The sequence below is a fragment of the Sarcophilus harrisii genome, chromosome X (assembly GCF_902635505.1).
Source record: "Sarcophilus harrisii chromosome X, mSarHar1.11, whole genome shotgun sequence".
Classification (NCBI taxonomy): Eukaryota; Metazoa; Chordata; class Mammalia; order Dasyuromorphia; family Dasyuridae; genus Sarcophilus; species Sarcophilus harrisii.
In genome coordinates this window covers 24,026,034-24,098,122 of record NC_045432.1, presented here as the reverse complement: position 1 = coordinate 24,098,122, position 72,089 = coordinate 24,026,034, and the positions used below count along the sequence as shown (strand labels likewise).

At 41.0% G+C, this 72,089-nt stretch overlaps 1 protein-coding gene across 1 annotated transcript; it reads left to right on the top strand.

The window, feature by feature from the left end:
* The first annotated feature begins 23,111 nt into the window (after nt 1–23,111).
* On the top strand, nt 23,112–71,505 carry IL1RAPL2 (interleukin 1 receptor accessory protein like 2). Its single transcript, XM_031944558.1, has 5 exons — nt 23,112–23,235; nt 38,347–38,492; nt 39,714–39,857; nt 52,041–52,211; nt 68,753–71,505. The coding sequence occupies exons 1-5, from the start codon at nt 23,165–23,167 to the stop codon at nt 69,451–69,453; spliced, it is 1,233 nt and encodes a 410-aa protein (XP_031800418.1). The 5' UTR covers nt 23,112–23,164; the 3' UTR covers nt 69,454–71,505.
* Nucleotides 71,506–72,089: the final 584 nt, after the last annotated feature.

Below are 72,089 nucleotides of genomic sequence, written 5' to 3'. Positions count from 1 at the left end.
AGCAGTATGGCCCTCGGAAGATGGAGAGGAGGTGGCGGGGGGGAGGGGGGCGAGACTCCTGACAGAGGAAATGGCCTTCTAGACAGGGCACTGAGGCGGGGTCGGGGCTGGATCCGGAAGACCTGGGATGAGGACAGAAAATGACTTAGAGTTTTAAAGCCGCCGTGATGTGAAGCCCCCAAATCTCTATATTTAAAAAGAATATTGGGTTTGGAGTCAGAAGAAACCTAGACTGTAATCCCACTTCTTGCAATTCCTAGCCCTGTAATCCTGGACAACTGGTAGGGGAGGGGAAGGGAAGAAGCATTTATATAATGCTTTCTATGCGCCAGTCCCTGCACTAAGCTCTTTCCAAATAGGCTCTCATAAGTACTATTATTATTCCCATTTCACAGAAGAGGAAACAAGCTGAGAGAGTTTAAAGTGACTTGTCCAGGGGCACACAGATAGCTTCTTGAACTCAAGTCTTCCAGATGTTAGGCCCTGTACTGATGCTGCACTACCAGTGAAAAGGATACCTGATTCAGTGTCTAATTCAGGGTCTACCAGTGAAAAGGGTACCGGATTCAGTGTCTAATATCCTTGATTTCAATCCCAGCTTCGCCACTTACCGACTCTGGAAACTTAGACAAATCCCTTCCTTGAGCCTCAGTTTCCTCCTCTGTCAAATGAGGGTTAGACTAAAGGGCCTCTGAGGTCCCCTCTGTTCTTTTGATCTGATCACCCTTCCAGCTCTGGATGCTCTGAGAGTTACTTACTTTCCTTCTCTGAGTACCAATTCCTTTATCTGTAAAGGAAGGACCAATGTTTCGAGCAGAACGTATCACTGCAGAATTCTGTGACGTTCAGACCAGACGAAACACTGCTTCCCTAGGAGGCCTTTCCTGATTCCTCTCCACTTCCCAGCTATCCAGTGGCCTTGACTTACTTTGTATTTACTTATAAATAGTAGCTCTTCTTCTTAGGGACCAGAACTAAGACTGAGGCTAAACCTGCAAGTGCTCCCCTTCGTTTCTAATCTTTATGACGGTGACGAAGACGGCTTTTGCCTGCTTCTTGGCAGGGGAGAGGAGGCCTCCAGTCTCATCTTACTTGTTTTCCTTTCAGCCCTCTCCAGCAGTCAGCTCTGATTGTCCATCTAATTAATCTGACCATTGGAGGAGCACACTTCTGGGCTTCACAGGGGTAAAGCGACTGCTTTTATTCACACTGGTGGGCTACTCCGGACATGATGTTCTAAGATTACAAGAGTGACCTCTAGTGGGTGATGTGTGCCATGGTTGCCATCCCTGCCTCGGGTTCAGAGCTTCGAGGCAGCTGCAGGGTGGGCCTGCATGCTATGGCATGAGAAGTTTGTTGGCCCTGCTAGCCAGCCTGCCCGGACGAATGGATGGGCGCCATTCCAAGGGGGGCTGAGATGACACGCTCCTGCTTCCCTTGATATCTGGGCCCCTCAGAGGACCATAAATGCTAACAGCAGGTGAGAGCGGCAGTGCTACCTAGCACATATGCCCAAATAAGGACCTGAGAATCACTCGTTCCCCATCAACTAGGTGCAACAGACTGTGAAACAATTGGTTTGTGCCATTTAGGCCTCTTATGTCAACTTCATCTCAGAGTCTTTGCACTGCCTCATAGGATCAGTGCTGGACGGGATATCAGAAGGCAACTAGTCCAATCCCCTCATTTTGCAGAAGAGGAAACTGAGTCCCGGGGCAAGATGGAGTGACTTGTCCATGGTCACTCATAGGATCATAAATCTAGTCTATTTTACAGATGAGCAACCCAAGGTTTATATAGGTATAATTATTCCCTTACGTATCTCTCAGATTCCCTAGTTTTCTTTAAAACTCAGCAGGAAAATCACTTTCCATATGAAGGTTTCTAATCTCTTCCTCTTTTAGGACCTTCCTTGCAAAACTGCCTCAGATTTCTTTTGCATATAGTCTGTATGCACATATCTGTACACAGCATAAACCCGAGGGCAGGAACTGCTTCCTTTTTGTTGCTGTGTACTGATACAGTGGCTGGCACTTAAAAACACTTATTTATTGATTGGTTTCCCTGTTGACCCCGGTATTCTCCCTGTTGAAGAAGTTGTCCAACACACTGTTCCCTTTCCCTTTTGTTCTCCTCCCTACCACTAAGGAAAGCTAGGGTTCAAGGCTTGACAAAGGAGAATCAACAAAAGTTAGTTTTAACACCAGGTCGGTACCCTTCTCGGGTGGCCAGGAGATGCCCTTGTAGTCTCTTAGAAGCAGGCTTTAGGATTTCTTCCAATCTCTCAATAAGCATTAAGTACCTCCTATGGGGCAGACACTATGGTAAGTTCTGGGAATTCAAACACAACAGTGAGACGGCCATGCTCTCCAGTGGCTTGCATTCTATCAGGGGAGACAACGTGGCCATATGCAAACACAGTGGTACCTAGGTACTGATTTTTAATTGATTCCAGAAGGCATGACGATAGGCGAAAATAAAGAGTATCAAATGAATTTTTCCCATAAAGAGCACATCTCCACTCCACAGTCTAACTATCCCTCCCACCCAATTCCCCAAAGGGGCAAATGGGGCTTCCAGTTACAGAGAAACAGGTCAAGCCAGCCCTGTCCAGCTGAGCCTTCTTGACCCAACTCACTTTCTGAGTTAAAACTTTATCCTCTCCCCCAGCTCCATGCTGTGCAAGGAGAGAGGAGAAAGCTTTGGGGAATAGATTAATAGAAAAAAGCAAAATTTACCTCAGAGAAGAGTGTTGAGGAAAGGGGTCAAAATCAATACAAACAAAATAAATGGAGAACACAAACCTATAACAATCATAACCTTGCAAGTTAATATATTAACTACTTCAGTAAAATGAGAGTGATAATGAATAAGAAAACAAATTCCAATAACTTGCCACATATAAAGAAAAGCATCTAAAAATAAAGATTCACAGAGTGAAAATGAGACTGGAACAAAATTTACTTTCCATCAAGTGATTTCCAAAAGATTCACAAATTCAAGAAAGATAAACAGAAAAAAACCTATATTCTGCTTGAATATACCATAAATGAAGCAATTATTAAATATATATATGGCCAAATGGCATAGCAGTTCAATATATAACAGTGAAATGAATTACAAAAAGACATAGAACCACAATCATTATATAATACTCTAATATTCCTCTCTCAAAATTGGATAAATTAAACAAAAAGAAAATTTAAAAGGAGAATATAGAATTGAAAGGGGATGGGGGAAGTTACATTTGAAAGACATAATGTCATCTGATTGGGAAGATTAAAAATATGCATGTTTTGTTATTGTTACCAAAAATCGACCATATATGAAGGTACAGAAATACAATAAATGTATAATGTCAGAATTATGGAATAATTCCAGGGAACACAAACAAAAGGTACAGACCTAAAAGGGCATTGAATAATGAATGAGTCAAAGAACATATTACAGAGTTAATAACTGTGAAAAAGAAAATAAAAAAGGGACAACTTTCTACAAGTTAAGAAATGCTGCTAAAGCAGTCCTCAGAGGAAAATTATCTTTAAAAGCATACAAAAGTTCAAAAAAGAATTAATAAACTAAACATGGAATTTTAAAACACTAGAGAATCAATAAAAACTAAAGAAGATATCTTGAAAATCTGAGAACTAGATAAAATGAAGATACCATATAAAAAAGAATCAATTTGAAAAGACTAACAAAATCAATGAACCTTTAGCTACTCTGTTCAAAAAAAAGAAAGAAAAAAGAACAAATTACCAAAATAAAACAAAATTACTGGATTATAAATTTAGAGCTGGATAAGACCTTAGAGACTTTTAAGTCCAGTTCCCTCGTTTTACAAACAAGCTGCCTGAGACAGTATTTAAATTCAGATCATCTTTACTTCAAGCCTAGCACTATTCAACCTATTTGCCTCTATGATGAGCATGAATTTACAACAGAGAAGAAATCAAAAGAATTTTAAGAATGTAGTATGTTTTTGTTAGCAAAACTAAGGATTTAATAAAAATTAATGATTACATAGATCGATCAATTGATCGATCTAAATTTATCTACATCTATCCTACCTATAGATACAGATATTTAACAAAACAAGAGCTTAGAATTTTAATCCAGAAAAAAATTGAAGAAAAGGAAATTGAACAAGTCATAAATGGCCTGCCAAAGGAAGAAAAGGAAAACCGAATCCAACTGGAAATAGATTTATTGGTAAATTTTATCAAACTGCTGAAGAGCGATTAATACTTAATGCTGCACAAAATATTCTTTAAATCTGAGAAAGAAATTTTCCAAAATGATATGAAAGAGATACCTAACCCAGAAAGGAATAAAGCAGAGAAAGAAAATAAAGACCAACATCTTTGTCTTGATAGCATTATTACAACTCCAGATTTTTCAGATTGGCCTAATGCATCATAACAATTTTTCCAGCCCTTCATTTTCATTCGGTTTACGTCTTTGTTTTTTAGGTGTATTTCTTACAAGCAACAGATTGTAGAATTTTGTTTTCTTATCTAGTTTGTTCCTCTTCATTTTGTGGAATTCTTTTATTCATTCCTATTTAAAGTTATGATAGGCTTATATTTTGTTCCATTTATCTCTAAATGTTGTTTTTCCCCCTAATTAGGCTTTTTTTTTTCATTTTGTTGTTCAGTCATTTTTCAGTTTCCAGCTCTTTGGGACATTATTAAAAAGATGCTGGAATGCTTTGCCAATTCCTTCTCCAACTCATAAAGAAACAGAGGCAAGTAGGGTAAAATGACTTGCCCAGGGTTATATAGCTAGTAAGTGTCTTAAATTCAGGAAGACTCATATTTCTCACTTCAGGCCTTGTATTTTATCCACTGTACTACCCATCCCACTGTAAATATGGTACATTATCTGGTCAGTTATTTTAGCTTAATGTACTTTAATGTAACCTTATTGCCATCAGCTCTCTTCCCCTCACCCTCAAGTCCCATAACCCCTCTCCCTTTTGTTACCCCCTTTCTTAGTTTTGGAGTTTTGCTTATTTGTTCCTTTTTATTTCTTCCTTGTAACTAATTCCCATCTTTTTTTTTTCCTTCTCAGTGGTCAAGTTAAATTCACCTTCTTCTCTCCTATACCTTTATTTAAGTTTTTAAATTTCATTTTCTGCACTTAGCCTCTGTATTTATTTGTCAGGAAATTAAAGGTATGGTACCTATTTTGAGTTATCTTCTTAATTTCTATATAATAATATTATACATCTTCCCTCCTGTCCACCTTTCTCTATTGTATCTCACTTTTAAAAATACCAGTTCTTGCAGGTGAGAGGATATTATTGCCTCATGGCAGGAATTTTCTTATGATCCTGATTGTGCAGTTCATTATTAACTTTTGCCATCTCCACCGTCATTTTTTCCCCATTTGCCATGAAGTTTCCTCTCTTAGTCCATGGCTTCTCACTCTTATTTGTCAGTTGCCCCCAGAGTTCTTATTTCTCTTCTTCTGAGGAAGGATAAGTGGGATCTCTAAATACTAAATCCCTGCAAATTATACCTGTAGAATATCTCTCTTCCCCCATTCATCAGTGGTACCCCCCTCTCCCACCAGTGAAACAAGATTTGCCCCTCTCGGTCCCTTCTTTTGCCTTCTTTTTCTCCTGTGGTCTCCCTTCTTCCCGAGAGACTACAGAAATGATTTCTCTTCCTTTGACTTAATCAAACTACATTACATTTTCTCCTCTTTCTTCTTTCTCCCCCATCCCTAGCCTTTTGTGCAGCCTCCCATTTTATAATTTAGTCTCATGAAAAATAAATTGATTCACCTGTAGGGGGGGTGTTGGGAGGTATATTCTATGAAGTTTCAGTTCTGTTTCAGAGAACAGAAGGACAGTCTGGAAAAAAAGAAACAATAACATTAGAAAAAAACATGGTCTCCATATAAACAAAATGTTATTCTGAAAACAGGATGCATAGAGATGATTTAAGAATTATAGAACTCCCAGAAGAATACGAGTCAAAAAACCTCAACATCATAATGCAAGAAATCATTCAAGGAAACTTCCCAGAACTTCGGAACACAGAAAACAAAATGCTAGTCGAAAGAATTTACAAATTCCCAGAGAAAAAAACTCAGGGGGCAATTAGGTGTCCCAGTGGATAAAGCGACAGCCCTGGAGTCGGGAGGACCCGAAATCTAACCTCAGTTACTTGCTACTTATTAGCTGTGTGACCCTGGGCAAGTAACCCATTTGCCTCCCAAAAGATATATTTTTTATTATAGCTTTTTATTGACAGAACATATGCACGGGTAATTTTTCAGCATTGTCCCTTGCACTCACTTCTGTTCCAACTTTTCCCTTCCTTCCCTCCACTCCCTCCCCCCCCCAGATGGAAGGCAGTCTCATACATGTTAAACATGTTAAAGTATAAAAGATAATTTAAAAAAATCATGCTCCATGCTACAAGATATGATTATGTGTCTTGCAGTTTGCAGAATAAGGTTGTTTCTCTTCTTCCAGATTGCCCTTCACTGCTGTGTTATTTGCATTCTCAATAAGTTATTCTCTCTTATGTTTCTGTGGTTAGACTTGCCACTGTGCGTTCAAATTTTTCTCTTCTGCCAGTTATTTCTCCTGGGTAATTCATAAATTCTGCTTTTAAACCACTTATGAACCTCCTGCTGTGATTCCATACTCTCAGAAATTCACTGAAGATGTCTGCCACATCAGGCATTAATAAATTTTTCTTTGTTTCAACATGGATGTCTGGACTCTTTTAGCTGATCGGGACATCATATTCTCTTTTGTTATTTATATACTCCCTGTTGCTTTACCTGCTCCTGCCCAATTTTTAGGAGTTTTCTTTACCCTGATAGCTTTGATTTTTTTCTCCTTTTTTCTCTTTCTTTTTTCTCCTTGTTCCCCTGTGGCTCACTTCCTACTCCTTCCTTTTCTTATAAAGTTTCCCTAGGAGCAGGATCCCAAAGTCATCTCGGCTTCCTCACATGCTGAGCAATTCAACTTTCACCAGACTTCCCTAAGTGACTTCTGGGAGCTATAGAACTGGGCCCAGCTGGATGTTGAGTCTTACCCTCACACTTAGCGGAGTCCCACATAGCCATACATGCCCTTCCCCTATTCCCTTTCCGCCTTAGCTCTCTGGTTGAGCTCTGTTGCAACACAGAAGTGTTGCTACACTTCTGTCCCGGCCTGAGCAAGCTTCTGCTTTTTGGTTTTCCTCAGCACTGGCAGGAGGGAGGGGTAAAACTGAATTCTGTTGCAAGCCTATGGGTCTCCTCCTGCAAACCTGCTGCTAGAGCGGGGTGGGTGGTGTTGAGTGAGCCTATTAGAAGTCAAGGATTAGCTTTTTTTGCTATTAGTTCACTGAATTGTTACCTTGTTAGGGTTCTAACTGTTGAGATGGCTTAAATTGCTTTATCTGCTTTGTATAATTCCTATTTTGAAGAAGTTTGAGAGACTGGAGAAATAGGTAATCCGTCTTACTGGTCTCATGGACTATATATAAACCACTACTGTAAGTGATGTAAACTTTTTAAAATAAAACACTAACAAAAAACAGAAATCAGCAGGAACATGACCAAAATTATTCATTCCAATCAAGATGGATATGCACCGGGAGTACAAACGGTGACAAAATTCAAATATTGATTGCTTATGACTGGACAATAACAATATAATAGAGATCGTACTACTTAAATCACTGATTTAATGCTATATCAAACTATCTTTATAGAGCTAAAAAATAATAATTCATTTGGGGAAATCAAAGGTCAAAACTTAAGGGAAATAATGTTAAAAGGAGGAATAAGGGAAGCCTCAAAGTATATTATAAAGCATCAAACCCATTTGGTACTGATTAAAAAGCAGAAGTCTAGGAGTAGACTAGATTTTCAAGAATCAACAATACTTCAACTCAATCCACTTTAAGCCATAAACTGCCTGTTCCCTATTCAATACGAAGTGCTGGAAAATTAGAAAGCAATTTGTCAAAAAATCAGTTTAGACCAGCATCTCATACTATATGACACTAAACTTCAAATGGTTTATTAGGCTAAATATAAATATAAAAATATGAATATGAATATAAATAAAATATATTAGGCTAAATATATAAATATAAATGAAGGAATGTTATTTTGGTGCTTTCAAGTACAGATGGTATAATGAAATTTTGTGTGAAAGAGGTCATTATGATTTCATTCAGTCAAGCAACAAATAGTTATTGAGCATCTACTATGTAGAGCGGAATAAGGTACATAGTCTATCGTTCAGTTTGGGGTCCAAAAGTGAAAAGATGTGGAAACAGACACCTACAGTATCTGATGACTGCCATTTGAAGTACAGAATAGCCAGTTTTCGAATTATCTGACTGAATCGACCCAAATGAAGCAAAAATTTTGATTTCATGACCAATAAATAATTAAGTTAATTAAAAAACACTTCTGTTGAATTGCAAAAGAGAGTTCAAATGCAATTAAGTTAATAAGCAGCTTTATTGCTTGCTTCGTAACTTAATGAAAGTTTTAAAATAATTTAATTGTTTGTTACCTCTATAGAGGTATTTGGAAATGTATAAACTCCATTGTAATTATTCCATACTTAGATAATGGCAAATTGGAGAATATAGGACCATTTTCACATATGAACCTCAACAAATGGATAAGAATGATTGGCAATTAGCATTACATCTTCTGTAAATGGTTGCTCCTGAAGTACTTAGGAATACTTTGTTTTTTTAAACATTGTAGACACTAAACCTTCCTCCTCGAAATTTTGTTTCTTCTATTTATTTGCTTAGTAAACTTTCCCCACATGTATAGAGTCCAAATTATGAGGTTTTACTCTGTATCACATAAGAAATGGCCGGCCTGGTAAGAACCCTTTTACTTCTTTTTCTTCAGTGGCACAGCAGCCAGTTGACAGATGTAGGAGGCTGGTACTACAAGTTCCCCCATGGACATGATAAGCTACAATGTCTTTAGATCTTTGAGAGAATCTGTATATGAAGATCTCGCTGTGCCCATTAACTTCTCCTGGAAAGGAATATCCTCTAATTAAGTCTTCAAAACTGGACACCCCCCCACACACACAGAATAGCGTGGGTGGGGAGAAACCATGCATAAAAGAAAACCCACAGACAGACCTATTGACCCAATCAGACAAGTCCGTGGGGGTGGAAGAGAAGAGCAGCGATCTTGAAGTTAAAGGGCATAAGTCCACATCCCATTTCTGATGTTTATTACCTGTGGACCTGGAGGAAATCACTTTCTATCTCTGTAAATGAGGGACAAAGCGGGGTCATAGGATCTTATGACTACTGAAGGCTCTAGATCTAAGATCCTATTACCACAGTATTTAAAGGGGGAAGGATTCCAGATCTAGAGCGAGAAGGAATAACTTTACAAATCATTTGGATTTTCCAGAAGAGGTCATTCAAACCCAGAGAGTAGAGAATATCACAAGCAAACTTGGAACCCAAGTCTCTGACACCACGTCTCATGCTCTATCAACTACGCTACACTGCCCTGTGATGACTCCATTGATAGTAAGGTCCCAAGTCAGGATTCAAACACACCCTCTGAATCAAAAGCCAGAAAACCTTCCACTGTACCACACAACTTAATGAGATGACATTAAGAAAAGATGCTCCATTTTCTCCTACCTGTGGACTACCTACCTCTCTAAGTGGAGTGTTATATTTTATATATACACATAGTATATATAAAATATATTATAATATAATATATTGTATTTCATAATTTATATTAATATATAATTAACATAATAATTAATATCAATATAAAATAATATAAAGTTAATATTAATACTATGATAATTAATATCATATATAATAAAATTATATATTATAAAAGTATCATAATTAATAACATATAATATTAATATAATGTACTATATGGTAATATATATTATTCATGGAGGTAAAGAAAGGACCGTATCTAAATGCATGGTGATTACTATTATGATTATCAGGAAGATCTAAATATGCATACGTAAGGATAGAAACAAGACCTAGAATTTCTTCTTTTTCCAACAACGTGTATAAGGTAGTTTTTAACATTTATTTTTGTAAGACTTTGAATTCTAAATTTTTTTCCCTCTCTCTTACCTCCCTCCTCAAGACAGCAAGCAATCTGATAGAGGTTAAACATGTGCAGTCCTTTTAAACATATTTCCGTATTTGTCATGTTTTGCAAGAAAAATCAGATCGCCATTTGCATCCAGAGAAAGAACTATGGAGATTGAATGTGGATTAAAGCATAGTATTTTCACCAAAAAAAAAAAAAGAAAAAAGAAAGAAAGAAAGAAAGAAAGAAAAGAAAAAAAGAAAAATCAGATCAAAAGGGGGAAAACCACAATAAAAGAAAAAAATAAATAAACAAAAAAGGTAAAAATCCTATGTTTCAATCCATGTTCAGTCTCCATAGTTCTCTCTCTGGACACGGATGACGTCTTCCACCCCAAGTGTAATGGAATTGCCTTGAATCACCACCTTTAAACACAAACACCTTAACATGCATCTATTAGGCTCCTGCTATGTATAAAACACTGCTAGGATCTAGAGATACAAGATTCTTTGAAGACGTTGCCTTGAAGGAGCACATATTTAACTATGGTAGACATAATCACTGCCACATATTTGTATGCATATGGTTGCTACTAAAATATTCGATATCATTTTGTCCGGTTCTGTTGAATTTAATTTGGCCATCATTTAGTCGATATTAGACAAAAAGAAAAGCTCGAGGTACCTCACAGCTGATCAGTGGTTGAGGAATGCCCAGAAACCTTATTTCCCTTCTCTTGACCTACCTGATCCCATCTGCAAAAGGGCAGGGAAAAGAGACAAATCTCTGAGGAAGCTGATCACTTCCTGTCAGGTGATGCTTGTTCGAAAGGGTTCGTAAAGAACAATGGCAACTCTTAGTTAAGCTTACCTGTGTGATCCTGGGAACATCACTTCACTTCTCCATCCCAGGTAAATCTCCCAGACTATATAAATTGCAGGACAGATCCTAATCTGCATTGGAAGAAAAAAGGATTCTCCATGGTGGGAATTCATTCCACCCATGAAATTGCTAGTTTGGACCCTCTAGAATTGGCTATTTGTAGATTTTGCCATCCATTGCCCTTGTTTTCATGGAAAAGTAAGAGTTAGTTACAACCATTAAGCCGGGTGATCATGGATTTAGTCGTCCTGATCCTGAAGAGGTAGCATCTGGGATGCTGCGTGAAGGACTGGTCCCCCCGTGGGGAAAAGTGTGACTGGGCTGCAGAAGTTCTGAACTAGAAAGGACAAAGCAAGGAAATAAAGAGTGCCCTGAGGAAAGACTTTAAGGCAGAAAGAAACAAGCAAGGCAGAAAGAAATAACTCGGAAAGGGTCTTTGAGCCTACTGGGGACCCGGCTTCAGGCTATAAATAAATATTTTCAGGGTAACAATAGAAATGAAGGAAGGAAGTTATCCACAGAGTCTGGGAAAGCAAGGAGCCTTCCTCTGATGATAGGAAAGGAAAGGTTGAAGGAAATATTAGGAATGAGGAATTAAGAGGAAGTGCAATTGACAATAGATGGCCAAAAGGCGGCCTGTGCAGCTGTGGTTGCTTTGGCTACGTAGACACCCAGTGACAATAAAAACACAATAATCTTGTCAGAAGATAAATGTAAATTGAGGGGGAAGATATACGAGAGGGGAAACAGCAATGGCCCCAGAAGCCGTAGACCTGGGTTCAGGTACCAGGCTCTAATGCCAGCCAAGAGACCATAAGAGGATTGTTTATCTTTTCTGAGCCTCAGTTTCTTCATCTGTAAAATGGAGAGAAGATTTGTGCTATCTACACCACAGGGTTGCAGTGGGCTGAGTGTTAGTCAAAACTTGAAGAAGAATCAGAAAACATGTAAATTATTATTATAAGCATTCAATCTATATGGAATCTCCATCCTTAAGCTAGGAAGGCTAATAATGAGAGTGATGTCTTTATTGCCCCTTCAAGCTTAAAACCTGTTTTCCCTATAGGAAACGATGTGCTGAAGGTTACGCAATAAATAGAAGACTTGGCTCTTTAATTCCAGTGGCTCTTATTAACAGGCATTTTATTGGATGTCTACAGTGGATCAAGCACTAGGCAAGCCATAGTCCTTGCCCTCAAGGAATTTACATCCCAGAATGGGAAAGGAGTGACTCATCTATGTTTATAAAATCTCCTGACTGGAAGGAGCTTTGGGCAACTGCTGTAGTTTAAGCTCCACCTGAGGTATGAATCTGCTCTCTTAACATTCTAAACATTTAGCCTCTACTTGAATATTTTCAAGGATGGGGAACTCACTACCTCCCGGTGATAATAGCATTTAGGTTGCATTTGCTGTATGCTAGGGAGTATGCTAAGCATTTCATAAATATTATCTTATTTGATCCTCACATGTAAATGTAGATGTAGGTATAATTATTATCCCCATTTTACAATTGAGGAAACTGAGGCAAACAGGTTTTTAAATGACTTGCCTATTAAGAGATCTTCCTGTGTCTAAGCCCAAATCTTCACTGCTCCTGATTCTGTCTTTCTCAACAATTCAGAACAAGTCCCATCCTCCTTCTGTATGAGAATTCTTGACAATAGCTAATATACCTTCCCTATTTATCCCATACCTTCCCTTTTATAGGCTAAATATTCCCATTTCCTTTAGCTAACCTTTGTTATTTACACACACACACACACACACACACACACACACACACACACACACACCATGGTTTCTAAGTCCATTTGTCCTTTAAAACTATTTGCAGCAGTAGACATTGGGATGCTGAGGGGGCGAGAGAGGAGATATCGCATGTAGGAAAAAGTTCAGGGAAGGGAACAGTAATACATGATGTGCTTTTCCTAATTGAGAACATAATTTCTTTGTCATTGTCAGCCTGAAAATGTTCCTGTGTCCTTCAGCAAGTGACTGCACCGCCGTGATCCTTCATTTCCTCTTTTAAAGTAATAGATGTAGCTAGATGGACAAGAGGTCCACTGTACATGCTCAAGCCTCAGTTTCCTCCTCTGTAAAATGGAAACAATTGAAATAGGTAGTCTCTGAAGTTCCTTTCACTTTTTCCACTATGATCCTATGTGTGACCTTGGACAAGTCACTTGTGCTCCTGAGCCTCAGTTTCCTCCTCTGTAAAATGAGGGGGTTGGACCAGATGGCCTCTGTGGTCCCTCGTAGGGCTATATTTTTGAGCTTCTGATCCTTCGAGCATCTCCTGTTTTCTCCCTGCTGCAAGCTGACTTCCTCAGCTTCTCCCTAGCTGCCATTTGGGTACCTTTCCTCAGTTGAAACTGGCATACCACCTTGTGAGTGGGCGGGCAGCCACCTAAACAGATGGGCATGGATATAGGTATGCCAGAGAGCGGATATGTGCATAAAATATGAGTAGGGCCAGATGCCAAGCTAATGGTTAAGGGAATTCTCCAGTAGTTGAGTATTTCACTGGAGAGCTGAGGTGACTTTGAGAATCAGCTCTCAACTGGGGTTTGGTATTTTAGTGGCCTGAATTTTATACCACAAATCTTTTTCTTGACCTGCCAAGACTGTCAGCACGGTACGAGCCAGGATTAGCCTTACACGTGGGCAGGATCGATGGCTACCAAGATGGTGTGAAGTGAGAGATACTGTGAACCCAAAACTATCCCCATCCCTGCCTGCCACACTACCCTATCTTCCTACATAGCCCGAAATGCCCGCCATGACAGAGATTCCATAGGTCTAGATGACAAAGCACTGAGAATAAATCGCTTTCCTTTTCTTAGTCCCCCAGTCCTAGGGATCATAGATCCAGCACTAGAAGAGACCTTAGAAACCCATTCTCTTTGGTTTTTTTGTTTTTTTGTTTTTTGTAAGCATTAAGTTCCCTTGAGGAAGTGACTTTATATTAAGGTCACTCCCAGATATGGAACTGGAAGGAGGTCATCTTATCCAAGATCCCTCATTTCCAGAAGAGCAACCTAAACCTCAGAGAGATGTCACTCAAGTCCCCTGATTCCACATGTGTTGACTATGTAATGAAGTGCCTTATCATGGCGGCCCTGGGTAGTACGTTATATAAGGATTAAGGTCTCTGGTTTATAGAAAAGGATGCTGAGGTTCAGAGACTCCACCCAATGGCCATTCAACTAGCTGAGTGTGCAAGCTGAAATTTAAGACCAGGTCCCAATTCTGTAGTCAGCCCATCATTCCGCTCCATCATTCTACCTTTATGGCATGCCTAGGTCCAGCTGGTCCAGAGCAAACTTTGGAATTCTGCTAATAACTCAGGGGCTCATCCCCTTTAGTCCAGCAGTGCCCCAACAACATCAATGACAGAGAGGTCCCATGTATGCAAAGACATTCATAGAAGCCCTTTTTTGTAATGAAAAAAAAAGAACACTCACTGATTGGGGAATAGCTGAATAAATTATGGTGTACAGATGTAATGGGATTGTTCTGCAAGAAACAATGCTGATGATGGATTCACAGCAACTGGGTCAGCTGTGTTCAGATTGTTACAGAACAAAGTCGGGAGGGTCAAGAACAGATACAACCTAAAGAAGAACAAGAGTAAAAAGCATTTGAACTCAACTCAAAGCAATGACCAATCTTAACTCCACAAACCAGTGATAGGTGTCCCTTTTCTTGGCAATGAGTTTGGGGCTTATGGGTGAGGGAAAAGGCATATATTGTCAAACATGGTCACTGTGCCATATTGTTTTCCTTAAATGTACTTCTTTGTTACAAAGGTGGGTTATAGGGGTGGGGAGGGAGTATTGGGAAGCGATGATGTTTAAGAAAAAAACCCAAAGTATCAATAAAACATTAAAAATAAACAAATCAATGAATAAATGAATGCATGATTTTTCCAAAGTGAATGGTACCTTTGTTGGAGCCAAGCTAGCACATTTTAAAATCCCACAGGTATTTTCCACAGTATTGCCATATAATACTTCGTTCAGTCTTCCCATCCACTTTAAGCATTTCTGCGGTTGAATTAATGAGAACACTAGGGACCTGGGCCGTCCACCTACCTCCCCCCTCCAGCCATTTACATGACTAACCCATCTTCTCTTTCTATCATGCGATTCCTTCTTAACAACTTTTACTCCTGTTCTTCTTCAAGGTAGTCTTCAAGTATGTTATTGCCCCCATCCCAGGCAGAAACCTTATGGGATATCATAATCAAGACTGGTAGGAACTGATAGGGCAGGGAGGGAATACCCGGGGGAGATGCTATCAGAGCCTTTAAGAGTATTTGAATATGGTTACATTAATAGAGTTTTTCCTCCTGATTCAGAATTTACAAAAGTTTGTGCCACTTGGTGGGTAGAATTCTGAATCTCAGGTGAGGAAAACCCTCATTCCACTTCCATCTGTGATGCTCCTCGATGACGTGACCTTGCTGAGCCTAGGTTTTCTGTTCTGTAAAAAACGGCAAACTGAGTTCGTGCTAACCTCACCAACTCGCTGCCCTGGGAGGCTTAAATGAGATAATGTAGGTAAAGAGCTTTGCAGATGTAATAAAGCTCTAGATAAACATCAATTATTACTGTTCTTTGTGCCAACAGGTGTGGTCTTCTCACCTGGGAGTTTCCCACAATCCCTTTTGATTGGTGGAAAAGTGGTGGGGGACCTTCTGGTTGTTATTGGAGGCTTTCAGGGTTGATCCCCATTTAAAGAAAAGAATTAATGGACAGCTCATGTTCTCTTCCCTGACTGTTAGAGCATTCTCCTATGTGATAATCAATTTAGGCCAGCTGTAGATTCCTTAATTGCTTTAGAAACCCCATTTGGTTTTGAAACCAAATGCTTAAGCGAAAAAGAAAACCTGAGTTCTGGATTTGATTTGCAATCATACTCTGTTGAAGTGATTATATTTGTTGGCCACCCTGTAAACCTAGATTTTTAAATCAGTGAGGGAATTTTGTAAATGAAGTCACTGTTCGATCTTAAAGTATTTATGCCAGGGCTCTGTTTTTCACAATCCCATAGCAATATAAAAAATCATGTGCATTTGATTTGTGAATCAATCTACATGAGGCGGAGGGAGGGCGAAGAGGATGTTTGCGTGTGCTTACTCAGGATTTAGTTAACTTGGACTGCCAAACATTTTCATTTGCTGCAGGTGATTTGACTTACTGGTATGATATGTTAACATTCCTAGACATTGTCATTTCCCACAGGGATCTTTTTACACTCCCTTTGTCAGGTCGAACTGGACAGAGACAAGTAGGACCACAAATTAGACTGCAAGTGTGAAGAAAAGCAGACAGGGGCCATTAGGGAAGTTCCCACAGTCCATTTTAATTGATGGGAAAAGAGTCGGGAGAGGATATGAAAACTGTTCCTATCCTTTAACCACTTACCTGGTGGGAAATGGCTCTCTATTTGTTTCAATTCCCTGTCTATTTCAACTATCAGACTTGCCATTGGAGATGGTTTATGCAAATATCTTCTCACTCTACAATTTCTTTCCTAATTCTACTTTCACGGATTTTATTCATGCAAAGGTTTTTAAATTTTATGCAATCAAAATAACTTGATTTCTCTTTAAGGAACTTTAAAGCCTTGTTTAGTTAAGAATCTTTCCCCTTCAATGTGGTTGTAAAAAGGTAATCAGTCTCATTTACTTTTCTTTTTTTTTTTAAATGTTGGGGTCTTGTATATTCAGCTCACGAATCCATTGGAAGCCTACTGTGATATTCGGTGTATGACGCCAATCTAAATATAGCATTTGAACTCAGGTCCTCCTGACTGCAGAACCAGTGCTCTATCCACTGTGCCATCTAGCTGCCCCACCAATCTAAATTCAATTGCTACCCGACTGCTTTTTCCAGTTATGTTCTTGGATTTATCAGACACTGATTGCTATTTTTAATCCCTTTCTTTCTTTCTTGTCCGGAGTGGTCTACTTTTCTGTTTTTCAATCGGTCTCAAATTTTAATAGCTTCAGTTTTAAAATATAGTTTTTGTTTTGGTAACACTATGCCCCCTTCGTTCAAATTGTTCTCATTTCCCTTGAGATCCTAGATTTTGCATTCTTCCAAGTGAATGATTGTTTTGCCTCATTTTATAAAGTATCCTGCAGTAATTGGACTGGTATTACACTAAATCCATAAATGAATTCGGTAATATTATCATATTTATATTGATACCATCTAACTATGAGTAATTACTATTCCTCGAATGATTAGTTTTCTTTTATTTGTGTAAAGAATATTTTGTATTTGTATTTAAGTCTTTTTTCCTATGAATGGATGGGTCACCTCCCAAATATGTTATGCATTTTGCAGTTATTTTTGAAAGGAATTTCTCTTAGTGTTATTGCTTCTTGGTTTGAGTTAATATCGTCGAAAAATGCTGATCGTTTTTGTAAAGGCATTTTGCATCCGGCTCATTTGCCAAAGCTATTAATTATCTTCAGTTTGGTTTTGTTCTTTAAAATATCTCATTTCTCGGCTTTCACAGAAGTGCACAATTTCAGAATTGGAGAGGACCTCAGTGGACTTTCAGTCCAACCCAAACCTGAAAAAGACTGTTTTTTGCAACCTACCCAACAAGTGATTATCCAGCCTTTGCTTGGAGACTCAAGAAAAGCAATCCATTCCATTTCTGACTTTCCCTAATTGTGAGGAACTTTTCCCTGAAATCCAGCCCAGTTTTCCCTCTTTGTAATTTTCATCCATTCCTCCCAGTCTAGTCTCTGCATCCAACAGACCACATCTAATGATTCTTCCAGGGGATAGCCCTTCAAGTACCCCACCCCAATCTTTTCCATCCCTAGTTCCTTCAGGTAGTCCCTTTACCTTGATTTGAGGCCATCATCATCCTGGTGATCTCTTATGTCTTTCATAAATATTAAGACCGTTGGAGACAGCTTTGAACTCTGAGTTCATCATTTGCAAATTGCACAAGCATACCAGCACCCCTTTTTCCAAGTCATTGTTTAAAAACATTAAACAGGATAGAACAGCTCATTCTACTGCCAATGTCCTACCGAGATGGAATCTGGATAATTGAATATATCAGGACATTAAACACATCTTGGGTCTTGCCAAACATTCTGAATGCATTTAACAGTATTGTTTTCCAGCCCAGGAAATGTCAAATACACAGCCTCCGTACGCATCAGCAAAACTCTCCACTATGGTAGAAATGAGTTTAAAATGTTATTGGGAAATATAGAACGAAATAAATAAAAATATAGCAGAACCTCGATAATGTTAATATGTGGTTTTCTAAATCAATGGGCAGCCCGCAGGGATCCTTACGTATAAGGTTTGGGGCCCCATTTCTATTTGAGTTTAATACCATTCTCCAATGACAAAATTGTCCCTGCTTCCTTCTCTATTGATCCCAGTACCCTCTACTATGCTTCCTCCTCACCTTGGGCTCTCAGGTTTCCTCCTAAGAATAGGTCTCCTAAATGAATGTTACTCTCTCCCCTCCACCTTTTTATCTTTCTTCTGAATAAGCTGTATTCTCACAGAGCCTTGTTCAAGTCATAGGTTTCATCCCACCAAACATCAGTGCTACCCAGATGATCAAATATGCCTCGTTTCATTATAGCCTCTATTTTATCTTGCTGGCGAGCTGTAGCGTGTACATTTGTTTATAGGTCTAAGGCCATAGGTTTAATTACTGTCTCCTTTCATGAATTTTGTCTCCTGTGAATTTCTGGGTGTCTCAGAACAGCTTGACTTTGTGATAGATGGACTCTGGGGATCTATACACAGCCAGTATTCTCTCTCCCCATTCCTTTTGAAAAATGAAAGTTGCCTTGCAATAAATAGCCATATTGGCCCTTATTAGGGGAACTTCATGTCTGGTGGGAAGCCTCCATTCCTTTATTTTGAGACCTTCCCAAGGCCTTGTATGGGCAAAGTCTAACTTACAGCATCTTTTCAAGAATTTCCTCAGTTCTGCATCCATTTTTACAAGGGGAAGAAATGGGTTTCTTTGGTAGATGGAAGGGAGTGTTTTCCCAACTTCATTTTTAACCATCCCAACCTGAATTTTGCTCTAGAATCTGCTCCTCCAAATATGGAAATTTGTTTAGAAGGACTGCATATGTTTAACCTATATCAGTGTTGTCTAGGGGAGGAAGGAGAGGAGGAGAGAGGGAGAAAAATTTGGAACACGATATTTTGCAAAAGTGAACGTTGAAAAAAACTGTCTTTGCATGTATTTGAAAAAATAAAATACTATTTAAGTAAAGAAAAAGAATATGGTCCTCATCTTCCTTCACAATTCACTCAGCTATAAGAACCCCTCTTCCTTTCACGTCTAATCTTTAAAAATAATTCCTGCCCCCTGGGGTAACTGGCCAATGTTTTTCTGTCTCATCAACTTTCATTTTTCTTCCGTTCCCAGTAGCGGACATTTTTTTCCTTCTTTACCTGACCTCTTTGGAGCTTGCTCTTAACTCTAATTCATCATTTACCTCTGTGGGCTTGTCATTTATTTCGGGAGATATTTGGAGTGAGCTTTTGTTTAGAACGGAGAGTGCGCAAAAGTCAAGTTTCAATGACAGGCCTTCTTTGTCTCCCTGATGCGTCGACGTTCCGAGGTGATATCTCCAGTACATTGAATATATCTAAATATGAGAAGACGTGGGGGTTTTTAGTCTTTTTTTTTTTTGACATACTGGAGCTTACTTAATCTTGGCAAGTCACTTGATTTCTGTCTAAGCCTGCTTCAAGATCTCTTCAATCAGGGTTTTCTCCTTCCCACTGGAAGCTAAGAGAGCAGGGTTGTTTCCTATCCAGCACCAGCTGCACAAAGCTCCTTGATACAAGTGTAAGGAAAGACAAGGGATGGGGCCATTAAAATTCAATTCTTTCAATCATTTTTTCCTCTAATTTCTTTTAAAAGAGAGGAATGAATATGTAGGTCCATGTCAAGGAAAATGACCCTTGAGATTGGCTATTGCATACTGAAAAAAGCCCTGGCTCTAAAGCCAAAGGATATGGGTTCAAATGCTGGCTTCCGTCCTTATGATCTATATGATCTCAGGCAAGTTCCTTCCCCTCTCTGAGCCTCAGTTTCCTTCTCTATAAAAATACGAGAACTGGATTACAAGTTCCCTCCTAGATCTGGGATTCATAGACTGGGATCCAGAGGCTCTCTAATCCAAGCCCCTCATTTTACCGAGGAGGAAACTGAGGCTCAGGGAGGGAGTGGAACTTGCCCAAAGCCACACGGGTGGTAAATATCAGAACCACTTTTGAATGCAAATCCTCTGTGTTTTTTTCCCCTGTTATGACCTCTCATTTAAACCTGCTGGTCTGGAGCATGAACCCAAGACATCCACCAACCACTGGGGACAGGAAACCTTAATAGTAGGGTCAGTTCTTTGAAGGGCTGTATAAACCTCGGAAAAGTTGAATCTCCAACTACCTTAACCTCTCCTGTTTTGTATAAACCTTCACTTTTATTGAAGCATTTAAATTTAATTAAGCATTTCATCTAAGCATCGAAAGAGGTTGTGAATTAACAAATGGACCAATGCCCATTTCTTAAGCATTTACTGGGTGCCGAGCACTATGCTACATGGGTGGGAGGGAGCTGAGTGGAAGGCGAGAAAATGGGAAAGGTATAAAGGAAAGACAGAGTGAACCATGGGAGACGCTTACCCTTCAAGAGCATTCTGGGCCCCGGAGGAGGAATCGTAAAGCTCAGAGGATTAAATCCTTCTGGCCCGTGATCTCTGGTCCAGTAAGGATAGGGATAAAGTAGCAAGCAAGGAGATGGCTGAATGATGGGGGACAGTGGAAAGATTCCCCCCTGCAAGGATTATTCTCCCTTTAGGAATACAGCCCTGCCCTGTCTCCTGGCTGCTCCCTTTCCAGAGAGTCAGCTGAAGGCCAGGAAAGGAAAAAGAATAGCTGGTTAGGTTAGCCATGTCAGGAGCTGAGACCCAAGTCCTTCCTCCGTGGTGAGAATGATTATTTAAGAGCGGTTTTATACAGTTTATACAGGAAATTCTTTAAGACTCTCAGTTTCCGAGCAGGTAGCACTTCCTCTCGGGAAGTTCCCTGCACCAATGAGATCACCCAGCCAGTCCGCTCCCCAAAATACAGTTTACATATGATCTGTGGGAGGTAAAACAATCATGCCGTTTGGTGAGAGATGGGATTTATTTAAACTTGAGCATAAGGTCATGTTTGGTCAAGTGAGTGTGTATGTGTGGAGATACACGCATGATATCCCTATATATATGGATTGTGTGCTTATATATGTGCCTCTCTCTCTCTATTTTATATGTGCATATGTGTTTGTATATGTATTATGTGTACACACACATATTCTCATGGTGCGGATAAAAAAGATTGAGTTACAAACAGGTTTTTCCATTAGCTTACGTTAGAAGAGATTTGGATAGAATCCCCGTTCTCCTTTGGGGACAAAAATTCACTTGGCTACAAGGATATTCACGTTCATATTCACGCGGTCACATGTTGTAGAGAGGTTAGGTGACTTACCCAGGGTCACACAATAAATATTTGAGGTTGCATTGGGATTCAGGTTTTTTCTGACCCCGGGTCTTACCCACTATCTCCTTTGCCTCCATGTCTTGCTGACTCCAAGGCCAGAATGATGTCAAGCTATCCCAGTTAATCAAATGCGTATATTGTGTGAGTATATATGCCCGGCCCTGTGAAAGGTACTAGACAAGAGAAAACGAAAATGAGTTCTCAAAGAGCTTATGTGTTACTAGGGGAGACGATAGTTTATAAATACTGTAACTACGGAGTAGATGAAGGGTAACCTCAAGTAGCTGAGGCTCAGAAGAGACCTTTCCCTCCATTTACTCAGTTTCCTCATCAATAAAATGGGGATAAAAATTTCATCTCCTTTCATTGTTGCTGTGAAAATCAAATGAGAAAATTTATGTGAAGTGTTTGGTAAACCATAACATGCTGTGGACACGCTAACTGTCATTACTAGATCTCTGATCCTGGCAAGTTCTTTTATCTCTTTGCCTCAGTTTCCTCATCTGTAAAATGAGTCTGACCAGTGTGGTAGTCACATTACAGAATTGTCATAAGAAGCAGATCATATTAAGTTCTTTGCAGACCAATAAGTGCCATCTAAACGCTGGTTGCTATGATTATTATCCTTTTGTAGTTAGGAGGAAACTGAGGCTCTGAGACAAGAAGACTTGATCAGAGTCCAAAAGTCTGTTTGTGGCAAAGCCAAAAGGCAGGAATCTCACCTCCTACTTTGATGTTCTCTCCAGCAGTGGCTGCCAACCTTGTTATAAAAATGAGGTACTGGCGCAGTGAGGTGGTGCAGTGGTTAGAGCACCAGCCCTGAAGTCAGGAGGACCTGAGTTCAAATCTGATCTCAGACACTTAACACTTCCTGGCTGTGTGACCCAAGACAAGTCACTAACCCCAACTGCCTCAGCAAAAAAAAAAAAAAAAAATTAGGTACCTCTCCCAGCTAGATACATATGTATCTTCCCTCCCTCCTCCATCCCCAGTAGAATGTGAACTCCTTTAAGACAGACTATCCTTCACTTAATTTTTTATTCCTGATAAATAATAAGTGCTTAATAAATGCTTGCTGATCCATTAGTAATTGCCATTTGTACCATGCCAAGGATTAAAAAAACAACTAATTAACCATTTTTAATGTCTGTAATAAACAACTGAGAACAAAAGGGAAGTAAGAGCAGCCGGAATGAGGAGAGATCTGTTGGGCATGGCACGTGGGCACACCGGGCCTAGGAGGGGCTCGAGAAGCAGAAGACAATCCGAGAAGAGCTACATTAGGGGGTCTTCCTCTAGCCTCGGAGGGAAGGGTGAGGAGAGCTGGCTGCTGCTGTGCCTTCCTGTAGGCAAAAGAGAAAGGGGAAATGAGGGCGTTCTGAGAACTGAGTGACAAGCAGCTTGATTACTGGCTGACATTTGCGATAGTTTTCCAAGAACCCTAATCATCATTTAGCAAATGAAGATGGGGGTCACCTCCGATTTTGACTTTTCGTTTTGATCAGCCCTTTTCCATCTGTCTGGCAGAGATAATCGAGTCATCTCTCCCTTCTTTTCTCTTTTCCTCCCTCCCTCTCTCGCTCTCAGGTAAGCCTCTCAACATCCCGTGCAAAGCCTTCTTTGGATTCAGCGGGGAGTCGGGGCCGATGATCTACTGGATGAAGGGAGAGAAGTTTATTGAAGAGCTGGCAGGACACATTAGAGAAGGCGAAATCAGGTACTGGACTGGAATTGTGTGTGTGTCTGTGCTGTGGGGGCTATGAAGGGAATCAAGTATCCTCGATGAACTGATGCAATGCGGATGATGACTCCCTTATCTCTGTCCTGAGAGATTCTGGTGAGCGCAGGGCAGCCGAGTCCCTTCCAGGGAGGAGAATGGCCTCCTCGTGTGCTATGGCACCAGGGTGAGTTAGCCTCCACCCGGGAGATCCTCCATATCCCTTGGTGCCCAAATCACTGGACTCTGCTACTGCTAATCCTCTGCCCACAGGACAAGTCTTTGATGCTCACATTTCCCCATGGTGGAAGAGGGGGGCAACACCCAGTTACTTCTGAGAGGAAGCCGTCTCTGTACACACTACAGGCTGACAGAGTCTGATATTCTGCCAAAAGGTGTAGCCCTTGATGAGCAGTCAGTGTCATTTCCATACTCCCTTACCCAATACCCAGTGATGGTTCTAAATATCAAATATTTCATTTTCTCCCCAAATTTATTAAAGTCAATCTCTCTCGGGGATACCCCTGAAATTAATAAGAGCTTAGACTTAGGAAGAGAAAGAGCCTTCAAGGTTATCTCACCCATCCCTCTCTTTTGACAACTGAGCAAACTGAGGCCCAGAAAGAAGCGACTTGTACACGTCATTTTTTGATCTCTTGAAATTTCGATTACACAGGCAATAAGTGCCAGAAAGAGAATTCAAATTTGGGTCTTCTAACTCAAAAGCCAATTTTTGCCCACTGTATCACACTGCAGAAAACCACTGCTTTCCCAAGCCTATTTACTTTCCTCTCGACTGTACACAAAACATTAAATGACATGATGGAGGTTGGGTCAGGGAGTCCCTTGACCTCAAGATCATAATGGGGAGCAGTTATAATAGTATTAAGATGCTTCTCCCCATCAATGGCCTCCCCCACGTGGGCCTATTAGTACTGATAATTCAGTTATATTACTGCAGAGTCAGACTGTACTGAGTTAAAAAAAAAAAAGTATTTTCATGTTCTGGCTACCTGAGAAGTCATAATGTCAAAGAAACAAACCCTGGATATCTGACATAACCGTTCCTTCCCATAATCCTTTAGCTTTCCTTTCCAATATGTATTTCATGAGGCATAGTGCTGACATATTAGGCTCCTTCCAATTTCTACTTAAAATCCTCGTCCCTGAGGATGTCTTCTCTTCATCTCAAGCTCTCCTTTCATATCTGTATTATTTCCTCCCTTACATGAGGACCTACCCCAACAAGTTGTCCTTAATTTTGCAGTTCGTAATACAAGAAATTTCATTCTTTCAGGCCTGGTAATTGAGGATAAGTCAGGTATCCTTTAGGCCAGTGAGAAGGGATTAAGCCCAAGTTCTGTGTTATAATTTGGGAAGAAAAGAGGAGCGGGTCTCAACAGCATGAAGAACTCCATATTTAAAGATTCCCATCACTCCTACAAATCAACAACTTGCCAAAGGCAGCCAAGCTGCACGGTAGCCAGACTGCTAGACCTGGAATCATGAAAACTTTAAGAAGTCAAGGCCTACCTCAGATACTTACTGGTTGTATGACTCCTGGCAAGTAATTAAATCTTGCTCAACTTCAGCTTTCTTCCTCTGTAAAACAGGAATCATAAAAACACCTATCTCCCAGGGTTATTGTGAGATCAGATGAGATAATATTCATAAAGCACTTTGCAGGCCTTAAAATGCTATATAAAGATGTTTTACTACTAGTAATAGTACTACCAGGACTATTTTAGAAAGAAGGAAGATATCATTGAAGGCTGAAGGAGGTGGGGTATAACCAAGAGCTTGAGAAAGGTATTGAATTTGAATAGGCAAAAAGGAGGCAGGAGGGAATTTCTGATGGTGGAAGTAAGAGAACGCATGGTTGGGATGAGCAAAAAACATCCAACAACCCACTTTGGAAGAGCTCAGACTGTGAAGTGCCTTGAAGGCCAAAATCAAGTGGATGGAGTTTTATATATTAATCGTAAGAGGTGAGACTCCAGAAAGAGAGACCGGTTTGAGGGTTGAAATACTGTGATAATCCTTGAATGGACTTATCTAAGTGATTGAGGGAAAGAGGAAGGGGAAAGAAGCATTTCTTAAGTGCCTACTGTATGCCGGGCACTGTGCTGAGTGTATTACAAATCTTGTCTTATTTGATGCTCACAACCACCCTGGGTACTGTTATTCTACCATTTTTACAGTTGGGGAAACTAAGGCTGAGAGAAATGAAGAGACTGGCCCTGGGTAAGACAACTAATAAGTCTCTAAAACCTAGATTTGAGCTTAGGTCTCCCCAACTCCAGGCCCTGTGCCATAACTACTACAGTCACCTCTGTAGAAGGGATCAAGAGAATTTAAGGGATGTGGTCAATTACTGGCAATGAAGAATAAAGGAGAGGGTTAAGTCGGGAGTAATTGTTGGCTCTGAAGAATAAAGGAGAGGGATTAGTCGGGAGTAATTTCAAAGTCTTGTGCCTAGGATAGTCCAAATAGAAATGTATTTATGAGGAAGAAAAAGAGTCTGATTTTAATTGTTATTGAAACTTATACCCAAGCAGGACTGGAAAGAGAGCCCAGGCCTGAGCCCACAGTTTTGGACCACAAGGAGGATGAAAGAAACCAGTGTCAGAGAAAGTTGAAAGTGTATTAAATATTGCAGAGTTATCGAGGAGATTGAGGGCTGAGAAAAAGCTAGATAGAGGAAAAAGAAGGGAAGCTTTCCTTAAAATCCTAAGTTAGCAGTGACCACTTTCATCAGCTTTTACCCATGTAGCTTTCTTTTTACCTTGATCATTCTTTAAAGGACATTCCAGATTTCACAATCTGAACCAGGAAAGGCTATAGAGTGATTTCTCTGGTCGCTGGCCAATCACTTATAGCAAAGGCCCCGGCCAGCAATCTAACAGATGGTGATACAGGCTATCATGAGGGAAAATGGAGGAAAGAGACCCTGGCTCCACTATTAGAAGAGCACCACAAAATTTTGGCCCTTGTACCGTCTTCATCCATGAGAAAGAACACCCGCCATATCTCAATTTAATTGAGTATGATACTTAAGTCGATTTATTCGTTTTGCTGTTACATGTCTTTCAGTTCAAAGTCTTGAACTCAGATGAGCAAATATGTTCATAATGCGGTGGGTTTTTTTAGTCACTAGATCTCTTCTCTGTCAATCCCCCCTTGTAATCACAGCCTCTTGTGAGCCTAATTTGAGTCAGCTTAATTTTTTGTCATCATGAGAGATATCTTAACCTAGTCTCATTCTCTCCAGAGCTTTTGTTAAGCCAGTGCATATTAACAGCCCCTCGTGCCTGCTGAATGAATGTTTTTGGACATTTAGGACATCGATGAAACAAAAGAAAAGGCTCATGGGACTACTTGATATTCTGAGCCGTGAGACCATTGTCTAGGTCTCAGTGACTAGATCAGTCAATATTCCATGGCGGTTAATTCTTTTAAATGGGGAGGCCAAACAATCAATGTTATGATTACAGATTGACAAACACCCACACAGATGGGGTAGGGTAGCATGGCGACCCAATGGCCCTAAGCTTCCGGAAATACTTACCCATAATATAGATCTCAGAACCAGTAAGTATTTGGTGTCTCTTCGGTGGTTGAAGGCAGGATATCATAGGACCAAAGATGAGAGCTCAAAAGGATCTTAGAGACCACTGACTATAATCCCCTCATTATACATATGAGAATAGGCCGGGAATTGTTCACTCACTTGTCTTAGGCCTTATGTCAAGTAAGATTAGGCAGCATTAAAACTCAGGATTTCTTGACTCCACGGCCAGCAAGCTTGCCCCTACACTATACTACCCTTAAGTTAAACCTAGGAGGTTTCTATTTTCTCAAGCAACAGAAAGTGTCACCATTTTTTAGTTGTACGTGTCATTGCCCCAGGTAAAAATGGCTTTGGGGACAGTTTGCCTAGGGAAAGAAGGCTTGAGCGGATAATAAAATGGTCCTCTGAGAGTACTCATGCTCTCTTTATTTAATTGTTACCTTGGGAAAATGGGATGAGAGCTCACAGAGGTTGTCTCTCATATGATGTCGCTTTGTCTCTCGCTGGCCACGGGGCCCTCCGCTATGTCCTGAACACACACTGAGCTGCCAAAGCTCATGGGCTTTGGGATAGCGTCTTACAATTTCAAGCAGAAAATGTCCTATCTCTTCTACAAAACTCCACATGGAAAAGAAGGGATTATGGGAATGGGCTACCAGCCTTTGTAATTGCATCAGAATCTAGTCATTGCTGACCGTGGCTGTTGTCCTTGGAAGGACTGGAGGACTAGAGATGTAAAACTTGAAGAAACTAGAAGTCATCTAGTCCAAGTCCCTGATTTTCCAGAGAAAGTGAGGCCTAAAGAGATTACGTGACTTGCCCAAGGTCGCACATGGGATCCTAAATCTAGAAGCGGAAAGGGCCTCAGAGGCCATCAGGTCTAACTTACTTATTTTACAAAGAAGGAAACTGAGATCAGGAGAGGTGAGATCCCTCGTCCCACATCACATGAGTGACGAGAGGAAGACTCATGATTCAAATCCATGGCACCCGTTCACCACTCTTTTCCCATGCCACAAAAGGGTAGCAAGGGAATCTGGTGGCCAAGACCATCGTTTCTCCCACTTCCTGTTACAGGGTTTCCTTAGTTCAGCCCCTTACTTTTGAGGCTTTGAATAGGCCCATCAGATGAACACACTGGCTTCGCCGAGCCCATTAGCATCCGTCTGTCGAGGCCAGGAAGTTAAACTGCTATTTGGCGAGGACTCAGTGGGCATACTGGCAGGCAGAGAGGGCACTCACTCCTACTGTCTATGTGCCAGAGCTTAACGGGAGCATTTTGGCAGAGCTAAGGAGGGCGCATCTCAAAGCCAGGGAGTGCCTCTGATGGAGGATCACTCCCAAATCTGGGCCAGTCCGGCATGAGGAGCCCCGTGCTACTCCTTGGCCACAGCTTCTTTTTCACTCATCTTACCAGTAGCTGGAGAACTTGGGGCAGAAAAGGGGGAGGGAAGCAAGCCTGTGTGAGGGCTCTGTAGTGCTAATAAAATTGTCCTAGAAAGTAAGCCAGGCCTATGAAAGAATATGAAGCAATACTCTTCCTTAAGCCTACCCACAGGCTTGGGGATTGCGTCCGATTGTCAGAGGAGGCCAGTGAATCTCAGTGCCCTGACTTTGGCCAACAGAGACCTTTTTATTTGAAATCTCCCTCACAAATCACTCTATCCATTGGGCAGGCCGGCTTCCCGATGGGAGGCCGTAAAAAGCCAAATGCTTTATCACTCTTAACCTGAGCGCTCTACTCGATGGATCTGTGGGGTTTCGTGGAAAGCTGTTCTAAAAAGCCAATAATTGAATCCCATTAGGTTCGGGAGACACTGTGAACGGGACTTTTTCCATTGATACAAGAAGTTTGTTTCGTCCCTTTCTGGTAACATTGAGTAAAATGCTCTGGACAAAGGGCTACCTCAAAAGCACCAAGGGGCTAATCTTCTTTGTGAAGAAAAAGCAAGTAAAGAGGAAGATTCGGATTCACTTGATCCATGGAAATGCTCCATCTTTCTCCCAAAAAAATATCTAGAAGGGTTCATGGAGTCACAGGCAGAAAGGCCCATTTAGTCTGACTCCCTCACTTCAAAGATGAATCTAGAGAGGTTGTGACTTACCCAAGGTCACCCAGCGAGTAAGGGGTTGGGGCAGCATTGAACTCAGATTTAGATAATCTGGGCTCCTTTTTTGCCATCCCAACTGTATTTTAAGAGTAGGCATATGGGGGCAGCTAAGTGGCTCAGTGGATAGAGTATCAGTCCTGAAGTCAGGAGGATCCGAGTTCAAATCTGGCCTCAGACACTTCATTAAGTGTTATAGCTTCCTAGCTGGGTGATCCTGAGCAAGTCATTTAACCCCAATTGCCTCGACAAACAAACCAAAAAAGAATAGGCATATTGAAGAAACCACAAAAGCCAGGGTGGAAAGGAAATTGTAAATTTTTTTCTGATCAATTCCCACCCATTCATTCGGGTGTCCCCTTTCTTCCCTAAGTACCCAAGATCTTCCAGTACACTCCTCTCCATGGCCTAGTCTGGCTTTTTCTGCCTTCTCTAGGCAGTGTCCCCCGTTCCAAAAGGATTCCTCATCTCTAAAATGGAGATGATGATGATGATAATAGAAATGCTTCCCTGGGTTGTTGCGAAAGGCCAATGAGATAATATTTACAAAGTGTTTAACACAGAGCCTGGCACAGAGTGAGTGCTAAATAAATGCTGGCTATTATTACTACTACTACTACTACTACTACTAATTATTAATACTAATAATTAATACTACTGATGATCATCTGGCCAGCTAGCTGGCACTGTAACAGAACAGCAGGCTTGGAGTCAGGAAGACTCATCTTCCTGAGTCCAAATCTGGCCTCAGGTACTTACTAGTTATGTGACCCTAGGCAAGTCACTTGAATCTCTCTCTCTGCTTCCATTTCCTGCTCTGTAAAATGAGCTGGAGAGGAAAATGGCAAACCACTCCAGCATCTCTGCCAAGAAAACCCCAAACGGGGTCCCAACGAGCTGGATACAACTGAAAAGACCGAACAATAACGATGGCCATCCAGTCAGTTGCAAGCATTTACCAAATCCTATTATGTTCAGGTCACTATGCGGGATTCTCCGGATGGCGAGACAAAAACCAGTTCGTGCCCTCAACGAGCTGCCATCCTAGGTGGGAGAAGAAGGACAGCATTAATCGATCCACTAAGTTCTGGGTGCTGAGGAGCCAAAGACTCTGCCCTTAGCAAGCTTATAATCTAGTGAAGGAAAGTTAACATATACACAGATAAAAAGTAAATATAGGTTAAGTTTAGACCGCAAGGAACACTGACGACTGAGAGGATCCGAGGTTTCCAGTGGGAAGTAACACCTGAGATTAAATTGGAGAAAAAACTAGAATTTGAAAATTCAGAGGAGGAGGAAGCTCATTTGAAGCACGTATCCCTGCGCCAAGGTACAAGGAACGGATGTGGGATGCCAAGTTCGGCAACAGTGAGTAGGCTAGTTTGGGTGGATCTGAATGTGTGAAAGGGAGTGATGGGAAATGCGGCTGAAAAGGTAAGCAGAAGCCAAAATAGGAAAGGCTTTAAATGCCAAGCTAGGAAGTTCGTATTTTATCCTCTAGGCAAGGAGACACTGATGATTTCAAAGCCAGGCTGGAGTTTATATATTTCCCAGACGAGACGCTGAAGCTTATTAAGCAGGAGAGTGACATAATAGCCGAGGGTCAGGGAAAGACCACACCGCTGTTGTTTGAGGAATGGGAAGACCTGGGCTACTTTGTAGGTGGTAGAGAAGGAAAAGGGGAGAGACTAGAGATTAAAGGGGCAGCTGGGAGGGAAAGGGACCAAGCAAGAATACAAATAGAAGTTGCGACCTTAGTAAAGAGAAAAACCCCCTCTTTCTCAGAATTTGAGGTAGAGGAGACAAGATTGGGTGATAATATAAAAGATGTCAAAATGTGGAATAAGAGAGGAATAGGAAAGCATCTATTGTAGGCATTATAATAGGGATTCGATCAAGGCACGAAAAAAAAAAAAAGATTGCCATGCAGCAGTGAGGACCCTGTGGAAGGGAGGTAATCTAAACTTATAGTGCACTGAACTAAACAGCCCTCCTCTGGCAGGTGTATCTGTCTGTTTTATTGGGCCACTATAGTATTCTGGCTCAGATCCACCATAATTGAGCCACTTGGATCATTCTGTGATCATTTGCTCACTCCATGGAGATGGTCCACCCAGAGACTCCCAGAATCCTTCATATTTGTTCAATCAACCTATGGAATAGGGAGACAGAATCATCACAAGAGGATGTTTGGAAGAGGTAGAATACACTACCCCCCAGAATTAAAGGCCCAGAGAATGGCCTCTATAAAGAGGATAAAAGATCCTGAAGTTGAATGGATGTGGTTCAAATTCTAGATAGCCCCCTCAGCTCTGTGAACAAAATCTGTCTCGAGGGCAAGCTGGGAAGCTGGGTGTTTTCCCCTTCCTGCCGATTCCTGTCTCGGAGCTAATCACTATCAAGGTTTACGACTGATAGGTTTTGTCAAAGTTCTAAGGGTAAACAGCAAAGTCTTTGGATTTCAAAGGGCTTTACTAAATGTATTCCCTGATTGTTCTCTCTAGGGCAGAGGCATCTAAGTGGCATAGGAGATAGAATACTGAGTCAGGAAGGTCCAAGTTCAAATCTAGCGTCAGACACTTACTGATTAGCTTTTTGACTCAGGGAAGTCAGTGTGCCTCAGTTTCCTCCTCTATAAAATGGGGACCTTCCAAAGTTTTTGTGAAGATCAAATGAGATAGTACTTACAAAGCCCTTCGCATAGTGATGGCACTTAATAAATGTTTGTTCCCTTCCCTTCTACTTCTATTTAGGGTCATTTCCGCCATTACCCATTTTACTTGGTAAGCCGCTGAAGGGCAAGGACATAGCTAACACATCTTATATGGTTGAGACTGTCATATCTGGTCACCACCGCTTTCCACTCCCACTCTCTTCCTCTCACAACTGGCTAGTCTTATGGATTCGTGTGAATCAACTCTAGGCCTTAGACTTCTACCAGCAGTGCTCTTCCAGAACACATTTTTATCCAATTGTAGAATTCTAGAGCTGGAAAGGGAAGAAAACCCTCTAACCCTAACCTCATTTTACAGAGAAGGAAACTGAGGCAACCCTTGAACTCAAGCCTTCCTGATGACTTGTGAATATAAATAGCAAAGGTTGGTGTTTTCATCAAAAGCCCTGAGCATCTCCCCCTCCCAGGTTGATTTATTTTGGACTAGGTGAAAGAGGAAATTCTTTCCCTCAATCGCTACCCAGCCTTAAGAATGGGTACAGCTTCCGTCAAACTGGGGAAGACCTAGCATAAAAAGGCCAAGGTTTTCCACTGCGTCCGGGGCCATCTTGTTGTCCTGATCTCTCTCTGGCCACTGGACCCAGCTGGCTCTGGAGGAGAAAGTGAGGCCGGTGACCTTGCCTAGACCTCCCTCACTTGCATGTCACAGCATCACCTCCCTGATGTCATGGTCCTCTTCCACAAAGAAGAATAAACAGCAACAATCCTGGTGACATGCCCAGGTACTCTATCCAGTAACCAGAAAGGAAGAATGACTTATCTCAGTTCATTTGGTAACAGAGCTGAGACTCATCCCTGATCTTCCATTTCCCAAGTCATCATCCTTCCCACAATGCCCTGCTTCTTTCTTTTGCTTCCTGCCACTTTGGGGAAAATGAGATGAATACAACAAAATCAGTGATAAAAGCAAATCTCTAAGGGATATCTTGGGTTCCATGTACATTCGGGCCAATCTCTCATTCTTTCTATACCCACGGCCCCAGGCCTTGATTGCTGACAAAAATAACGTTAGAGTCCTCAGGTCCAAGCCCCATCTGGCACAGAAAAGAAAATCAAGCTCCAGTGAAGGGAAATGATTTGCCCCCAAAGTCTTTCAGCAAATCAGTGGCAGAGCCGGGCCTCAAACTTGGGCCTCCTGATTTCAGTCCTAAACTCTTCACCACACGCAGGCTTCACAAACTCATTTCTGCTCACTACACTATTAACCAAGGCAGAAATCGGCTCAGAGGCTAGAACAAGTGTCAACAATTGAAGGAAACAGAAAAGGTTTTCTATTTAGTGAAACAGGATATTCCATTCCTGGGAAGTTCCCATTCCCCCAAGCATTTGCATTCCCTCATGCACAGAATGTTCTTTCCTCACATATTCCTCCTTGGCATTGTCTGCCTCGGGTTCCGAATCTCTAGGAGCCCATCTGGGGAACTGCTGCCATAGTGCTTGCCTGGCATACGGAGGCAGGGTCGAGAACAGAGACTTTTTGATGATGCCGACAATGGTGGATGTAGCTTACCGGACGTTGCTCGGGCATCGAAGAAGCTGGGACTGCCAGTTCCCTCCGTCTGAGTTGCTCAGCTCTGAAAAACAGGCCTCCTGGCAATCCCAGAGCACCTTTGCAAGCCCCCAGGATGGCGGTTAACCAGGTGCCTTCAGCGGGCCCGAAAGCAGATGGGAGTTGTCCGCTTCATGAAACATTTTCTTTTCCATTACCTACTTCCATGGCTACTGTTAAATAGGATAAAGTGCTAATTCAGGGGGAGAGGAAAACAGGTTGGGACAGAGATGAACAGTTGATGAATGCAGTACCAAGCACAGAGTAGATTTTCATGAAATCATCTAAAATGGAATAGAATAGAATGGACTTGTGTTGTAGTGCACGGTAAAAGGATAGAAACTGGAGTCAATAAAAAGGCCATTTCTACATCAGGAAAACCTGGGTTCTAGAGCAGCCTCTCAGATAGAGGGGCTGCATGACCTTGGGTAAACCATTCACTCTCAGGACACCAGGCAGCTCCAAGAACATAAACTGCAGAAAAAGTACCACTCTTCATTGGTAAAAGGAATTGCCTGGTTCAGGAGTAGATGGATGGACAGATAGGTAGGTAGGTAGGTAGATAGAGAGACAGACAGACAGGAAGGTAGATAGGTACATAGATACATAAATAGATAGATACATACATAAATAGATAGATAGGTACATAGATAGATAGATAGGAAAAAAGAAGGAAGGAAGGAAGGAAAGGTAGATAGGTACATAGATACATAGATAGGAAGGTAGATAGATAAAGATACATAGGTAGAAAGAAAGGTAAATAGGCACATAGATAGATAGGAAAGTAGATAGATACAGATACATAGGTAGAAAGAAAGAAAGGAAGGAAGATAGGTAGATATCTGTGTACATTTCAACGTATAATTATATATGATAAATACATATTATATATATATATGTGTGTATATATATCCTGTCGTCTATGGATATAATTATCCCTGAGTACTACTTTTTCATCTCATTTAATGATTTTAATTTATCTTAATTAGGCAGACAGCATGCCTGGCTCACTGCAGACTTCAGTTCTTGGAGTGCAATCACCAGTAACTAACATTATAGATGGTGTCCTACCATTCCCCAATACTAGTCTTCTGTATTCATCAAGCCGGCTCCCCGATTCCCATCTCTGAGGCTTTGCTCGTACTAATCTCCCTCCCCCCACCCCAACACACCCTCCACACCCCTTCGCCTATTTACATCTCCCCGTATTCGTCCGAGATCTGGTTCCCACCTTCTACAGTGCCCCCCCACTTTGTTTCATGAAACTCCTGTTGCACCCATTCCAGAACCAGCCAGTCTACCATTTGGCTCTATACTATCTATATTACTCTCAAAATTTTCCATATACTTTGAATCTGGCTCCCCAGGCAGGCTATAAACTTCTCAGGGGCAGCCACTGGCCACGTATTCCTTCTACTTTTATATCCCCATAGCGCCTGGCCACACAATAGGGGGTATCTGTCTGTCTCTCTCTAAATATATATGCATATATATATATACATCTATATAAATATAAATATTTTGATTGGCTGATATTTACTTGCTAGGCAGTTGCCTGACTCTTCTGAAGAGTGATTTACAAGCAGAAAGGCCACCTTACTATTTACTCCCAGAGGAGTAAGTGGTTCCCTCCCTCCAAATTTTCCATAGCTGATTATTAATACACATCATCTATATTAATAGATGGGCCAAGGGCAATTTTTCAAATCCTCTCCCTAGATTCTCTCTGCAGCCTCTGAAGATCTATTTTGGAAACAGCCTTAGACATGAAGAATGAAAGCCTGTGTACGGGGGACAGGCCACAGCCTTGTGTCTCCGTGCCTGGCGAAGGCAGAGGCCACCCTGAGAGTGAAGCGTCCAGTCAAACTGGGTTTGTGGGGTCTGAGGAGCTTCTGTGAATAAACACTGCTATTCCTGAGAGGGATACCTAAGGGGTGGATGGAGCCGCCCAGACAGGAGGCCACAGAGAAGCAATGGGAGAAGGGGGAGGAGACAGCCGGTAGGGTATGGATGGGAGTTTTGGTCAGGAGAAAGTTCTGGTAGTTCCTCAAACAGAAGCGGGGGAGTGGGAAAAATCTCTCCAGAGCTGATCAGAAGGGAGAAGGAATGAGCAGAGAAGTTCATGGAGGCGGGGGTGGGGCAAGAAAAGAAATACCAGCAATGTGAGATTTCCCATGATGTTAGAAGGGAACAGAAAGGAATGATGCTCAGATCTTTTCCACTTAACTTTAAAAATCCCCTGTTAATGTTTGCTGTGTCCTGGATCTCTCTGACAATCTAGCGAATCTCATGGACCCTCTTCTCAGAATCATGTTTTTAAATGCATTAAAAATTAAACACATGCAATTACCCCCCAAAATTAAATTTAAATAGTTATCAAAATATTGTTTTAATCCCCAGAATAAGAACCCCTGCTTTAGAAGGTCGCTGTGTTCCTAAATTGCATTATGGGTGCTTGGCTCAGATGGGCGTCTCCCATAACCTGGCAGTTCATAACCAACAAAGTCAAGGACCGAGTCTTGAAGGAGGTGGGGAGCTATCCATTTTCCCCATCTTAGCTTCCCCAGGCTAGGTACAGTACGAAAGAACTAACTTTTACACATCTTCCCTCGGGAGGCTTCCTTAAGGCTAGAAGGGCAGCTGCGTGTTGGGATTGCCAAGGGCTTCCTTCACAAGATTGGAGCCGTGCACCTTGGGGAAAGAGACAATAGAGCGGGCCTAAGCAACAATACTCTGGAAAACAAGATTGGTTTATTAAAAGCAAATGGTGGATTATCTACCTACAGATAACCAAGAAGTGACTCTAGTTATCTTTCCATAATAGCAGCCTTTGGGTCAAGACAGGAGTTATTATTTTCCTCATTTTATAGAGGCAGAGATGCGGTGAGTGATTTGCCAAGATCATAGACCTTGTAAATGGGTCAACCAAGAGTAGAACCCAGATCTTTCTTAGACTGGAGTTCTTTTCACTAATAACAAGAACTCACATTTCTACAGCACTTTCACCAAAATAATCTTATAAATGGGCACGCTACAGGTTGTTTTGTTTGGGGGGGAGGAGGTATTGGATGAGTCCTATGATTTCACTGAGGTATTGAACTCCCAGGTAAGGAAAGTCCCTCCGCCGAAATCAATGACCACTTCTTCTGGAACTTAGTCTTAGTTGCCAAGTATTATGAAAAATGATTCATGGTGAGGGAGTTCCTCCCACTCTTTGCCTGGATCACAGAGTCAGTAAACACCAAAGGCAGAAGTAAAAACTAGACCTTATTAGATCACATTGCCTCTGACTAGACTGGCCTCATGCTGAGATTGACTGAGGGAAGCATCCTCTGAAGCCATTTCATATAAATATGTTCGATTAAAATGTAAAAAACCTGGTACCTCTTGACCTAACCCTAACTCTAAACTTTCCAAAGTTGCGGGTGACCATAATCCTTTTTTTAATGTTGAATCCAATATATGAATTCATATTTATACAATTATGTTGCACAAGAAAAATCATATCAAAAAAGAAAAAAGATCAGAGAAAATAAAATGCAAGCAAACAACAAAAAGAGTGAAAAGGCTATGTTGTGATCCACACTTGGTTCCCATAGTCCTCTCCCTAGGTGTAGATGGCTCTCTTCATCACAAGATCATTGGAACTGGTGACCTTGATCCTAAACAAAATCGTGAAATTTGGATTCCTCGCCTGCCTCTTTACCCCACCAGAGATCTTTCCACTGGTGACCAGTGACTGACTTCCCAGCCTTAACCCCTAGGGCACTCTGCTTTCTCCAGGAAGGGCTGCCATGTAACTGCTTTCCCTCTTTTATAGATGTAAAGCTGGAAGAGGGAGAAACTTGAGGCCAAGGGAGGTCAATTGACTTGGCCAAGATTACATAAAGGATGCTAGACTGGGATCTAGAAGGGACCTCAGTGGCCATGTAGTCAACCCCCTTATTTTACAGAATGGGAAACTGAGGCCCTGGGAAGTGACATGATTTGTTTAAGATCCAAAGGGTAGGAAACATCAGAGGCAGGATTTCAATATAGGCCCATTTGCTAGGCTCTCTGTTCCCTGTCTTTCAGGAGCTGCTAAACTCATTCATGGTAAGTGGCTAAATTGACAACAGATTCATGTGTCTTCTGGTGACATTTGCTTTATAACAAAAGATTCCTGGAGCTCAGATGCATTAATTCGAGGAAATGAGGAAAATTGAGATGCTAAAGGAAATGTATTAGGATGATTCCTAGAGGCGAGGGTTTTGTACCTCTGCCCCACTTGCCAACGCTTCTTAAGTACTATGGTACTATCATAAGATCTGAGATTTAGAGCTGGGAGGGACCTCAGAGGCCATGTAACCAAAGCCTTTCATTGTGCCGACTATGAAATAGGATCAGGGCAGGGGGAAATGACTTGCCCAGAATCACACACAGGATATCGAATTTCTTTATTTTTTTTATTTTATTAAAGCTTTTTATTGACAAAACCTACGCATGGGTAAGTTTTCAATATTGACCCTTGCAAACACTTCTGTTCCAACTTTTCCCCTCCTTCCACCCACCTCCTCCCTACATGTTAAATGTATTAAAATATATATTAAATCCAATATACATATACATACTCATACAGTTTTCTTGCTGCACAAGTAAAATTGGATCAAGAAGGGGAAAAAACAGAAAACAAAATACAAGCAAACAACAAAAGAAAGAGTGAAAATGCTATGTTGTGGTCCACACTCAGGATATCAGATTTCAAGGTGGGGGGAAATGCGATGGCCATGTAGTCCAACCCCTTTATTTTATAGAGGGGAAACTGAGTCCCAGAGAGAGTCACAGATTTCTTGATTCTAAATCCAATACTTTTTTCACAGTACTAAAGCAATGTGGCTCAAAATGCTGGAACCAGACTTTTCTCCTTCTTTTGGCCCTAACTGTTGCTATGTAAATTCCTCACCTCCTTCCTTTCCAATCTGATCTTTGGGTCAGGAGCACCTTGCCATATTTTCCCGCTGAAGCCCCAACGCCCATTCCAAAACGGGTCCGTAGGTGGTCTCCAGGGATGCATACGTGCTGTCTTTGCCAGTAACAATTTGTATCTTTTCGAGACTAAGCTTGTAGCCCTAACAAATGGACTCAGCCAAGAATTCCATCTTTGTTTCAGACTTCTCAGAGAACATCTTGGAGAAAAGGAAGTGGAATTAACCCTGATCTTCGATGCCGTGGTTGAGGCAGATCTAGCTAATTACACCTGCCACGTGGAAAACAGAAATGGACGAAAACACGCAAGCATTCTGTTGCGTAAAAAAGGTATTTATTTTTAGTGTCACATTTACATGTGTACCAAGTGACTGTTAAAGTCAAAAGAAATCAGAGTCTTGGCCCGGTTTTACATGTGCGATCTGGAGGCCCAGACTATCTCACTTTTGTCTCGGTATCCTCAGGGCCCCGCAGAAAACTTGGCACACGGTAGGTGCAGAAGATGTGTTTATTGATTGGTTTTGTTAGCCAAAGTCTAACTAATTCCCTGCTTGTGGAAATTGGTAAAAAGCCTGTAGCCTAGTGCATTTAAACAAAAGAGAAATGAAATGGGTGAGATTCAGAGAATTAAATCGAACACCCTCTGAGGGTACAATGAATAAAGTGGAATGTATACAACTCTGCAGTATTTTGACCATTATCAGATCATAAATTTCTAAGGAATTGTACATCTGTAGAGAGGGCTCGGAGGAGCTCATCTGTGACAGGGTAAGAATCAGGGATGCTGGACAAATTGAAAAGGACAAACCCCTTCTCATCCCCCTTCGAGAGAAATGAACACTCTTGAATCACCTATTCTGTTGTTGTTGTGAAATTGTTTTTCAGTTGTATCCAACTCTCTATGGCCCCAATTGGGGTTTTCTTGGCTGAGATATTGGAGTGATTTGCCATTTCCTTCTCCAGCTCATTTTATAGATGAGAAAACTGAGGCAAACAGGGTAAAGTGACTTGTCCAGGAACACAGAACTAGTGAGTGTCTAAAGCCGCATGTGAACTTGGGAAGATGAGTCTTCCTGACTCCAGGTCTGGTGCTCCATCCACTGCAGCACCTTCTAGCTGACCTAATTCCATAATTACAGAGGAGGAAACTAAGACCTAAGGAGGGGAAGGGATTTTCCCAAGATCCACCCAGCTTGTCTGTATCGAAAGTGGGTTTTGAACCCAGAGTTTTCAAACTCTAGCCATTTTATCACCCCTTTGAACACAATCAGTCGAGATGATAGAGCTTTCAATGTAATGAAAAATTAGATTTCAGTATCTTCTCAACACCGATTGAGAAGAATGTCTAATTCAGGTATTTATGTCCCCAAATACCCCCTGAAACTCAGCTAATTAGGGGGAACGAGACAGGGATTTAATGTGGGTGGTGGATTTGATCAGATTGGCCCAATGACCAATGGTCAGTACGAGGTGAGACCAGGCAGAACTCTGGGGCCATTCCGAATGTCCTGGAATTCATTTCCCCCTTCTTCTATGTTCTCTGTGTCCTAGATTTAATCTACAAGATCGAGCTGGCGGGAGGCCTGGGAGCAATCCTCCTTCTTCTTGTGCTGCTTACCGTCATCTATAAATGCTACAACATCGAGTTGCTGCTTTTCTACCGACAGAACTTTGGAAGCAACGAAGATGCAGATGGTAAGTGGCCACCAAAGGGCCGAATTCCGTTCCAGATACGCCAGTTGATCGGGAGGCCCGGGAAGGCTGTCTTTTGCGAGAAACAAATTGGAATGGATGTCATTTCCTCCGACATACATATCCGAGGATCAGTTGTATCAAAAACACGTTTTAGTATATGTTTGCAGTGGCTCATTCTGAAGCTAAAAGTCTTTCAGAGCCTGTATCTCTTATTTTTCAAGGACCATGTGATCGATCAATGAGTGAGGTGTAATGGAAAGAGCGCTTATTTATAGGTCATGGGACCATAGCTGACACTTAAAGCCTGTGTGACTTTGGGCAAGCCTCAGTTTCTTCCTCTGTAAGATTATGGAATTAGATTGACAGCCTCTGAGCTTGCTCTACATCTGTGTGTAACCTTAGGCAAGTCAATTATCGAAGTTATCCCTCGATCTCCTCCTCTCTAAAATGAGGGGGTTGGGTTAGGGGGCTTCTGAGGTTCCTTTAGCTGGAGATGTAGGAGCGAAAGTGTGACCTTGGGCAAGTCTCTTCCCCTCTTTGAACCTCAGTTTCCCCCCTTGTCAAATAAAATTGAATAGATTCAAAGGTCCCTTCCGGCTTGAAATCTAGACTGTGAAAACCTTAAGCATTTCTTAATCGTTTACTACGTGCCAGGTCGTGTGCTAGGTGCCGGGGATACAAAAAGGACCATATACTCTTTTCCAAGGAAGCCCGGAGCACAGGCATTCAGGATGTGGTCTCGAATTTTCATGCATTTCCCAGAAATGACCCAAGAAAAGCCTCTACTGCAGACTTCAATAAGACATTCAGCTGAGCTCTGCTCTTCTGACATTCGAGAATGACTGCCTTATTTTCCACTGAGCAAATTGCCTTGGCCCAAATCAATACGATTAAAAAGTACTGACACATGGCCCCTTCTGCCTTCATTCCTCGCCGGCCAACTATTTAGTGTCTCCCAAACAGGGCTCTGCAATTAGATTCTTAGATTCTCAAAGCTAGAAGGGATCTTAAACATCACCAAGCTCCTTTTTTTTGACAGATGAGAAAGCACAGGTCCAGAGAGGGAGAAGGACCGGCCCAAAGTCACACGGCAGGGCCAAATCTAGACTGTGTCTCCAAAATTCCTGGCCAGTGCTCTTTTTTTGCTTTATTTTATTTTATTTTTTGAGACAGTGCCTCCCTATCTCCTCCAGGCTAGAATTACAAGGGCCATTCAGTGCCTGATCCCTGTGCTGATTGAGATGGGAGTTTTGCTGACCTGTTCTGTTTCTGACCTGGACCAGTTTTCTCCTCCTTAGGCGGCTTCATGGTCCCCAGCTCCCAGGGGCTCATGGTGTCGGTGTCAGATTTAGAATGGACACCTGGTCTACATGCTCCTTATTGCGGCTCAAAAGGCCAGGGAGCAAGTGATCCACCAGCCTGTGCCTCCCTGGAAGGGATTACAGACGTGTGCTACCACACCCAGCCAGTGTTCTTTCCACAACACTCCTTGGCTTAAAATTCTTGAAGCACGCTAACACTCAGACCAGGTCACTCCATCAACAAGAAGGCCCCTGTTCTCTAGTGCCTCCATATCGGGCCCATCATCAGAGCAGCAAATAGCCAGTGCTGGGAGAAACCTTTAGGAGACTTGGACAAGTCCAGAAATTGACTTTTCAATAGAAAGAAAATTCAGCCAGAAAAAAAAAGATGAGTCTGAGGGATCTCTTGGTTTTCTCAAGGTAGGAGGTATGGGGAGGGGTGAATAGTAGGATCAGAGATTTCAAGCTGCAAAGGATCCTGGGACATTAGAGGTCATCCAGTCCAAACCCCTCATTTTCCATTTGAAGAGGGGTTGGCTCTTTAATAATCTGACCTCAAAGAAGCCCTGATGCATGAAGGACAGTCAGAGTACTGGGGGCAACCCTGAATTTCTGAGGTTTCTTTCATGGAAAGGGAAAGGCGTGTGACTTGTTTGCATCAATAATTCCACAACCTCACCCATTTGGAAAGCACGCATTTACTAGGCAGACTAAAGGTAAAACTTTATACTAGGATATATGTCCTGAGTATGAAAAGACAGTCAAGTGCACACTCACTCATCGTGTATTTCTAGCTGCCACCTTTCAAAATCCTGGCCTAGGAACGGCCTCTCTGATTTGATGGAATAAAATTATGTGGCACAGTTGACTCGGGGGATCCGAGTTCAAATTTTACCTCTGATGCTGCTATCTGTGTAGTTGATTTCATCTTCCTGAACCTCAGTTTCCTCACCCTTAAGATCAGAGATCTGGGATAATCTTCCAGCTCTGCACCTTTCATCTTAGGATACTACGTGTCTTAATTTTCTTGGGCCTCTGCTTCCTCATCTTTCAAATGAAGTTAGACTACAATCCCAAGCCACTTTACCTGCCTCGGCTCTCGTCTCCTCATCCGTCATGTGTAAGGTTGGGCTCTACCGGGAGAAAGATCCATTATCCTATGTGTCACTTGGAGGAAGTCATCTCACCTTTGAGACCTCTGTGCTGAATAAAAAGGAGGAATCGGTCTCACAGGCCACTAAGGTACCTCCCAGATGTGGATTGAGGATCCTTCAGACAAGTCACTTGACCTCCCTGGGCCTCAGTTTCCCTCTCTGTAAAATAAGATGAAGCAGATAGCCTCTGAGGTCCTTTTCAGGTCTAGATTTAGGACCAATTGAACTTTGTTGCAGAAGAAAAAGCCATCGGTCTCAAAGACCAAGCGTCCAGATAGGAAGCTTCTCCCCACCTCAATTAGGTCAGATTAGCAGTGCAGTATAGGAGACGCTCAATGCTTACTGCTGAGCCACCCAGCAGGCAACAGACACTTCTCCACACCCTCTTTGCCCCAGCAGAAGCTGCCCTGTTCAACATCCATTTGCAACGGCGTACCCTATCGCCAAGTCCTGGAGTGACCAAAGGCTTGTCAGAGATCATCTCATCCAACTCTCTTATTTTTCAGAGGGGGAAACTGAGGCCTTGGGAAGTCAAGCGATTTGCCTAAAGTTATTAAGCATTAGAGGCAAGATTTGATTCCAGGTCCTTTTTCTCCAGAGCTAGCTCTTTCATTGTATCTGGTCTCTCACTAGCTACCTTGAGCAAGTGATTTACCCCTTATCCGGCCCTCAGTTTCCTCATCCATAGAATGGAAGAGTTGGATTAGTTAGCTTTTTGGTCTTCTTCCAGCTCCAGAGCCATTAGGCTATAATTCTAGAAGCCTGAGAAAATATTCTGCCCTGGATTATGCAGTGATTTTAGGAGAGCAGCGCTAGCTGGGGAGCGGAGTATCACTGTGACCAGGAAGGGGAGACGGCCACCTCCCAATCTGGATAAAAGTGGCAACAGACAGTACAGGTTTGTTTAATGTGGAGAGGCAGTTCAGGTTGTTAAATGTGGAGAGGCAGTTCAGGTTGTTAAATGTGGAGAGGCAGTTCAGGTTGTTAAACGTGGAGAGGCAATTCAGGTTGTTAAATGTGGAAAGGCAGTTCAAGTTGTTTGTTAAATGTGGGGAGGCAGTTCAGGTTGTTAAATGTGTTCAGGCAGTTCAGGTTGTTAAATGTGGAGAGGCAATTCAGTTTGTTAAATGTGGACAGGCAGTTCAGGTTGTTAAATGTGAGGAGGCAGTTCAGGTTGTTAAATGTGGGGAGGCAGTTCAGGTTGTTAAATGTGTTCAGGGAGTTCAGGTTGTTAAATGTGGAGAGGCAGTTCAGGTTGTTAAATGTGTTCAGGCAGTTCAGGTTGTTAAATGTGGAGAGGCAGTTCAGGTTGTTAAATGTGGAGAGGCAATTCAGTTTGTTAAATGTGGACAGGCAGTTCAGGTTGTTAAATGTGGAGAGGTAGTTCAGGTTGTTAAATGTGGAGAGGCAGTTCAGGTTGTTAAATGTGGAGAGGCAGTTCAGGTTGTTAAATGTGGAGAGGCAGTTCAGGTTGTTAAATGTGGAGAGGCAGTTCAGGTTGTTAAATGTGGGGAGGCAGTTCAGGTTGTTAAACGTGGAGAGGCAATTCAGGTTGTTAAATGTGGAAAGGCAGTTCAAGTTGTTTGTTAAATGTGGGGAGGCAGTTCAGGTTGTTAAATGTGTTCAGGCAGTTCAGGTTGTTAAATGTGTTCAGGCAGTTCAGGTTGTTAAATGTGGAGAGGCAGTTCAGGTTGTTAAATGTGGGGAGGCAGTTCAGGTTGTTAAATGTGGGGAGGCAGTTCAGGTTGTTAAATGTGTTCAGGCAGTTCAGGTTGTTAAATGTGGAGAGGCAGTTCAGGTTGTTAAATGTGTTCAGGCAGTTCAGGTTGTTAAATGTGGAGAGGCAATTCAGTTTGTTAAATGTGGACAGGCAGTTCAGGTTGTTAAATGTGGAGAGGCAGTTCAGGTTGTTAAATGTGGAGAGGCAGTTCAGGTTGTTAAATGTGTTCAGGCAGTTCAGGTTGTTTGTTAAATGTGGGGAGGCAGTTCAGGTTGTTAAACCTGGAGAGGCAGTTCAGGTTGTTAAATGTGGAGAGGCAGTTCAGGTTGTTAAATGTGTTCAGGCAGTTCAGGTTGTTTGTTAAATGTGGGGAGGCAGTTCAGGTTGTTAAATGAGGCAGTTCAGGTTGTTAAATGTGGAGAGGCAATTCAGGTTGTTAAATGTGGAAGGCAGTTCAGGTTGTTAAATGTGGGGAGGCAGTTCAGGTTGTTAAATGTGTTCAGGCAGTTCAGGTTGTTAAATGTGTTCAGGCAGTTCAGGTTGTTAAATGTGGAGAGGCAATTCAGTTTGTTAAATGTGGACAGACAGTTCAGGTTGTTAAATGTGGGGAGGCAGTTCAGGTTGTTAAATGTGTTCAGGCAGTTCAGGTTGTTAAATGTGGAGAGGCAGTTCAGGTTGTTAAATGTGTTCAGGCAGTTCAGGTTGTTAAATGTGGAGAGGCAATTCAGTTTGTTAAATGTGGACAGGCAGTTCAGGTTGTTAAATGTGGGGAGGCAGTTCAGGTTGTTAAATGTGGAGAGGCAGTTCAGGTTGTTAAATGTGTTCAGGCAGTTCAGGTTGTTAAATGTGGAGAGGCAATTCAGTTTGTTAAATGTGGACAGGCAGTTCAGGTTGTTAAATGTGGAGAGGCAGTTCATAAAGACCAGTAAATTAAGATTAAGTGCCAATTCAGTGAGACTGGGGAATGAGACAGTCGGTTTCCTACTTGGTGTCTGATACTTAACAATTACCACCATACTAAGAATAAGAATAAGAATAATAGCTCACATTGCTACAGCTCTTTAAGATTTGCAAAGGACTTTACAAATATCACTTGGTTAATAAACGTCACCACTTCCCTGGGGTTTGTTGATTGATCCTGGGCCAGAGAAATAGTGAGAAGCAAGGCAGAATTGAAAGAACACTGAACTGAGAATTAGGAAATATGTGGGTCTGAGTCCTGCTTGGGATACTACCTCAGTGGGTAACTTGGGCAAGTTCACTCTAGTTTTCTCATGTATAAAACGGGATGATAATAATACCCATAGTGCTTCCCTGCCAGGGTCGCTCTAAGGACCAAATAGGATCATGTATTGTAAAGTGCTGATTTAGCCTGACGATCTAACATTACTTCTTATCATTAAGATGAAGGTGATTGGGGGCAAATGCTGAAGGAAAGCCAGGAATCTGGGAGAACGGGGTGCAAGGCTCTGGCCCCAGTGTCGCAGCTGCCAAAAGAGGCCATTGGACTAACTTGTTAGCACCTGTCCATTTGTATGAGGGAGGGGGTGGTCACTCTTCTCTCCTTCCCTCCCAGCTTAAGGATCCTGTTACAACTGTACCATAAGCAGAGCAAGACACCAAACCTCGATTTCATTGGATAGAGGCCCAGAGACCCAATTATTCTCTGTCCTCTGATTGGTGGACAATAGGGAGTAGCTAGTCCAGGAGACTAACACCAACCTGAAAATAGTTGTTGGAAAGGCCCCAGGTGACACAAGGGAGTCTGTAGCAAAGGTCTCTGTCTCTCCTTCCCTTAAGCCTTGGTGGCTCCACCCCCAACTGAGGAGAAAGAGTGTTAGAAGTGTTAGCTTGGGGTATCTCTTCTTGTCATTCATAGCCAGTCTGTCAACAAGCATTTTTAAGTACCTACTATGTGACCTTGCCCTGTGCTAAATAAAAAAAAAGACAAAAGACAGCCCCGTTTCTCAGAGAGCTCCCAGCATGCAAGCAAGCAAGCTTCATAAAAACTCTTGTGATAGACAGGATAAATTAGAAATGTTCAGCAGACAAAAGGCATTAGCATTAAGAGATACCAGGAAGGGCTTTCTGTAAAAAGTGGGAATTTAACTGAGACTTCTGGGAGCCAAGTGAGAGCACTCTGGATATATGGGATGGCCAGAGGAAGGCACAAACTCGAGAGATGGGGTGTTGCGTGCTAGAAACCCCAAGGAGAACATGGGAGGTACAAGAAGACTGGCCAGGTAGGAAGGGGCCAAATTATGAAGGACTTAAAAGCCAGAGGATTTTGTATGTGATCCCACTGGAGGTGGATACAGGAATGAGATGGTCAGATCTGTGTTAAAAAAGCATTTTGACATCTGAGCCGAGGAGAAACCTGAGGCAAGTTATTGCAATGGTCCAGGTATAAGATGATGAATATCTCTACCAGAATGTCAGTGGTATCAGAGAAGAGAAGGCGGCATCCACTTGAGGTGTTATATAGAAACAAACAGGATTTGGCAGCCGGTTGGACATAGAGGGAAAGAAAGAGCAAACATGGATTGCCCTAGGTTGGATAGATGAGCAACTGAGAAAATGGTGAAACCCTTGACAACAATAGAGAATTCAGGAAGAGGTGAGGGTTGGGGTGGAGGGAGGAAGTGAATGAGTTCATTTCGGGACATATTGAATTTAAGATATCTACAGGAAATCCAGTTTGAGATGTGAGAATGAAGCTAAGGATGGAGGCTATGGATTAATAAGTGGCTCTGGGAATCATTGGGCATAGAGATAATATGATCTATGGGAGCTGATGAGATCATCACCAGGGACAAGAGAAGAGGACTCAGGATAGTCTTGGGGGATGCTTGCTATAATTGGGCACAATCTAGATGAAGATCCAGCAAAAGAGACTGAGAAGAAACCATCAGATGAGGTAGGAGTACAGAGAGAATAACATCACAAAAACCTAGAAGGAGTAGGTATCAAGGAGAAGAGGGGACGATCTGCAGAGTCAAAGACTGTGGAGAGGTCAAGAAAGAGGAGGATTGAGAAAAAGCCATTGGATCTGGTGGCTAAGGGATCACTAGTAAGTTTGGAGAGGAAAGTTTCTGAGAAATGAGGAGATTGAAAACCAGACTGTAGAGATTTAACAGACTGAGAGGCAAGGAAATGAAGGCACAGATTGTAGAAGGCCTTCTCAGGGATTTAGCCAAAAAAAGGAAGAAAAATAGAGGGTTTTGGGGGGGAGCAATAGGGAATAACTAATCCTGAAGACTCTAATGTCAACCTGAAAAGTAGAGGATAGATCCTCTAGACAGCTGCCAATAATCTGACCTTGCCACTCATCAGATCCAAAATCTTTGCTAAATTCCCATTGCCTCTAGGCTAAAATTCAAACTCAGCCCAAAGGCCCTTCACAACATGGCTCCAATCTACCTTTCCAGTGCCTCCAGTTCCTTCGGCACAGTAACTTGCCTAAGGTCTCGCAGTAAGTGTCTGAGTCCCGATGGGAATCCAGGTGTTCTTGATCCCAAGTTCAGCACTCTATGCTGTACAAAGTCAGATCTTTAAGATTCGAAGTTGCAGAGTGGGGCCCGCCCAACCTTTGGTAGAGGCCATTTCTTCATCAGAAAGTCCCTATTCCAATGAAATCACATGGCCAGACCTAAGGGAGGAAATAAAGCTGGAAAACATTGGTCGGCTCCAGATTGTGGAGGGCCATACCAGTCAGGATGTTTGAATTTCATTCTAGAAGCAAGTTTTCGATCCAGAGAGTGACATAGTTGGATCTGCTCTTTCGAAATAACCATCTGGCAGCTGTGTGGAAGAGACGTTGGAGAGGAGAAAGATTGAGGCCAGAGGGGTCAATTATGAGGTTATTCCAGTGGTCCGAGAGAACGGCAACGGGGGCCACGTGGCGACTGTGGGAAGGGGAGACAGAGGGACGAATGCACGAGATATAGGTGAGACAGATTCAGAGACTGATTAGCTCCGAGGATGGAGAATATAGTCGAGGACCGACTCTAAGCTTATGAATTTGGATGCCTTGGAGGAGAGTGGAACACTCCACAAAAAGAAAAAAAAAAGGATGACTGGGGAGGAGGGGCAGTTTGAAAGAGTTTAGTCCAGAGTCCTCTTGCACAAAAGCTCATTAACTTAGCCTGGCAACACGGCTGCTTTAAATTACCATTTGGTTTTAAAACAATTTTCTCGACCTTCATGTTAACCTTCTTTGCTATATCCATCCTGCTTCTCTTTGAGAGCAACAGCTGCAGCTATTGAAGCCATGTTCTTGGCTGCTGCCATGGGTTGGAAGTGTCCTTTTTATCTCTGGCATCTGTGCCACTGATAGGTTAGAGGCTGGCATCCTCGAGGCTAGGTCAGCTGACCTGGCCGCTTTCGTCCTTGCTCTTGCCTCTATGATCCCAGTCACTTTTTGTTCAACTCTCAAAGAGTTAACTAAAATATAAGTTAGACAGCCTCGAGACCAGGACCCAGCTCCAGAAGGTACAAAGCAGCCTCCACCTCACTTGGGTGCTACTAGTGAACGAACTCTAGGCTGAAGCAAATAGGGATCCCAGAATGCCATGCTCTGTCATGAGTTGATGTTTTTACTCCACGGGCTTAGAGATATAGAGCTTAAAGAGACCTCAGTGGCCATTAGTCCAGTCCCTCATCTTACCGATGAGACAGCTGAGAGTAAGAGAAGTGAATTGTCTGTAGAAAAGCCCTGGCAGCACGGTGGATGATAAAATACGCGGCCTTAAATCAGCAAGACCCAAGTTCAAATCTGGCCTCAGACACTTGTTCCTTGTTGGATCATGAACAAGAAGCTTAACCTCAGTTTCCTCATCTGTAAAACAGAAATAATAATAGCACCTACCTCGTAAAGTTGCTAGGAGGATCCAATGAGATAATGCTTGTAAAGTCCTGGCACGTAGCAGGCACTTTATAAATGTTTCCTTCCTTCCCTGGGAAGCCATCGTGCCAGGCTGTGGTCAGTGGCAAGGACAAGAATCTAGAAATTCAAACAAATAGCCACACTCAGTGTAGTCAGGAGTCCAGGAGGTCTTCGGAGACTTAAACTACTAATAGCGATCAGAGCTCTAAAAAGCCAGTGGATTAGAGATAATCAGGCAGCAAACATTAATACAAAGAAAAAAGCTCGCTCGCCGTCATGGGAGAAATTATATATAGTTATAAAAACTTACCCAAAAATATTTTGGTAATTGGGGTGGGGTCAGTAGTAACTAGGAGAGGTGAAGAAGGAGTACTTTGGGGATGGAGGGACAGCCACTGGAGAGAGATGGAGATGGGGGCTAGATGGTCATGTATGAAGGATCTCACAAGACTGGATCACAGAGTACACAGAAAGGAGTAATGTCAAATAAGGAAGCAGCAAGCAGCTGAAAACTCCCACCCCTCTCCTAGACTGGAGCTGTATCAAGTCTTGGGAAGTCCAGTCTCTTCTCATGTGAATTTTGTTCAAGGCTCTCAGAAGGCCCCTTTAAGCAGGATGTCCTTCTCTTATGTAACCAAAGAATCGCCAAAATGTGCATCCTCCAGGGAATCGGGTAATTCCAACAAGGTATCTAGTAATCTTTCCCAGACAGAAACAATGAACAATACTGACTACTGCCCAATTCCAGGCACCATCTTGATGTGGCAAGCCAGATGTTCATTCCTTCATGTCCTTTCTGCAAGGCAGAGATGGAGATACAGACTAGCCCAGTAAGGGAGTTGGAACACTGTCATCCGACTTCCACAATCTCTACATGACTAGGAACTTCTCTTAGGGATATCTAGGGGGAGCTACCTTTGAGTATGCTTACATGACCATCATTCCTATTACACTTTCAGTAGGAGGAAGGAAGTCAACCGCATCATTCCCATATGAGAAGAACTTCATTCTCTAAGTTATCTTTTGGTTGGGCTTCAACGTTATTCTCAATGTATACTTCCCTCTTTTTAACAGAAAATAAAAATGCATTTTTTGGAAACAGGTCCAGGAACATCATCCTTTTTAATTTACAGATCACTCGAGCTTAAAAAGTATTATGGTTTTATATCATTCTGCCATCATTACTTTAATTCCTTGATTTCCCCCCTCATTTTCTAATTATAACTTTTTATTGACAGAACCCATGCCTGGGTAATTTTTACATTATCCCTTGCACTCACTTCTGTTCCGACTTTTTCCCTCCCTCCCTCCACCCCCTCCCCTAGATGGCAAGCAGTCCTATATATGTTAAATATGTCGCAGTATATCCTAGATACAATCTATGTGTGCAGAACCGCACAGTTCTCTTGTTGCACAGGGAGAATTGGATTCAGAAGGTAAAAATAACCCGGGAAGAAAAAAACAAAAATGCAAACAGTTTACATTCATTTCCCAGTGTTCTTTCTTTGGGTGTAGATGCTTCTGTCCATCATTGATCAATTGAAACTGAATTAGGTCTCTTTGTCAAAGAAATCCACGTCCATCAGAATACATCTTCATACAGTATTGTTGTTGAAGTAGATAATGATCTGGTTCTGCTCATTTCACTCAGCATCAGTTCATGTAAGTCTCTCCAGGCCTCTCTGTATTCCTCCTGCTGGTCATTTCTTACAGAACAATAATATTCCATAACATTCCTATACCACAATTTACCCAACCATTCTCCACTTGATGGGCATCCACTCATTTTCCAGTTTCTAGCCACTGCAGAAAGGGCTGCCACAAACATTTTGGCGCATACAGGTCCCTTTCCCTTCTTTAGTATCTCTTGTCCCCCCTCATTTTCTATAGAGAAATAAAACTTGTAAATACTGCTCACAGTTTTCCAGTGTGGCCCTTGTAAATCCTATGCCATGATTAGCTGTGGCTTCATTAAATGTTTCATTTCCCAAAAAGAATACAAGTCCATTTTGTCTTTGATCATGTTGGCTCCGAGCCTCTCCCACAAAGAGGAGAAAATGTATGATGTAAAACAGTAATTCCCCAACTACATGTGAAGAGGGAAAAACCCCAAGTGGCAATACTGCCAGAGGGCACGTTTTAAAACAAAGCCTTCTTTTGGAAACTCTGGTCTAAATCACTGCCTAGGAGATGATGAATAGGAAGGAGAAAGCACTGTGGACCTACAGCTCAGCTTAGAATCATGGGAACCTAGAGGTAGGGACTTCGGAGACTCTCTTGACTAACTGCCTCGCTTTAAAAAGGAGGAAACTGAGATCCAGAGAGATCACAGGTTCCTAGATCTGGAGTGGGAAGAGATCAAAGAGGCCATCCTCTCACTTTGGAGGGGGACACAGCTTGCCCAAAGTCACCCATAGGCTCAGAGATCTAACTCCTTATTTTAGAGGACCCCCTTATTTTTACAAATAAAGAAAGCAAAAGACTAGGGAGAGGAAGTAACTTATGGAGCACCACACAGTAAGTATCAGAGGTGGGATTTGAACCTAATTCTTTCAGAGTCTGATCCTAGTGTTCTCTTCACGATTTGGCGCTGTTGCTATTTAGCCCCCATAGCCATGATTCAAGGCTTGCCATTTTTCTCCTGGGCTAGAGTTCATTCTGTGCTCTGGATCCCAGCTTCATAACTGTGTTTAAGACCCCACATGGGGTCTCATACCTGAATGTGGGGAGTCACCAAATTAGGATTTGTTATCTGTAAATACCTACATACCCAGAATCGCACACAAATTTCTTGGATGCAAGGCGGTCACGAATGGAAAAATTGTAAGAAACCCTGTCTAGAAGATGATGAAGCTGTTACACGATCCTTGATTTTGACCTTTTTTGTTCTTTCTTCTTCACAGAGGTCCATTTCGGGGCAGCCCCATTTATGGCCTTAAATGGGATGTGTGGGCCAGGCTCTTCTTTAGACATATGACATGTTCTTTGATTATTCCTATTATGTAAAACCACCACAGAGAATCATGTTGATTCCAATCTCTGGCTGCTTATATCTTTTTTGGTCCTTTCACAAACACCCAGCTGTGAATACTTCTAAGTCTCTTGTTGTTTATTCCTTTTCAGACAACAAGGAGTATGACGCCTACCTCTCTTATACGAAAGTTGATCCTGATGCTTTAGACTGCGATAACAATGAAGAAGAACAATTTGCTCTTGAAATACTACCAGACGTCCTGGAAAAACATTATGGTTATAAACTGTTCATCCCAGATAGAGACCTGATCCCCAGTGGAAGTAAGTACTTTTGGAATTCCAGACTCCAGCTATTCCATTTCTCAGTAGATGTCCCGTGTGTTATATAATAGAGTTGATTAATTACAAATCCCTTCTTTGGTAATACTGTTCACAAAATGCAAATGCCCTCCTTTCATTTTTTATACATCCAAGAGAACGAGTGAGTCGCAACAGGTAAAAGCCACCAGAACTCCTGAAAGTCATAATGACAGCTAGACTTGCAGACGTTCTGATTCCTCCACTGACACTAGTTCTGTGACTGTGAACAAGATCCTTTAACTGAGCCTCAGTTTCCTCATCTGAAAAATGAGGATGGTAGTCTTGATAACCTACCCATTCTAGCTCTAAATCCAGGATCTTATGTTTGTGACCCTGCCCGAGTCCCTTCCCCTCGCCAGACCTCAGTTTCCTCTTTTGTAAATGAAAAGAGTTGAACTAGATGGTCTCTGAGGTCCTTCCAAGTTTTAGCTGACCTAATGTGTACCCCTGGATAAATCACTTAATCTCTCTCTGCCTGTTTCCTCATGTGACAAAATGAATTGATGGGACTAGATTGGTCTCTAAAATCCCTTCCTGCTCTAGATCTTTGACCCTATGTCTCTCGGCAAGCCATTTACCTAATTTCTACGCCTCAGTTTCTTCATCTGGAAAATGAGAGTATTGGATTAAATAACTGCTTAACGTCCCAACATTAGCTCTATGATCCTAGAAGATGCTGTTTTACTGGCAAAAGCAATAGACAGGCAACTGACTCAGAGTCTTTCCTCTATTTGTCATTTAGACAGTTCCTTTTCAGCAGAGGTTTTATAAGATCCACTTTTCTCCTCAGCTTCCATGTCTTGACCTTCGTGAGATGCTAAGTGCTTCTTGAATTCATATTGGGAGTGTGGTTTACAAATGGTAGCTGAGCCTTCACCGGGCTATTTATTAATTTGTTCTTTTGTTCTGGAAAAAGAATGCTGGTTTTCCAAAATGGAGATCAGCTTATCATCCTAATGAGAGAAACCTTTTCCAATATGTAAAATCCTCTTCTATTAAAGACTTCTTTAAAGTCGTAGAAGATGTCCTTTCTCTTATATTTATGTAGATACTTCCAATTACTATAGATGACTTCGAATGGATGGTTTTAGGCTCTCCAGAATTCTTTCTAGATTTCTGGAATTAAACATGGAATATGGCAAGTAAAGCTTTTGGAGAGAAGGGATACACTCCTTCCAAAGTGGGTTGGTGAAAGGTGCTGAACCCTGTGTGTTTGAAACTATAGTATATACGATAACATATTTAACATGTATATGACTATCTAGGGGAGGAGGTGGAGGGAGGGAAGGGAAAAGTCGGGACAGAAGTGAGTGCAAGGGATAATGTTGTAAAAAATTACCCTGGCATGGGTTCTGTCAATAAAAAGTTATCATTTTTAAAAAAGAAACTATAGTACATATTGGAAATATGCTTCCAGGACACAATCCACCCTTGCTCATTATAATAATGTTCACTGAAGGATGTGGTACAGTGGAAAGAGCACTGGCTCTGGAGTCTGAAGACTTGAGTTCATATCCTTAGTCCCTTCACCTCCCTGAGCCTGTTTTCTATTCTATAAAATGATAGCGTGGGTCTTGTTGACCTCAGACCAGGTCTTCCTTCCAGCTCTAGATCTGAAATCTTGTGCTTGACACTTGGCAAGTTGCTTTACAGGAATGCCTCAGTTTCCCCCTCTATAAAATGAGAGGGTTGGACTATATAGTCTCTAAGGTCCCCTTTAGCTCCAAATTTATTCCTACACCAGAAAAAAAGAGCCATATTAAAAGCTGAAGATCTGATTTAGTACCAAAGGACCCAAGCCTTCCTTCTATAGCCCAGATCAGATTTGACACAAAGATTCACACACAATAACACCAAGATAACACAAAGATTAACACAAAGTCAAATGAGAAATTGTACTGGAGTCTTTTAAGCCTCAAGCTGAATCTGAAAAGTAAGGGTAGATGAAAGTGGAAGTCATGATCTCTAATAAGGTAATAGTAAAAAATAAATAAGCAATCAAAAATCCAACATAGTTAAGAGACAAGAAAGAAGCAAAGAATATACATTATATATAAATAATGGAAGGTTATCAATAAGAAATACATATGCACCAAATAGTGTTGCATCTTAGAACTTAAAAGAAATGCTAATAGAAATAAATAGTAAAACAATAATTCATGAATTTCATGTGCCCTTTTTGAGACCTTATTCAATCTAATAAAGTTTTCTAAAAAGTTAAAGACCTGAAGAGGAATTTAGAAAAAATAGAATTTTTATGATAACTAAAAAGGAACAATAAAAAGTATAAATATACTTATAAATATAAATTTTTTCATCTTGGCATGGGACTTTTACAAAAGCTTGTCAATACTGTATATTTAAAAAAACTACCAAAAAAATAGTGATATTACACCTATACTTTCCAAGCCTGAGTGCAATGAAAATTGGAATCTATATAGGAAATTTAAAGACAGGATTAGATGTAGAGCTAAAATAATATAATCCTAAAAATGAGTTTAAGTCAAAGAATAAATCGTAAAAACAAAAAACAATGAATCAAAAACAAATAGCAATGTGATGACATACAAATCAAACCTTTTAGGATACAATCAAAGCAGTCCTTAGGGAAAATATGTCTCTAAGCAACTTCATCTCAACAGCTTCAACCATATAAAGAAATAAAAGTTCAATGAATTGAGACTGCAATTAAAAATATCTAGAAAGCCACCACATTTAAAACTTCCAAAGAAACAAAAAAATTCAGAAAATCAGAAATGAAATAGAAAAAAAAAAAAGTTAGTAAAACTAAGAGCTAGAGTTTTTCTTTGAAAATCCTAATAAAAAAGGACAAACTATTAGCTAATGTAAACAAAGAGGAAAACCAAATTCCCCAAACCAAAAAAATGAAGAGAATTCATAGCAGATGAAGGCTAAATTGTTATAAATCTTATATTCAAATACATTTCAGCAAAAGTAAAAACTTAAAAGAAAATAATGGATATTTACAAAAATAAAATAATAGAACAAGAGCTAGTCAATTTAAACAATCCAATCACAGAAACAGTAATTAAGCAAGCCGTAAATTAACTCTCAAAATGGGGAGGGAGAAATCACCCAGATGAACCTACAAGTACATTCTATCAAACATTCAAGAATAATTAAATTTTTAATATATAAATTGGTTTTTTAAATGGAATGTATCTTACCAAATCCCTCTCTAAAGAAAAATAGAACCCTGATGACCAAGTTGGGAGAAATAAAACCATAAAAGTTTCATTAAAATTTTTTGCTGTAAAAATTCTTAATAAAACATTATCAAAGAGACTCTAGCAATAAGTTTTTTAAAGTATCTAATATGAACAGATCATATTTAAATCAGTAGTGTAGGGATGGTTCAATAATAAAAAAAAAAAAAGCTGTAAATATAATGGATCATGAGGACCAACATGGTATAGTGGATTGAGTGCTAGCCTTGGAATCAGGAAGATTCAGGATCCCATCTTGCCCCTGATATATATTGGCTATGGAACCCTAAGTAAATCAATCATAGAGGATTTGTTGATTCGAACTCGTAAAAGGAGATTCCTTCACAGAATTCTTACTCCAACAAAATCCTTAGCCTGGACCAAAAAGTAAAATAATATAATATATGCATGCATATTAATAATGAAAATAATCAAGAACCATATGGTTATATTGACGGAAGTAGAAAAAGCCTTTGGAAAAGTATGGCATTCATATATGTCAGAAACACTAAAAAGGATTAGGATAAATGAGCTTTTCTATAATATGATTTAAAAAAAATAGTAGAAGCAGCAAGGTGGTGTAGTAGCTAGAGCACCAGCCCTGAAGTCAGGAGGACCTGAGTTCAAATGTGCCCTCAGACACTAAATACCTCCTAGCTATGTGACCCTGGGCAAGTCTCTTAATCCCATTTGCCTCAGGGGGGAAAAACAGTAGCTAACTATGACCAAGACCTAACATTATTTGTGCTAGAGAAATACTAATCCTCTTTCCAAAAAAAACAGGAAGAGAGAGAGCAAAGATGTCCATTGTCACTGGTATCATTTGATAGTTGTGAAAATTTTAAATAATCACAGTTTTTTTAAAAAAACAAAAGAAATCAAATGAGAGAATACATATAGACAAAGAGGAAGCAAAATTATCTATTTGCAGATGAGATAACGGTTTGCTTAGAAAAGCAACTAAAAATTAAAATTAAAAAGTCCATTAAAAATGAAACTATTAATTTCAGTAAAGTAACAGGATACAAAATAACCCCAACATTCTGCTCCTCAGAAAACCCAGCTAGATGAGGGTTTTTTAAAAATCCATTTAAAAGCACATAAAATATCTAGCAGTCAGCTTAACCAAGACAAAACTCATGAATACAACTACAAAATTCTCCTTAGAAATAAAGACAAATAATTTTAAGGAATTCATTGTTTGTAGTTGGGCAACTTAAATTCACTTGCAGATTTGGTCACATAGCAATCAAGTTATCTAGGGGTTCATTTGTAGAATTAGAACAAATAATAGAAAAAAAATTCATGAGAGAGTTAGACTCGATGGCTTCCTATTTCCATTCCAGCTCAAGAGCAACAATTCCATGAACTGTTAAACTTGTCCCCAACAGCTGCAAGTGTGAACCACAAAAGTTTATTTAATCACTCACATATAATGAATAAAAATCCTAGAAAGGACCTAGCATTGCTAGGTCTCAAAATATATTATAAAGCAGTAATCACCAAAAAACTATCTGGCACTATTTTAAAAATAAAGCAGTTGATCAGTGGAACAGATTAGTCAGGTAAATCCCAAAAGCAATGCAACAGAATTATCTAGTATGCGGTAAACTTGAGGATACCAACTATCACACTAAGAACTCCCTGATTCCCATAAACTACTCAGAAATCTGTATAATGGCATGGGAGAAATTAAATTTAGGCCTGCATCTTGAACTTCAAATGGCTTTTGATGTTGTTGAGTTGTTTCAGTTGTGTCTGATTCTCTGTGACCCTATTTAAAATTTTCTTGGCAAAGATACTGAATTTGCTCACTATTTCCTTCTCCAGCTCATTTTGCAGATGAGGAAACTGAGGCAAATAGGATTAGATGACTTGCCTAGGGTCACACAGCTAGTTAGTATCCGAGACCGGATTTGAACTCAGAAAGATGAATCTCGCTGATTCCAATCTCATCGATCTATTTACTGCAACACCTAACTGCCCTTCAAATGAATACAAAGATCAATTATAATGGTAATTTTATGAAAAAAAAATCATAAGAGTAAATGAGAGGAGCTGCCTTATAAAATTTTTCTAGGGGAGAACTAACTAAGCAAAGATTGAAGGTCATGATAAAAAATAAAGCAGACAGTTGTGACTACATAAAACAAAAAGGTTTCACAGGAACAAAATCAGTGCTACTAGAATTAAACGTTGAATAGTTGTTTAGAAAGGGAAGAATAGCTTGTCGTTAAATATCTTAAAAGGTCTTGAGTGTCAGTTCACAATAAATAGAAAACTGATACAGATATGCAAGACCACTCAATCGATAAGTGGTCAAGGGCAGTTATTAAAAAAAAAGAAAAGAAAAAAATGCAAAATGTCAACAACCATATGGAAGAATGTTCCAATTCACTAATAAGAAAAGTTCACATTAAAAGTGCTCTGAAATGTCACCTCAAACCCAGATTGGTCAGCTGACAAGAACAGAAATGGTAAATGTTGGAGAAGATCTGAATTGGGCTAACTGTTACGGAAAACGATTTGGAATTATACTAAACAAATCACAATACTATCCATATATATTTAACCACTGATACTACTAGTACTAAGCATCTACCCTCAAGTGAATCAAAGACAGAGAAAGGTTATATAGGTATATGTGTATATATGTGGACATATACACACATATATTTGAGTTTATAGCAGTATTGTTGTACCAAGCATCAAAGAGCTGGAAAGGAAATGGGTTCATAAGTACCCATTTGAGAAATGATTAAAGAAATTAAGGTATAGGAATGCAATGGAATATTATACCATAAAAATGATCAATATGAATTCAGAGAAACTTGTGTGAATTGTTAAAGGAGAAAATGAACAGAAACAGGATTAGAGTTCACAGGCTGATTACTATAAATGTAAAGGAAAACAACTTAAAGACTTTGGAATAACTGAAGATGACTTCAGAGGATCGATGGTGAAGCTTGCATCTTGACGGAAAGGTATTGGGCAATTGGTATGGAATGAGCCCTCCATTATGAAATGTGGAATTTGTTTTGCCTATCTACACTTTGGGTTCTGTCAGATACAGGAGTCACTGGAAAATAAATCACATTGAAAAAGAAAAAAGGAAAAGAAAATAACTTTTAAAAGATATCATCTGGGGCAGCTAGGTGGCGCAGTGGATAGAGGACCAGCCCTGAAGTGAGGAGGACCTGAGTTCAAATTTGATCTCAGACACCTAATACTTCCTAGCTGTGTGACCCTGGACAAGTCACTTAACCCCAATTGCCTCAGGGGGGAATATATATATATATAGATATAGATATAGATATATTGATATATTGATATAAACTCTTAAAGCTTATATATTTATGCACCTTCCTCCCATCCCACCACATCACAGAAGGACCATTTTGACCAAACTTACAGATTGTCAGTCAACCATATCAATAGTCAAACTGGCTAGTAGCCCTTGCACTGTTGTTATGGATCTTGTCTGAGCCAACTGTTAATTCTCTAGATCAACTACACAGACCAGTTGTTTCCATGTGTTCTATAGACAGCTTTAATGACATCCCAGGGCAAATGTGAGGCTCCATGCTTGACTCAACATAGCTACAAATCTTCATCTCTCCTTTCAATAACAATCAGCATAAAGGAGCTACAAAATACTCTCATATTTCCAAAACACCAAAGGATACCGGAGAGGTATTCTTTTTCATCGAGAGAGATGGCACATCGAATTTAGTTTTTCTTCATTCTCTTGTCGGAAATTTAGCTACCAGACGTTAGGAATGTCCCAGAAGCCTTCCTGTGAGAGGTGAGGATACAGGTTTCAGATGCAGGCATGAAAGAGTGTTTACTTCCTACTTTGACTTCTGGAAGGAGGTAACTCATTTGACCCAGATTCCAATTTTTCTGGCAGAGTTTCTTCAAAGGCCCTTGGATTATTTTTCAGACCCAGTGGAGCAGTCACCATGTTGTGATTAATGGTTTTTTCCTTAACATTTTTAACACATTCAGGAAGTTGATGAAATTGATGAATAATATATTTGATTTCCACATGAATGACAGAATAGAACATTTTGGAATTCATATATGTGAGTGATTAAGTAAACTTTTGTGGTTCACACTTGCAGCTGTTGGGGACAAGTTTAACAGTTCATAGAATCGTAGCTCTCGACCTGGAAGGGAAAGCAGAAGCCACTGAACCTAACTCTCACTTTGCAGGGGCTCAGGGAACTAAAGTAATTTGCCCTAGGTCACACATAGGCTTCAAGATCTAGAGCTAGAAGGGACTTTGCAGGCCTTCTAGTCCCGTCCCCTCATTTTACATGTGAGGAAACTGAGTCCCAGAGGTCAAAGTCAAGTGAATCTTAAGCGTCAGTGGCAGGACTCAAACCAGGTCTTCTGACTCTAGGACCAGTGTGCTTTCCACTACACCATGCTGCCATAATGATATATCATTTACGCACACGTTCCTGCATGATGTTGTTGGAAACTGTAATGTCCGGGCTAGCTTTCTGGTCTGGAGTCTGAGCTCAAGCTCAGCACACTCTCACTTGAGTCTCTCTCTAGTCTTTCTTGAGTCTGCTTATTTCAAGTCCTTTCAGCCCTTATATACCTTAATACAATTACATCACTACAGCACCCTGAGCATGTGCCAACTGGAGAACCATTACATCACCATACTAAGTACTAAGCATATGTGAACAAGAGAACCATCATCTCAACAATTATATTGAGTTAACATTTGCTTCCACTATACTTTTCTCAGAGTTCCCCAATATCTATGGTCCTCTACAGGAAACTATACCCTTCATATCTTATTGAAAGAACTTAGATCCAAGATTATTCATTTAAAAACAGAAAAAATTAGATTTTATGTCATATTGTTGAATCTGTAACCAAAACATAATGGGGATTGAATGGATTGCTGTTGTGCCATGAACTCATTCCTGTTTAATGTTTTTCTGTTTCCGATCTCTTTAGCTCCTTATACCTCACAATTTTTATCTGCTCAGTCTCATGACATTCCAGTTCAGCATCACCAGAACACAAATCTTCCCAATGCATGGTCTTAAAAAAAAAAAAAAAAAAAAAAAGCTCACGAACGAATACACCTCTCTTTAGATCAGATTTTGCATATTAGAGATTATAGTACTTTTTCCAAAAGGGATGGAAACATCCATTTCTTCACTCCTCCTTCCTCACTCCATTATCTATCACAGGTAACCCAGTGCTTAAGCTTAGGCTCAGACAGACTAGATTCAATCTGAGGAATTACCCTAAAAGTTCGTTTCTCTGGCTCATTATAACCCACCCAGAATTTACTCTGGGAAAACTCTGAAAGGAACTTATGTGTAGTTTGAGTCAAGATTTCCATAGACATGAATAATAGGATTTTCAGGTCCCATCTGAGCATTTAAAGTAATAAATGGTATTTGATACTACATAAAATCTACAAAATGCCCAAGACTCCCAGGATTCCAAAAAATGAATATAGAAAACTCATCCGGGAACTCTCAAATAATCAACATGACATTATTTCCTCTCTGGTGAGTCCCGTTTTTCCATGACAATGTAGAATACTGATCCTCTTTGTACTTCCTTCGGGGACGTGGTCTTCATTGATTAGGGCTGCCAAGAAATTGGCTCAGCCTGGAGGAGGCAAGACAGACCCTTCTTTGGAGGAACCACCTCTTTCCATGGCCCAAAATAATTGTTTATCAAGGACTCTGAGCTGACCCTTGCCTTTTCCCTTCATCGACTGATCACCCACATGGTCCAAGAGGGAGAAAGTCAGGAACAATTCATTCCTGAACTCTTTCCTCCTAGTTTGAAGCGGAGGAATTTCCTAAGCAGTGGAATCCTAGAATCTGGCCTTCTGGCCAAAAAAGGGAAACTTGAAAGCAGTACAAGCCTGGGAGGTTGTCCTGGGAGTAACTTCAAGTTCAAGACTTGAGAGAAAGGGTATTTCTTTAGCATATGCTTCCTCTAAAAAGATTGCCAACGTGACCTGAAGTTAAAGGAGAAATAGAGAATTAAAATTATGCCACGAACATTAAGAAGGCCATGTTTTTCTTCCATTCTATTACAATGAGTTTTTCAGACAGTAAAGGTTCTATGGGAAGACATTTGCCAGTCTGGTAGCTCCAAAGTGTCTTTCTGTTTCAAATTAAGTCCAAACCACAAAGTGACACTCCTAGTCTGGGAAGGGCTATGTAGCACCCAGGCAGAGGAATTTGCCTGAAGGTTAGGGTATTGTCATGTTGGCAAAGCCATGTTCATTTCCTTTCTGAAGAGGGTCCAAGCTATAGTGTGTCACTGAGTCTAGAGGACTCTTGAATGTTATGAAGAAAGTGGGATCTGCCGTAGAGAGAAAAGAATCGTGTTGTTATGGACTTCCGAGAGTCCCTTTATGGGTTTTTTGGACATTTATTTGGAGTCCATTGTATTTTGTGCATTTTATATAGGATGAAATGAAGGCTGTACTATAGCAAATACTATTTGCTATCTTCAGTGTTTATATGGGAGCTGGGGACCTTGTTACCCATATATGTGGAAACCTACACAAATCAACTCTTTGGAGAGATTTTCCAGAGTAAATTCTGAGTGGGAGCATAAAGAGCTGAAGAGGATGATCTTTTTACAGTAGCCCTAAAAATTGAATTTGATCTGTATGAGCCCAGAGCCAAAGGTTCTTGGGCCATGAGTCACTGTGAAAGTGCTCACTTTTTCTACCACATGCTGTCCAAGATGGACATATAGGATCTGCCTGAATAATTTCCCTAGACTACCAGGCCCCAAATTGTCAGATCTCAGCATCACTTCATTGGTGATTCAACAACCGTGTACCGAGCAATGAAGAAGTACACGGTGGGTGTGAGTAGGCTACAATGTATCACAAAAGACATACAAAGAACAAAGAGTAAAAAGTGCCATCGAGAAATATGTTGTCAAAAAATAAGATCGTCTGGCCATGTGATGAGAAGGGAACTAACCACTGAACAACCCGTATGTTCCACTGGTATTCTTCTAATGCTAGAAGAAATCAAGGAAGACCCTCAACACGTTAGGTGAATTCACTGTTATACATTTATGAGAGAACAAGGGCGACAGCCAAGATGGTCATACACAGCTGGGGTGAGATTTACATTATTTTACCAACTAAGGCTCGAGTTTCACTATAAGGACTTTTTTGCCACCTTTCTTGCAGACAAATTTTCACCCCAAACTGATCCAAGTTGGCTCAAGAAATTGAGTGGGAAAAATTTATGGTCTATTTACAGGCTCTCTTCCTCATTAAGGAAGGCCCGATATCGTCTTCAAAGATTAAGTTCCAAGGAACTCAGACATTAAAAGTAATCTAATGGAGATACTCTTAATGAGAATAGGTTTCATGGTTTTTGGGGATTAAGTAGTAGTCAGCAATGAAGGAGACAGACAAAAATAGAGAAAGATATAGAAAGTGTGTGTGTTGTGTGTTTGTGTGTATGTGTGTGTGTGAGACAGAGAGACAGACAAATACACTGAGAGAGATCGACAAATAGAGAGACAGAGACAGAGACCAAGAAACACACACACACGGAATTTATTACATGGAAAATACTGTTAATCACTACAGATACAAATAAAAATCATGACAGTTCCTGCCTGCCTTCAAAGAGCTTACATTCTACTGCAAGATTGGGAAAGGAGAAAACCTTTCCACCCCAGCTCCCAGTCACTGCCCTCTCTTTTCTAATTGTGTTTTTCTAAAGTGAGTAAGAATTCCCACAAGTTTGCTCTGTCTCTCCCCAGGCTAGAAGCATCTGTCACTGACTGTATCAGCACCAAGTTTACTGGCAACAGGCATCCAAAAGGCAGATGTGACAGGCAACCAAAAGACAGTCAGCTATTCAAACTGCTTTGTGAGACAAACTTAAGATAAGAAGTAGGGATTTTCTCAGGCTCACAGCTGCTGGGATTTATGGTGTGAAGTGTTATACACAGAGTCCATTGTTTTCTTGGGGTCTTATAGATCAGTGTGGAATAAACTGATATGGGGGGAACTAATAGGAGCTCAAGAGAACCCAGATGTGAAAATGAAATGCTAAGGATGATGACTTTGGGCGGTCGGAACCACTACTGAGGCTGTTGGTCTAGTCACATGGAAAGAAAAGACTAGTAAAAGGAGGCAGCAGACTCAGCCCTAACTCCTGCTGGCCTTCACGAGAAAGGAAACAGATTAGTTGAAAGTGAGCCTCCTATCCCCAGGACTGCTTAAATATGGCTGCTTCTGGCTTAAGCCAAAATATTGGTTTGAGATCTTAGGACCTAAGGGTTAGGACCTAACTCTTCACAGTTCTCTCCGTCAGTTTTTCCATCCACAAAAGATTGAGGAGGGGAGAATATGGAGGGGGGAGAATGCTTATGAGCCAAATCCCCTCATGGAAATGTTAGTTTTAGCATGTGAGGAAATAATGCGAAAGACGGCATGTCATAATGGATCAGAGAGCTAGTCTCAGAGTCAGGAATTCAAGTTTCTGTTACATGTTGTTCGGGCGTTTTTCAGTCATCTCTGACTCATTGTAACCCATTTGGGGTTTTCTTGGCAGAGATACTGGAGTGGTTTGCCATTTCCTTCTCCAGTTTGTTTTTAAAATGAGGAAACTGAGGCAGAGTTAAGTGACTTGCCCAGGGTCACATAGTTCATTTCTTTTTTCTTTTTTTTTTGTACATATAGGTTCTTTGATTTTATGTTTATTGCTTTTTTATCTCTTTTGGAATATGTACCTAGTAGTAGTAGTAAAATGAGGTCAAAGGGTATGGCTTTTTTATTGAAGCTTTTTATTTTCAAAATCTATGCAAAGATAATTTTTCATCATCGACCTTTGCAAAACCTTGTGTTCCAATTTCCCTCGCCTTGCCCCCGTCCCTTCCCCAAGATGGCAAGTGATCCAATATATGTTAAACATGGGAAATATATATGCAAATATAATATAGGCATATACATTTATACAATAATCTTGCCGCACAAGAAAAATAAAATCAAACAGGAAAAAAAATGAAAAAGGAAATAAAATTCAAGCAAACAATAACAAAAGAAGTGAAAATACTGTGTTGTGATCCACACTCAGTTCCCACAAGGCCTCTCTTTGGGTGTAGATGGCTCTCTTTATCACAAGACCATTGGAACTGGCCTGAATCTAAGCTAATTTCTAAACCAGATTAGATTTGAACTCAGATCTTCCTGATTTCAGGACTGGTGCTCTCTCCACTGGCCACTTGGCTGCCCCATACTCCACAGTATACTATTTCTGTATACCTGGGCAATTCACTTAACTTCTCAGTCCCTCCTCAGACCATTCTTTAAATCTATAAAATAAAAAGCTGCACGGATAGGAGTTTCCACACAGGGTGTTCCTGGAATTAGCAACAACAACAACAACAACAAAAAGACGTAGTCTCAGGTGAAAGAGGCCAGTGAAATATTAAAAGGAGCGTCTCGGAAAGAGTTTAGCAACCATGTCTTTTGAAATTACATTTACATATTTGGTTTAGACCATTTAATTGTCTTTCTATTGATTCATGTCTGGTGTCAGACAATCTGGAGTCCCTGTTGAAGTGAAGCATGCGAAGATCATTTGTGTACATGGACCTTCAAGGCTTTGTCTCTAGGAGCATGACAGATTGGCTACTGCTCAAGGAAGTTGTCTTCAGGGTGCAATGCAAACCTTTTTGTGGAACCCAAAAAGCATGAGACAAGAGGGGCACGTAAGGCCACAAATGTTTAACATATTGGGTGGAGAAACGGAAAGACTCACAGATTCCTCCTGGGAAATAAGACCCATTATATCCACCATCCTACTCATGTGGTAGCTTCACCACAGGAGTAGATGGATGGACAAAATTGAATTCTGCCCAGAAATAAGTATTTCATAAGCGGAAATCATTCGTGAAACCCCAAGAGTGGAAAATGGATCTGTAACATCAAATTAAAATCAGAAGACACACATTCTGAATGGCCCACAACACAGAAGACTAGGTTCCTTATACAAATGTAAAGAAAAATGTTTATTTGCTAACCAAGAAAAGCTAGAATTTGAAAGCATCAAGGAAACTATGGGAAAAGGTATGGTAGCAATAAGCCGAACTGCCATCCAATGTTCAGTGAGTCGGCCACTGGTTGACTAGGATGATATGTCTGAATTTCCAGAGCTTAAGAGGGAGGGGAAGATTTGGGATTCCTCTATAATATCTAGAATCAAAAGGAGCAGCTTAGAGATAACTTTGCCCGGTCCTCTAATTTTACAGATGAAGAAACTGAGGATCGAAGAGATTAAGTGTCTTATCTAAAGTCACATAGGTAGCCAGCAGCAAAACCTGGAATCAAAGCCAGGCCTTGGTACTTCAATCTACTTCCAAGTATTCCCACCACCAAGGAGATATGGGGAGGGGAAGAAGGCAGGTCAAGGTAGAGAGGAGGGAAGAGGAGAAAAACTAGGTCAAGCTGTAGAGAAGGGAAGAAGAGAGAAGTACAGAGAGAAGAGAAAGGAAAGTGAAGATCTGGAAACACTTGGAGATCAGGGGAAGGTGGGATGGAGAAGAGAATGGAGGCAAGAGGTTGGTGCAAGAGAGTGATGATGGGCCTTCCAAATGGGTTTTGTGCTCTCGGAAGAAATGGAAAAACAGTGAGTATCAGCAGCATCCCACAGAAATGCAAGTGATCCTATGTTCTTATGAGGCCCCACAAAATCAGAATTAGGGTCCTCATATGGGTCCTTAAAGAGCAAAATGCACTCAACACAAAAGGCCAGCCAACATCTGGAATCCATTTAACCAAAGGTGAATGTAAAGGTGTTGTTGGAGGCTAGAGAGCCAAAGGGAAGTACAGAGAATCCCCAAGAGATCAGCAGCAAGGATACATACAATTAACTAGATCGTTGGAGTTCTGCTTATGGATCAGTTTGTTTGCCTCTATTGAGATGTGGAAGGAATATTGTCCAATGGCTGGATAGTAAAGCTCCAAGCAGAGGGAGTATCTCGCTTATGAAAGCACCGTTGGCCCTTTCCCATCTTCACTAAGGGGATGCCAAATCCACATCTGGTAAGTTCATAGTTTATTCATTAAGTTGTTTTCATTATATGTTCTGTTTATTCACAACTATGGATGCTTGAGTTATATTGTGAGGTTTTTTAATAAAAAATGGACTCGATGTAGATTACGCATATGTATCTATGTATGAGGATGAAGATATATAATTTTTTTCAGTATGATCTAGCAAGATTTCATCTATCATTGTATGAAAAGGGTGGCTTATATCTCATTGTTCACATGCTTTAAAAAGTCAAATAAATCGAACGTTCCTAACCAAATCCAATTCTGTTTTAAATATATAAAAGAAGTCGCTATGAAAGTCACTTCTTGATTATTGGGTGAAGTAAAGATTGATATAAAATGAATAATTATGCCCTTTGAAAATTAATCTTGATTATTACAAATAAGCTTACCTAAAGTCAAACCAGGCTTCTGAGATTTGTTAAAAATGTGTTTCCTTGTTGGGTGGGGAGGAGGAGGAGGAGGAGGAGAATAACAGGGAAGATGCATGATGGCCTATTTTGCTGTATCTTACAGATCTATCCTCTAATGATGACGTTTCCCATATAACTTCTTTCTTTTGGGGAGAGGAAAGGATGGAAGAAAATGAAGAATCAGAGCTGTTGATACATTAGACACTCTATTTCCACTGTACTGAGCCTTGCTACCTTTCTTTCTACGGGATCCCAAGCCCAAGGGATAAGGCCCCATTTCTCCTCCCAATAGAGCCACTCTGTACCATTTGAAATGCTGGTTTTTTTTCCACCTCTGTGTAATTTCTTGTGATAAAGCACTTAAAAATCTCAACGGCCTCCTCCCCCACAGCTCCTATGGAAAGAGCTTTGGCTTTGAAGTCACAATCCCCGGGTCTCTGATCCTGCTTCTTAAGCTGTGATCCCATCTATGACTCTGGACAAGACCCTTTGTCTCTGTGGACCTCATTTCTTCATCTGTAAAATAACTAAATGGCTAAATTAAACTAAAATGGCCTCTCAGGTCCCTGCCAGTTCTTCCTCTGTAATCCTATGTTAGTAACCCTGTAATCAATGCATGGGGATGGGGAGGGGTAGGGGACCATGAATTTGATACCATTAAAACCACATTGCTGAAGGAGCCCCCAGTCAATGTTTTGTCTGTAGAATGTATAAAAGGATCGCTTTGTTCTCCTTTGTAAATCCATTTCCTTGCTACCAAGTAATGAAGCAAAGACACGGAAAAGGGAGATTTTCCATTAAAAAACACATCTTTGTGAGACACAGTATTAATTTTTAGGACCCCCGCTTCTTCCAAGGCTATGGGCCTACCTGCTGGAAGAGGCCCCCGGTCCCCGGATCTGCAATGCCAAATGTTGCCATGACTTTTCTGTAAATACTGCTTCCTTCTGCTCCAGGGCAGCATGCATTAGACAAGGCCCTATGCTCTGCTGAGAAAAGACATGTTATCTCTGGAGCACCTGTGTCCATGGGGCTGCCCTGTGCTTGCTCTGTGAGAAAAAGAATGACTAGTTCTCCAGGATGTCTTTCACCAGACTCCCAAGACGTGCATCATTTCTTAGGCTAGATGCTTCTTGTTTTTCCCAACCCTGAACAAAATTAGCCAACGGATTGAATAAGCACCCTAGTCCTGCCTCCTTATCAAGGAGACAAATGGAGAAAAGTCGGTGCCAATGGCAGAAGGTACTCGGGCCACCAGTTGGGAAAGCAGTACAATCCACAGTACCTCGGCCATACCACTATGTGGCAAATAGATCACATCCGGAAACTGACACTTTTATTAGTGGGACCCAAGGGGAGAAAAGTTGTCCAGAACAAATCCATGAATACCATACTTTTCTGTATTAGTTTATGTTTTCTCTCTGTCTCTTTGCATCAATCACCTGCTTGGTTATTCCCTCGCAAAGTATTAACCCTGCTTTGGAGCAAATGCTAAAATAAATACAGATCACTGAAATAAATCCTTGCTCCAAAGCAGTTCATTTCTATTAGTCTGCAGAACACTCTGTGATATTGATGCTGGGTGAAAAATAGGACTGGAAGAAATGGCCTTTTTAAAATGCAAGCAATGGGTTTCCTGAATGTATCATCCTGAAAAAACCCATATCGTTTAGGGAAAGACAAGCTCTTTGCCCAGACCTAATGTTTTAAGGCTATAGACTTCTCTATTTTATCTTCTCTCTCTCTCTTTCTCTCTCTTTCTGTGATTTGTAGCCTATATTGAAGATCTCACAAGATGTGTTGAGCAAAGCAGAAGACTTATTATCGTGCTCACTCCGGACTATGTTCTCAGGAGGGGATGGAGTATTTTTGAGCTGGAGACCAGGCTCCATAGCATGTTGGTCAGTGGAGAAATCAAAGTCATCTGGATCGAGTGCATGGAATTAAAAAAGAAGGTGAATTGCCGCGAGGTGGAACTGCTGAAGAGAAACATCAAGCTTCTGTCCCTGGTCAAGTGGAAAGGCACCCAGAGCAGCAAACTGAATTCGAAGTTTTGGAAGCAGTTGGTGTATGAGATGCCCATCAAGAAAAAAGTGACACTGTCCCGCCGCCAAGTCCTGGACTCAGCGGAACAAGGCCTTTTCGGAGAGCTGCAGACCGCCCCCTCGATTGCCGTCACCAGCACTTCGGCTGCTCTGGTAGCCTCTCAGGCCGATCTGAGCGATTTCCACCAAACAGATTCGATGCCAATGAGACACTGTTGCAGAAGTTATAATTACGAGATGCCGACGTCCTCTTTGCCGATATCTTCTCTAGGGTCCCACCACCACACATACTGCAACATACCCTTGACGCTGCTCAACGGACAACTACCTCTAAATAACGCCGCAAAGAACGCTCCTGAATTTCACAGGAACAGCCCTCTGCTGCCTTTGTCATCCAAGGAGCTCAGCTTCACCAGCGATATTTGGTAGAGACGGTCTGAACTCTTCAGAGCCGCTAAGTCAGCATCCCCAAAGGCCTGCGTTTTGTACTAAACATTTACGATTCTACCAAGAGTGCTTAAAAGTCGATGGAGGAAATGACGCTGTTTTTCTTTTTTTAGTACTCAATTGTTTTTGTTTACAGTTTTGCAATATTGAAGACACAAAAAGAGAACACATGGAGAATCTTCTTTTATAATATGGTACTGAGTTTAGCTAGCCTATAATGACTTTTTTCTTGAAAAGAAACTCCCATTGTCTTAGGGTAGATTTTTATGTCCCACAGATAGATGATCTTAGCTGACTGGTGTTTCTGTACTCATATTTCCGAATTTCAAATATAGAAAACTAGAGACTTGATTACAGTTTGGAAATCCTCAACTTCAGTTTAAGGAGGAAACAACTTTTACAGTGTAAATGAATGTGGAATTTGTCTTAGGGAAAGGGCAGAGTACCCCCATTTGTAATCACAGCAAGCAGTTTTTAGGGGATGACTTAACCGAGGAGCTGGAACTGAGGGTAGTGGTGGTGGAAAGTGAATGAAGACTGGAGAGAGCATCAATATCATGCACAACTGCTGCAAGATTGATCAAGAACTCATGACAACAGCATTTTGTTTTATTAAGCAAGCACATCTTTAGAAAAAGCTGAGAGTCAGCTAAACAAAGGGAAAGATAGCTGTCAACTCTCCTGGATTAATTTTCAACAGCCTGTGGAACTTCTTTCACAAGTTTTGCAACTTCTGAAAGACCTTTGTAGAAGTATTTCGAACAGAGATTTTTTTTTTTAATTTCCTAACAAGTTCACATTTGGATTCCTTCATTATTATTATTAATTAAGATCTCTTGACCTGTTGTCAGATTTGTATATTGATAGGATTGTCTTCCTATTTCAGCATCAATGGAGTTTCCATTTAAATACACATTTGACTAAGAACATCACCTATAAAAAAAAAAAAGAAGAAGAAATATTCACAGCAGTATTCACAGATGAAGTACCAGATGATTCAAGTTTCTTAGTCATAGGGCAGCAATTGCCAGGAAAATCATCAGAAATATCACTATGAAACAGACTCTTCTGGTAAGATGTAAAGGCTTCTGTCAAAGGATACCAATTCTTGATCCTACTATCGGTCCGCTTGGGAGACTGGGATCCTCAAACAGAAAGACCAGGGCATATGTAAAATACCAAGTGCAAGACTCCACACGTTCACAGTGATTACAGATTTGCAATAGGTGGAATGGCCCTGTTTGTCTATTGAGCATCACTCCTCCTTGAAGTTCATCATATTTTGCCCTCCCCACTCACAGTTGCCTGTGGGGGTCAATCCTGATTCCAGATCAACTTGGGCATTTTGCAGATAGTACTTAACAACTGTGCACCAGGATGAGCGAACCAAAACGATGTACTAACAGTACAGCAGAATTCCAAATTGGGCTGGTGCTCTTAATTGTGCTCGTAATCGTGAAATACACTTGTGCAGTCCTTTACCAACCAATGGATTTTGGTTGTTTCCTTAATCCTCTTCTCTTGATCAAATGTAAGCCATTGGTTTGTTCTAGGTATCCATTAATCTATAGTCATTCAGCCAGTTCTTTATTCCCAAATGTAGTGTGTGGAAGCTTAGTTGTCAGTTGTGGGGGGTACAGACTTACTCCCTCAGTTAAGTTCCCTCACGTACGTGTTTCATAGATATAGTCATTCCATTGAGAACGGTGACTTTGGCCTCCATTCTAACCGTATGTATTTCCAAACAGAAATTGACAAACTCTACTCTGTTTTCTACGTGTTACAGACTTTGTGTTTATGCTGGGTATGTTCGTTAATGCAATGTGTAACTAAAATAATATTTGCATGAAGTGAGCTGCATATGTTTCAAGTGACAAGTTGTGATTTCATTATTTTGCTTCCACATGATTCTAAATCTGATTACTCCACAGAGGATGTTCAGTGATATTTTTAAACTATTAGTTCTGTAACGTGCATGCCTGTTCTGAAGACCTATTGCAGGTCTCTCTGTTTCCTTGATTTGTGATGATTAAATGTGGGTAACTGTTGAAATTGGCTGGTCACCATGTATCTTTTTACTAGCAGCAAGTATCTGAACACAGCATTATTTGCACTAGTGTGTGAGCACACATACACAAGGCTTTTCCATAATTTTCCAGAAACAACATACATAATATTTATTTATGGATTTTTTTCTATAGGACAAATCAACCTCTGATTGTTATCTGAGATTTTTTAAGACGCAGTCCATAAAGAGATGAAAAACATGTAACTACCTTCACTTCTGGAAAATCTGGGTAAATAATTGGTAAAATAACATCTGGATAATTGGTTCCCATATTAATCGACAACGTTATTTTTTCTTGGGGTAAAGGGAGACATTATGAAAATGACTGATGAATTAAATTAGCAATGCAGTATGGCTTTGGAGGCATCGGAAATCGAAATCATACTGGGAAGGTCCTGTACCCAGGTTGAATGCAGTGAGTAAAAATGGAAGTCAAATTCAATGCTTGAAGTTAGGTGGGGGAAGGAAAGAAAGAGGAGTGGTTTGTTTACCATTTATTTCTAGTGGCAAAATAAGAAAGCAAGATGTTAAGTCCTAGAAAGCTTGAGTG

What these genes read in the sequence shown, in the direction of transcription:
- IL1RAPL2 (XM_031944558.1), top strand. Translation starts at nt 23,165, where the DNA reads ATGATCTACTGGATGAAGGGAGAGAAGTTTATTGAAGAGCTGGCAGGA. An exon ending in CATTCTGTTGCGTAAAAAAG is followed by an intron (nt 38,493 to 39,713) that starts GTATTTATTTTT and finishes TCTGTGTCCTAG; the next exon opens with ATTTAATCTACAAGATCGAG. An exon ending in AAGCAACGAAGATGCAGATG is followed by an intron (nt 39,858 to 52,040) that starts GTAAGTGGCCAC and finishes ATTCCTTTTCAG; the next exon opens with ACAACAAGGAGTATGACGCC.